The sequence below is a fragment of the Ranitomeya variabilis genome, chromosome 1, assembly GCF_051348905.1.
Source record: "Ranitomeya variabilis isolate aRanVar5 chromosome 1, aRanVar5.hap1, whole genome shotgun sequence".
Taxonomy (NCBI): domain Eukaryota; kingdom Metazoa; phylum Chordata; class Amphibia; order Anura; family Dendrobatidae; genus Ranitomeya; species Ranitomeya variabilis.
This window is the reverse complement of record NC_135232.1, coordinates 647,561,566-647,633,654: the sequence shown is the minus strand read 5'-3', so window position 1 is coordinate 647,633,654 and position 72,089 is coordinate 647,561,566. Positions and strand designations below refer to the sequence as shown.

At 45.7% G+C, this 72,089-nt stretch overlaps 1 protein-coding gene across 1 annotated transcript; it reads right to left on the bottom strand.

Annotated features, from left to right (window-relative positions):
- Positions 1-29,230: 29,230 nt before the first annotated feature.
- SYNJ2BP (synaptojanin 2 binding protein) lies at positions 29,231-62,330 on the bottom strand. The gene is made up of 4 exons (XM_077262280.1): positions 62,035-62,330; positions 51,067-51,203; positions 36,551-36,646; positions 29,231-33,931 (listed from the first exon to the last, which is right to left on the bottom strand). Exons 1-4 carry the CDS (start codon positions 62,090-62,092, stop codon positions 33,788-33,790), a joined length of 435 nt encoding a protein of 144 aa, XP_077118395.1. The 5' UTR covers positions 62,093-62,330; the 3' UTR covers positions 29,231-33,787.
- Positions 62,331-72,089: the final 9,759 nt, after the last annotated feature.

The window sequence follows — 72,089 nt, the reverse complement described above, 5'->3', positions numbered from 1 at the left end:
AAAATGACCTTTCCACCAGAAAAAAACACACCCCCATTTACACCGAACTACCATTGAACCAACAGAACGTACCGCTCAACCCAACTGCATGGGTTCCTCAGTAGACTCAGATTCAAGTTTCCTTGACTCCGGGTCACCTGCAAACTGGAGTATCTCCTTATGTCACTGATGAAGACAGCGATCCACACAAATGGCCAGAGACATGGCCAAGCAGGGGTGCCACTATCATGAGGCAAGTTGAGCCCTTTGCTTCAGGCGGCAGTCCTCACTGAAAGACAGGGGGCGGCAGAGTGGCAGTCAGAACATGTGGTGCCGACTCTTCATAATCCCTGACATTTTCTGAGTGTCACTAGTGCGGTGCGCGCGCCCCTGCTCACAACCCACTACCTATTGGCTGCTCTGTGCGCACAGGACCTGTGATTGAAGTCACAGGAGGGGAGGAGGCTGGGGTCACATGATCGGGACCTCCATGGATTGCAGGACTCTGCTTTGCTGGTTGCCATGGTAAGCTACCTTATGTGTGGGGTCAGGAGGGGTTTACAGTGTGGATGTAGCAGAGCCATGTGTGTATGAGGTGTACTGAGCAGAGCCGTGTGTGTATGAGGTGTACGGAGCAGAGCCGGGTGTGTATGAGGTGTACGGAGCGGGGCTGGGTGTTTATTAGGTGTACGGAGCGGAGATGCATGTGGATGAGGTGTACGGAGTGGAGCCCTGGGTGTATGAGGTGTACGGAGCGGGGCTGGGTGTTTATTAGGTGTACGGAGCGGAGATGCATGTGGATGAGGTGTACGGAGTGGAGCCCTGGGTGTATGAGGTGTACGGAGCGGAGCCGCGTGTCTATGAGGTGACCGGAGCCGTGTGTGTATGAGGTGTACGGAGCGGAGCCGCTTGTGTATGAGGTGTATGGAGCGGAGCTGGGTGTGTATTAGGTGTACAGAGCGGAGCTGCATGTATATGAGGTGTACAGAGCAGAGCTGGGTGTGTATGAGGTGTACGGAGCGGAGCCATGTGTGTACCGGGCGGAGCCGTGTGTGCAAGGTGTACGGAGCGCAGCCGCGTGTGTAGGAGTAACTATGTGTGGCCATTATACGGTACGCAGTATCATGTGCGGCCATTATACAGTATTGAGCACTGTGTGTGGCCATTATACAGTATGGAGCATCATGTGTGGCCATTATACAGTATGGAGCATCATGTAGGGCCATTATACAGTATGGGGCATCATGTGTGGCCATTATACAGTATGGAGAACTATGTGTGGCCAATATACAGTATGGAGCATCATGTGTGGCCATTATACAGTATGGAGCATCATGTACGGGCAATATACAGTATGGAGCACTATGTGTGGCCAATATACAGTATGGAGCATCATGTGTAGCCATTATACAGTATGGCACATCATGTGAGGCCATTATACAGTATGGAGCATCATGTGTGGCCTTTATACAGTATGGAGCATCATGTGGGGCCATTATACAGTATGGATCATGTGGGGCCATTTTACAGTATGGAGCATCATGTGGGGCCATTATTCAGTATGGAGCATCATGTGGGGCCATTATACATTATGGAGCATCATGTGGGGCCATTATACAGTATGGAGCATCATGTGCGGCCATTATACAGCATGGAGCATCATGTGCGGCCAATATGCAGTATGGAGCATCATGTGTGGACAATATACAGTATGGAGCATTATGTCTGGCCATTATGCAGTATGCAGCATCATGTGTGGCCATTATATTATATGGAGCAATATATGGGGCTCATTATTCTGTATGGAGCACTGTGGTGCCCAGAATACTGTATAGAGGACTATACTGTCTGATTTATGACCTATTGTAGAATGTACAATAGTTATCACTCATGTAATGTATGGGGGGACTGTATATGAAATGGGAGCCCTATAGGGGGGCTGTACTGTATATGTGTTTGGGGGGGCACCGTTTTGAAGTTCGCCTCAGGCAGCAGTGTGGCTAGGTTCACCCCTGTGGCCAAGTCAAGGGAGACCGGAGTCTCATGCAGGGCAAAGGCATCCTTTACCTTTACTGATAACCTTTGATAGAACTGTCCACCGAGTGCAGGGTAATTCCACTTAGTATCTGTGGACCACCTCCAAAACTCAGAGCAATACTCCCTGCCGAAGCTGACATAGTGTAGACTCGGCCAGGGAAATGTGGTCGGGGTCATCATATGCAGTTGTGTGAAAAAAAGTTTGCCCCTTCTTGATTTCCTATTCTTTTGTTTGTCAAACTTAAATATTAGTCAAAGATAACACAAGAAAAAATAAAATGCAGTTTTTAAATTAAGGTCTTTATTAAAGGGAAAAAGAAATCCAAACCTATAGAGCCCTGTGTGAAAAAGTGATTGCCCTCCAACCCCTTAAAACATAAATTAACTGTGGTTTATCACATCTTGGGAAGCAGAGGGTGGGTGGCTGTGCGTGGCTGTGCTGAGTGCAGGCGGCTGTGCTGAGTGCGGGCGGCTGTGCGTGGCTGTGCTGAGTGCGGGCGGCTGTGCGCGGCTGTGCTGAGTGCGGGCGGCTGTGCTGAGTGCAGGCGGCTGTTCGTGGCGGTGCTGAGTGCGGGCGGCTGTGTGTGGCTGTGCTGAGTGCGGGCGGCTGTTCGTGGCTGTGCTGAGTGCGGGTGGCTGTGTGTGGCTGTGCTGAGTGCGGGCGGCTGTGCTGAGTGTGGGCGGCTGTGCTGAGTGCGGGCGGCTGTGCGCAGCTGTGCTGAGTGAGGGCGGCTGTGCTGAGTGCGGGCGGCTGTGCTGAGTGAGGGCGGCTGTGCGCGGCTGTGCTGAGTGCGGGCGGCTGTGCGCGGCTTTGCTGAGTGCGGGCGGCTGTGCGCGGCGGTGCTGAGTGCGGGCGGCTGTGCGCGGCGGTGCTGAGTGCGGGCGGCTGTGCGTGGCTGTGCTGAGTGCGGGTGGCTGTGCTGAGTGCGGGCGGCTGTGCGTGGCTGTGCTGAGTGCGGGCGGCTGTGCGCGGCTGTGCTGAGTGCGGGCGGCTGTGCGCGGCTGTGCTGAGTGCGGGCGGCTGTGCGTGGCTGTACTGAATGCGGGCGGCTGTGCGTGGCTGTGTTGAGTGCGGGTGGCTGTGCTGAGTGCGGGCGGCTGTGCTGAGTGCGGTCGGCTGTGCGTGGCTGTGCTGAGTGCGGGCGGCTGTGCTGAGTGCGGGCGGCTGTGCTGAGTGCGGGCGGCTGTGCGTTGCTGTGCTGAGTGTGGTCGGCTGTGCTGAGTGCGGGCGGCTGTGCTGAGTGTGGTCGGCTGTGCTGAGTGCGGTTGGCTGTGCGTGGCTGTGCTGAGTGTGGTCGGCTGTGCTGAGTGCGGGCGGCTGTGCTGAGTGCGGTTGGCTGTGCGTGGCTGTGCTGAGTGCGGGCGGCTGTGCGTGGCTGTGCTGAGTGCGGGCGGCTGTGCGTGGCTGTACTGAATGCGGGCGGCTGTGCGTGGCTGTGTTGAGTGCGGGTGGCTGTGCTGAGTGCGGGCGGCTGTGCTGAGTGCGGTCGGCTGTGCGTGGCTGTGCTGAGTGCGGGCGGCTGTGCTGAGTGCGGGCGGCTGTGCTGAGTGCGGGCGGCTGTGCGTTGCTGTGCTGAGTGTGGTCGGCTGTGCTGAGTGCGGGCGGCTGTGCGTTGCTGTGCTGAGTGTGGTCGGCTGTGCTGAGTGCGGGCGGCTGTGCTGAGTGTGGTCGGCTGTGCTGAGTGCGGTTGGCTGTGCGTGGCTGTGCTGAGTGTGGTCGGCTGTGCTGAGTGCGGGCGGCTGTGCTGAGTGCGGTTGGCTGTGCGTGGCTGTGATGAGTGCGGGCGGCTGTGCGTGGCTGTGCTGAGTGCGGTCGGCTGTACTTACTGCCTGAGTGCGGCGCTGGCTATAATGGATACAGCACCCCTGCAGCCAGCACAGCGAGGGCTGACTCCGCCCACTCGCGTCAATGGTCACATGCTGGTGGTGACATCATCGAAGGTCCTGGAGCTCTGCTGGGCTCTACAGCTACCCTGACTGGAGCTGCAGAGCACGGAGCCCCCATGGCCGGTATATTAAGGGGGATACGCGGGTGTGTGGAGCCCCCATGGCCGGTATATTGGGGGGGGATAAGTAAGTTCGGCTGCGTCACTCTAGTCCAGACTACGCAGGCGTGGTGCGTCGCGCTTGCGCAGTCTATAAAGGCTTCGGACAGAGTGACGCTCCCACCGTTATATTATAGATATATATAAGACAGGGGAGTGGCCAATACTGAACAGTTGAGATCATCAAAAGAGGAAGGCCTCAGAGACTCTAAGCTGAACAGTTTAATCCAGCACTGCTAACAGAAACCTGGACTGTTTAATAATAATAAGTGCTTCTAATCAAGGTAGGAGTAAGTGAAATCAGACGCTGTGGTCTTCTGGCCCCTCTCTGTCACAATGTTATTGTACACGTCTTATCACTCTGTTATATCTGTATTCTATTATGTGTATGCATAACCATTAAGCATAACTAGACGACAACTTTCCCTCACCCTGACATTCCCCGGAAGAAGCTGGACAAAGCACGCATCGGGGTGTAGGGAGACAGAACTATACAAATCTTGGATGGAAGTGACTTTAGCTAGCAAGGTACTGATACCCATATTTATAAGTCTATATACTGACCGCACTGTGTTTTATTGACTATGTGCCAAGCAAATTAATATAATGTTGGAATTGGTGTATTTCATATTCCACTTGGCCTTTCCTCTTCTTCTGTAATACTATGCTTATTCGCCTAGTTTCTATCAGTTCTAGGCATTTGCTGTGTCACTTTGTGAGGCTTTCTTCTATGAATGTTAATGTTTTTTGTATTTAATAAATGTATACTTATCTAATACTAGTTAATGGCTGTCTTCCTTTGTCCTGGAATTCAATTGCTTTTTTCCAGACCATGGAAATTCTACATTATATTGAACAACTGTGTATTACTCTATATTTACTCACTGAGGACTTTGCTTCTGAATTATTTTGAGATGTCTATGACGTCAAACTTTTTCTGAAAGCAGCGCCTCTACAGAAAATACAAAGTATTGCACAGTTCATATTGAACTTAATAAGCTGTCAGTATAATCTACTTTGCTCGTTGCTCAAAATAGGCTACAGAAATCTTGTCATCCCCAAAATCGAAGGTGAGCTAAGCCCACCGGCATCAGGGGCTTATCTACAGCACTCTGTAATGCTGTAGATAAGCCCCCGATGTATCCTGAAAGATGAGAAAGAGAGGTTAGATTATACTCACCCAGGGGCGGTCCCCGTACGATGGGCGTCGCGGTCCTCCCATCTTCATCAGATGACGTCCTCTTCTTGTCTTCACGCTGCGGCTCCGGCACAGACGTACTTTGTCTGCCCTGTTGAGGGCCTCTCTGACCTTTCCCGGCGCCTGCGCACTGCAGTACTTTGCTCTGACCTCAACAGGGCAGATAAAGTAAGCCTGCGCCGGAGCCGCAGCGTGAAGACAAGAAGAGGATGTCATCGTAAGAAGATGGGAGGCCCCAGACCGGACCGCGACGCCCATCGGACCAGACCGCAGTGGGACCGCCCCTGGGTGAGTATAATCTAACCTCTTTCTGATCTTTCAGGATACATCAGGGGCTTATCTACAGCATTACAGAATGCTGTAGATAAGCCCCTGATGCTGGTGGGCTTAGCTCACCTTCGATTTTTGGGGTGACAGGTTCCCTTTAAAGGTCTTTAATCCACCTTAGAAAAGAAACCAAATATAATTGCATTTCAAAGACAATGGTGCAGATAACAGTAGCATACTTTTCATTCTGAATGGAATATGTACCACTGATGTAGACCTAAAGGAATATGTATCACTAATGTAACCCTAGAGGATTATGCATCACCGATGTAGCCCTAGAGGAATATGCATCATTATTGTAGCCCTAGAGGAATATGTATTACTGATGTAGCCCTAGAGCAGTGTTTACAAACTCCAATCATGGTTCCCTCAATAGAACATGTTCTCAGGATTTCCTTAGTGATGAAATTATCAAGGTATCAGATATTGCCACAGGTTCTCTCACCTGTGCAATACTAAGAAAATCCTGAAAACATGATATGTTTGGGGGTCGTGAGGACCAGAGTTTGGGAAACACTAGCCTAGAGGAACCTGCATCACCGATGTAGCCCTAGAAGAACATGCATCACAGATGTAGCCCTAGAGGAAGATGTATCCCTAAAGAAGTTCTGAAGGAACATGCATCACAGATGTGGCCCTGCGGGAACATACATCACAGATATAGCCCTGCGGGAACATACATCACAGATGTAGCCCTAGAGGAATATATATCCCAGATGTAGCCCTGGAGAGACATGCATCACTGATGTGGCCCATGGGGAACTAACATCACTGATATAGCCCTAGAGGAACATGCAGATCTGGAAGATATGGATCACTGATGTAGCGCTAGAAGAATATCTGTCACTGATCTAGCGCTAGAAGAATATCTATCACCAATGTACAGGTAAAATATGTATTACCAATGTAATGCTGGAAGAATATTATTATGTTGCCTTTAAGGAATATGTATCACTGCCAGAAAATGTATCCCACAAGCATAAAAAGCTATTTTTAAAGAAAAGACAATTAAAGATGAGGCTGTTTTGTGTGTCTGTCTATTCCCGCAGCATGTGATTATAAATAAAGTGAGCAAATTATAATGCATCATTTAACTCATCTCGTGGATTTCCTCCAAGACGTAGGCTTGAGCAGATGGTTGTAAAGATTTAGATATCACAGTATAGAATGAATATTCCCATGTCTTGCACATTTCTTGGCTTGTAGGTGGAAGAGTTAAAATGGGGACAACACATCGCTTAGTCTGTAGAAATTATTGTGCAGAGTAACACATAATGTCTTCCACTTTAATGTTTTTTTCTGCACACTTCAAATAGCTTCTAAAATTGGCCGACATGACAGGCATATGGTTTTGTGATTAGGCCTGTCTGCCAGAAAACATTTTATTATTTTCAAGTCGAAAAATAAAAGAAATGTGATATCTTAAGGCATTTCAAGGAGCGTTCCTCAGGGAGAAGAATTCCTGGAGCCCTCATTTATAATCTGTTTTATCTAACGTGAAGCAATCAGATGGTTTTGCAAAGCCATCAAATACCAGAGTCATTTATGAAGCTGTGACACCTGCTCCCCAACTCAGCTCTATTAGCAGGAGAGGATTAGATCTTCTGTTTACCTCTCAAATAGAAAGGGATGATAAAGGAATGATGGAGATGAAACAGGCGACAAAATGTCAGAGATGACTAAGCATGGAGCTCCATTTATGTGCAATACCCAATAGTAGATTTTGTCTTTTGAAATCTACTTCATCAAAAAGACATTTGTTCATTTATGTGGAATTCTGCTTTAAAAGGTTGATAATATACTGTATACTATACTATTATAACTCTACGGGAAGCTCATGCATTAAAGTGCTGCCCATGTTGTAAGACAGATCTTTTCTATTTTCCACCCTTTTGACCGGGCTACATACAGTCAATTCAATGATATCATGGTTACCATAAATGGACCATTTATACATGCAAGTCTCTATGTTCAGTCAATGTCGCTTCCGTCATCAGGAGTCCCAAGTAGATCCCTTCAAGGTCACAACCCAAGGTCAGCCCCTGGTATGTCCCCCTTCTGAAACATGCATTGGTCTTTTGCAACCTTTGTGGCTACAGTTTTCTGTTCTATAGTTGTTCATCTATAAACACCCAGTCTAACACTGAGCAAAACTATTTGCTGGCCCCTGTTCCGGCACCAACGTCGGTAATCTGTGGTTGAGGAACCATAACACTCCAAAACTCCTACTACCGTACCTGCAGCATCCCCAATGCCTCCTCTGATTAGTAAGCCTCCAACAATATGCATGTGTTGCACCACAACATAACTACATAGTGTCGGTCATACTAATCAGAAGATGCATCGGAGATATTGCAATTAATAGAATGTTCACAGTGCTTTGGCCCAGTGGCCTTGCTCTGGTGGCCATAGGCTACCGACGTAGCCGCTGGACAAGCATCCTGGAAATCTTTTTGCTCAACTTTACCAGTTTCACCATGATCAAGTAAACTTTGCATGTTCATATATATTACCAGTCAAGCGTTCAGACACACCTATTTATGCAATAGTTTTCCTTGTACTTATTGAAATGTGCACATTGTAGATTCAGACTCAAGACAGAAAACCACAAAGCAACACAGCTGGAGACAAGATGTAAAGAAACATGCATGAAACAAACCAGAATATATGTTATACCTTAGATTCCTGAAAGTACCACCCTTTTACCTTGATGACAGTTTTACATCCCCTTGGTATTCTCTCAAGAAGCTTCATCAGGTAGATTACCTGGAATGGTTTCTAACAAACAGGCATGCCTCATCTAGAGTTAATTTGTGGAATCTCCGGGCTTCTGAAAGTGCTTGTGACCATCAGGTGAGTTTTTCAAGATTTAGTACACAGGGTCATTTCATTCGGTGCTAATCCACATTCCACAACTGTTCTAAATCAGAATATGGCAAGAACCAATCAATTAAGAGAAATTACAGTTCATCATTACTTTAAGATTTGAAGGTCAGTCAATCCAAAAAATTGCTAGAACCCTGAAAGTATCCTCAAAGTGCAGGGATGAAAATCATCAATCACTAGGATTAAACTAGTCCTCATGAGGAAAGGAAGACAAAGTATTACTTCTGCTGCAGAGGATAAGTTCATGAGGGTCATTAGTCTTAGAAACCTCAAATTTACTGCATCTCTGATAACAGCCTTCATAAATGATGGAGAGATATCAAGTAACCAACACTTTTCAACATTACCTTTCCAATGGATACTGCAAGAAGCAGCCCTTTATGAATTAATTGCTGCAAACAAGCCACTAGAAGGATTCACAAACAAAAAGTTACTTGTTTGAACCAAGCAATGCAAAGACAGGACATTAGATCAGTGGAAATATGTACTGTAATCAGAGTAAAAATTTTAGATGTTTGGTACCAACTGCTTACAAAGATGAGACACAAAAAAGTGAGTGGATGGATTTTTACTCCTGGTGCCCAATGTGAAGAATGGAGAAGTGTGATGGTGTGAGTGTATTTTGCTGGTGACACTGTTGGTGATTAATTCCAAATTTATACTTGCATGCATCCTCTATATATATTTATGTTGGATAGAGAAAAAATACGATTGTTTTTTGACTGGGTGACACTTCAGCATTTGTTTCGAGGCGACTATTATGCAACCAAGCAACAAAGATGGATGGACACCTTCTGAGGCATCATTAATGTTTAAATAACAATTTTACTAAAAAGCATTTTTGCACGTTTTTTTTTTAACAATTTGGACTATTTTGCTTCTGCAGCCTCTGTGTGTTACAGTACTTAGCAGTCTGCAGAATGTATAAACAGTCAAATCCGTCAGCTCATCTGATGACGGAGTTTGCAACCCTTATCTTTCTTCTGAATGATGTTCTAAGCAGATTTATGACCAGACAAAACTTTCATTAATTTCTAAATCAATGTAGAAGATGGTCCAGTAAAAACAAAATAAAAGTTACAAAACTGTTCCATCAGACGAGCTTACTAATGAATTTGGCTGGCATTTCATTATGCCGTCTGCTATGTACTGTGTTACGTAGAGACCGTAGAAGCCAAATATCCCACCATTTTTAATGTAGTCTTATTATTATTTGGTGATCGGTTCACAAGTGAATACGTAAAAATGTGCAGTGTTTTGGGTTATTTTTAATGAGTCATCCTCTACTGGTAAAGCTGAAATAGTATAAATGGTATGAACTATATTAAGAGCATCACGATGATTAGCACTATTGCCATCCAGCACTGGCATCCTGGGTACAAATCAGCCCAAGGGAGAGTATCCGTATGGAGATTAATGTTCTTCTTGTGTTACCTTTGCTTTTCTTTCAAACATATTGATCAAGTCTGATTAAATTGTCCCTAGTAGGTGTAGTTCTCAGGTGAGTAAATTACTGTAAGCCATTATGGACACAGGGACTGATGTGAATGGTGTCCATATTTCTGTTATTGTAGCTTAGCTTCATTAGAGTGAATTGGCTTTCTGGTGGAGAAAAAAGTGGCAAATACACAAAGAAAGTCTGAATTGATAATGGGGAGTCCATTATTCTAAATTTTTATCAATTAGCTAGTGAGAACAGTCAGAGAATCACTCTCTCTCCATGTCCAAGGACCCTCCATTAACTTCAGTGAGCACTGTGTAATGCTTTATTTGTGCCCTGGAGATCCTGTAAGGGAACTGAACATTTATTACCAGGTTCCCTCACAGATTACAGTTTATTGCTTGTGTTCTGTCTCCGCCATCTAATTTGTTGCCTCCAATTATTTGTTTGCATAATCGCAGTTTCTCAGTATACAGTATTGATATATTCATGCCTGTATTCATCTGTAGTGCTTTGGCTCCCTCTAGCGGTCAGAGATATGTTGACTGTTCTATTTTTCTGCTATTTATTTTTTATGTCTGATCCTCCTTTGCAATGCATTATGGTAGCTCAGCCCACATTTCCCTCCAGTTTTCATTCACTTCCTCTAGTTTGCCTTCCAGGGAAGACGCTTACACTTCATTCCCCTTGCGATTGCATTGCCGGTATGTCTTTATGTTTTTTCTCTAGATATTTCTGCTCTATATTAGCCTAGCTTAACCAGTTGCACTCCTAGTTCAGTTACTAGCCTTCTAAATGTAATGCATAATGTTTATCATGTGTAGTATGTATCGTTCTATACCATGTACTGATTCCATGTATATCATTGTTCACAGTTTCACCGCATCAATATACCAATACGTTTAATAAAGCACAGACTCAACCACAGTCTCCTTATTGGACCCGGTATAGCGGTTTAGCTGACTGGATAGCTACATGAGCCTGCCTCATTTAGTGAGGACAGAACAGTGAAACGGCAGCCATCCAACTAGTGGGATTCAAGTCACCGGCTACTCAGAGACTAAATACAGCTACAGCAATCTCTGCACAGCCAAGCACTTTCCCAAGACACCATGTCTCACAAATCGCATAGAACAAGATCTGTTACTTCCGTTTCCTCAAAGACAACATCCATCACCAGCGCGGTTGCCATTGCCCGCGCAAATGCTGAAGCCGCCAAAATACGAGCGAGCTTTGCTGACCAAGAGATGCAACTTAAATTAGAAAAAGCACGCCTAGATGATGAAGAGAGAAGGTCACGCTTAGAGAGAGCCGACCAAGAGAGAAGGATGCAGTTAGAAAAGGCACGTGTGGATGCCGCCTTAGAAAGCCTAGCAGCAAAAAGGGAAGCTGCCGCAGCCCTCGCTGAAGCGGAATCGCTAGAAGCCGCGCAAAGCCCCAAGCTGCATAGCCAAAGCAGTACGTCAAGTCTGGAGTTTCCACTACAAGACACACCACAACGCACATCTCAGTATGTTAATGAACTTCCTGATCCAAACTATAACCCTGAACCAGCACCAGAACGAGAATACGACGTCTCCAGCGAAGTGAGCGAGAGTCACCACGAGGCTCAGCTCCAGGACAGAAACAAACTCGAAAACGTGAGACAAAACGACTCTGCTAATGACTACCTTGCCCCTCACCAGGTAACCAACGTGGATCACCCTGCTGACACACCGTACGTCAAACCGAAGCAATACGACACCGGCTGGCGCCACCCTGAGGACACTAACAGGTATGAACGCACCTCACATCACTATCAGGGCGATCCATCACCAGTGTACTCCACCGACAACCGGTTCACAACAGAATTTGCCAAGTTCTTCACACGACGTGAACTGGTTGCCAAGGGACTCATGAAATTCACTGACCAAGCTGAAGGTTACAGAGCTTGGAAAGCTTCCTTCCAAAATGTCATTAGAGACTTGGGGCTACAACACAGGGAAGAGATAGACCTGTTAGTCAAATACCTGGGAGGAGAGTCAGTCAAACACGCAGTAAGGATCAGAGACATTAATATAAACCGCCCTGAGACCGGCCTCAAAGAGATCTGGAAGAGGCTGGATGAGTGTTACGGCTCAGCAGAAGTAATAGAAAGAGCCTTGTTCAAAAGAATCGATGACTTTCCTAAAATTTCTAACAAAGGTCTCCAGAAACTTAGAGAGCTAAGCGACCTACTAAAGGAAGTCCAAGTTGCCAAATACGAGGACGACCTACAGGGACTTGCATTTCTCGACACAGCCAGAGGTGTTAACCCTATAGTCCAGAAGTTGCCCTACAATCTACAGGAGAGGTGGCTCACACATGGTTCCACGTACAAATACAAACACAGTGTTCCATTTCCCCCCTTCTCCGTTTTTGTAGACTTTATACACCAACAAGCGAGAATTAGAAACGATCCCAGCTTTGACTTTGCAATGCCATATGCCACACCGTCACCACCTGCAAATCCACGCAGAACATCTGTGGCAGTACACAAGACTTATGTTTCTTCTCCAGGTTCTAATTACAGGTCTGCTGGCTGCTCCCAATCAGAGACAAAGGTGCAGGACCCTGACAAGCAGTGCCCACTTCATCAGAAGCCTCATCCTCTCCTGAAATGCAGAGCCTTCAGAGGAAAATCTATGCCAGACCGCAGAAGCTTCCTGAAAGAGAACGGTATCTGCTACAAGTGCTGCTCGTCCACAACTCATCTCGCCAAGGACTGCAAGGTCAGTGTAAAATGCACAGAATGTGGCACCACAGACCATAACACTGCTCTACACCCAGGCCCAGCTCCATGGAGTGCACAAAACACGCCAGCTGACAGTGAGCATGGCGGGGAGGAAAGGAACACTGATACAGCTACGCCAGAGATCACTTCACAATGTACCGAGGTCTGCAAAGGGACAATAGACAGTAGGTCCTGTTCAAAAATATGCCTTGTCAGAGTATACCCAAAAGGCCATAGAGACCAGGCTGTAAGACTGTATGCTATCTTGGATGATCAAAGTAATCGATCCTTGGCTAGATCAACTTTCTTTGACCTATTCAACATCAAAGGGCCAAGCACTCCCTACTCATTAAAGACATGTGCAGGTACTGTGACAACAGCGGGCAGGAAAGCTACAGACTACCAAATCGAGTCATTAGACGGACAATTCTGCCTACCACTACCTACGATCATCGAATGTAACCAGATCCCAGACAACAGATCTGAAATCCCTACGCCAGATGTAGCAATCCATCACGCTCACTTAAAGCAAATAGCACACCTTATACCAGAACTCGACCATCAGGCCCAGATAATTCTGCTGTTGGGGAGAGATATCCTGCAGGTTCATAAAGTGAGACGTCATATCAATGGACTCCACAATGCTCCCTATGCCCAAAAGCTAGACCTAGGATGGGTCATAATTGGCAACGTATGCTTGGGACACATGCACGCCCCATCTTCTGTGACAAGCATGCTGACAAATACATTGGAGAAAGGACGACCATCTCTGTTTCAACCTTGTAACAATGAGTTCCATGTCAGGGAACTGCCACACAGCATCCAACTGCCCAATCATTTAATAGACTTTACTCACGACAGCAGTATAGTGTCGGGAAGCTATGAGGATCAGTTAGGGTGCACAGTCTTCCAGAGAACTAAACAGGACAACCAAGTGGCAATGTCGGTAGAGGACAAGTTGTTCTTAGAGGTAATGGACAAGGGACTCGTTAAAGATGAGACCAACAGCTGGGTCGCACCTCTTCCCTTCAAAACCCACAGACCACGTCTACCGAACAACAAAAATCAGGCATTACAACGTTTCTCCTCTCTCAAACGTAATCTGCAAAAGAAACCAGAGATGAAAGATCACTTCTTCTCCTTCATGTCAAAGATTTTTGAAAACTGTCACGCAGAACTAGCTCCCACTCTCAAAGACTCTGAAGAATGCTGGTTCCTACCCATGTTCGGAGTATACCACCCTAAGAAACCAGGCCAGATTAGAGTCGTGTTCGATTCCAGTGCCAAATTTAATGATGTCTCCCTAAATGACGTTCTACTAACAGGACCAGACCTCAATAACAAACTGCTGGGAGTACTTATGCGCTTCCGTAAGGATTCCATTGCCTTCATCGCTGACATCCAGCAAATGTTCCATTGTTTCCTTGTGAGAGAGAGAGACAGGGACTTCCTAAGATTCTTCTGGTACAGAGACAATGATCCTACTAAAGAAGTCACAGAGTACCGCATAAGAGTGCACATCTTCGGCAACAGTCCTTCCCCTGCCGTCGCCGTTTACGGACTCAAAAGGTCAGCTCAGGAAGGAGAAGCAGAATACGGAGAAGATGTCAGAAGATTCATAGAAAAGGACTTTTATGTCGACGACTGTCTCAAAGCAATGCCTTCAATTGAGACTGCCATCAGTCTTCTCAGGAGAGCCCAGGACATGCTTGCCTGCTCGAACCTTAGGCTTCATAAAATAGCCTCAAACAGCCAAGAACTCATGGAAGCATTCCCTTCTCAGGACCTATGTAATGGTCTCAGAGACCTGGACCTGGGGTCAGACCCCGCACCAATGCAACGCAGCCTTGGGCTTCTCTGGAATCTACAGTCAGACACTTTCACCTTTCAGGTCAACCAGGAAGAAAGGCCTTTCACACGTAGAGGCGTCCTGTCTACCATCAACAGTCTGTACGATCCCTTGGGTTTCGCAGCTCCTGTTACTATACAAGGCAAGGCCCTACTAAGAGACTTAACTAGGGAAACATCTGACTGGGATGCACCTCTGCCACCTGATAAGAGGATCCAGTGGGAAGAGTGGAAGAACTCGTTAGCGGCACTCTCCAACCTGAATGTGCCAAGACCATACGCCCCTGTGCCATCTACTGAAATACAAAGCCAAAGACTGTACGTATTTGCAGATGCTTCTGTCAAAGCGATTGCCGCTGTTGCCTACCTGAGAACTGTAGATTCCAAATGTCAGTGCCACATTGGTTTCATTATGGGAAAGGCCAAACTCGCACCACAACCAGAGCACACTATACCCAGGTTAGAGCTTTGTGCCACAGTCCTAGCCATTGAGTTAGCAGAGTTCATCACATCCGAAATGGATATCGACCTGACACAGGCCAAGTTCTACTCGGACAGCAAAGTAGTCCTGGGATATATCCACAACGAAACCAGGCGATTCTACGTTTATGTCAATAACAGAGTGCTACGAATCAGGAGATCAGTTCATCCAAAGCAGTCGCATTACATACCCACAGACCAGAATCCTGCAGATCATGCAACTAGAGCAGTTGACGCAAGTCGACTAGGAAGCACAACGTGGCTGTCAGGACCAAAACTATTGTACATTGAGGAATGTTTTCCAGACACCTTTGAACTAGTAGGAGAGGACTCAGATGTTGAAATCCGCCCTCAGGTGTCTACACTTCATACAATGACCTCTGTCATCCAGCTTGGATCTTGCAGGTTCGACAGATTCTCAAGTTGGAAGTCACTTACTCGAGCTATTACCTGCCTGACTCATATAGCTCGCTCATTCAAGACCACCAGAACTTGTGGCACAGAAAAATGTAAAGGTTGGCATCTTTGTAAAAATACCTATGTTACCTCCGACTTAGAGTTCTCTAGAAATCACATCATCCTCACTGTTCAAAGAGAATCCTACTTTGCAGAAATCCAATGTCTTATCAACAAAGCTCCAATACCAGTGAGCAGCGTATTGAGAAAACTCGACCCATTCATCGACAACAGTGGCCTACTGAGAGTAGGAGGCCGACTCAAAGAAGCTGAGATGGGGTTTGTGGAGAAATTCCCTCTTATACTTCCCGGAAAATGTCATGTTGCCTACCTAATCGTACAACATTACCACAATCTGGTCAAGCACCAAGGAAGACTATTTACTGAAGGAGCCATCAGGTCTGCCGGTGTGTGGATCGTTGGTGCAAAGAGACTCATCAGTAGTGTCATCTACAAATGTATTACCTGCCGTAAGATTCGTGGTTCGACTCAAACTCAAAAGATGGCTGACCTACCAGCAGATAGACTCAGCCCAGACCCTCCCTTTACCAGCGTTGCTCTCGATGTGTTCGGGCCTTGGTCAGTTGTTACACGTCGTACTAGAGGCGGCCAAGCCAATAGTAAACGTTGGGCAGTCATGTTCACTTGCATGTCAATCAGAGCCGTCCACATAGAGGTCATTGAGTCCCTCGACACGTCAAGCTTCATCAATGCCTTAAGACGCTTTATTGCCATCCGTGGTCCTATCAAGCACATACGCTCAGACAGAGGTACCAACTTCGTCGGTGCAGCAAAGGAATTGGGAATACCTTCAAATCTAGACTATAAGACTCTTGAGAGGTTCATCAGTGACCAAAGTTGCACATGGTCATTCAACCCACCTCATTCTTCACATATGGGAGGATCTTGGGAGCGAATGATTGGTCTAGTACGGAGAATTCTTGACTCCACTCTTCTTCAAGAAGGGGCAGCGAGGCTCACCCATGAAAGCCTCATCACCTTCATGGCAGAAGCTGCAGCTATAATTAACGCAAGACCCCTGGTTCCAGTTCCTAACGACCCTGAGGAGCCCTTGTTATTGACTCCAGCTACTCTACTTACCCAGAAAACGGGACTGTCCAGTGCCCCTCCAGGAGGATTCGACGCTAAGGACCTCTACAAGCGCCAATGGAGACAGGTACAAAGTCTTGCAAATACTTTCTGGGACAGGTGGCGCAAACAATATTTGTCTACCCTGCAGCCACGTACGAAGTGGCAATCTACTAAACCTAATCTGAACGTAGGTGACCTTGTTCTTGTGAAGGACTGTCAAATTCACCGGAACCAGTGGCCACTTGGTCTAGTTACCGCAACGTTCCCCAGCAAGGATGGCAATGTCCGCAAAGTTGAACTAAGGATGACCAAAGGGAATGAACCTAAGACATTTTCCAGACCGGTATCTGAACTGGTCCTATTGTTGCCTTCGGAAGAAAGGAGTAGTGACATCCGTTGATGTCAGACGGGGAGTGTTCTGTCTCCGCCATCTAATTTGTTGCCTCCAATTATTTGTTTGCATAATCGCAGTTTCTCAGTATACAGTATTGATATATTCATGCCTGTATTCATCTGTAGTGCTTTGGCTCCCTCTAGCGGTCAGAGATATGTTGACTGTTCTATTTTTCTGCTATTTATTTTTTATGTCTGATCCTCCTTTGCAATGCATTATGGTAGCTCAGCCCACATTTCCCTCCAGTTTTCATTCACTTCCTCTAGTTTGCCTTCCAGGGAAGACGCTTACACTTCATTCCCCTTGCGATTGCATTGCCGGTATGTCTTTATGTTTTTTCTCTAGATATTTCTGCTCTATATTAGCCTAGCTTAACCAGTTGCACTCCTAGTTCAGTTACTAGCCTTCTAAATGTAATGCATAATGTTTATCATGTGTAGTATGTATCGTTCTATACCATGTACTGATTCCATGTATATCATTGTTCACAGTTTCACCGCATCAATATACCAATACGTTTAATAAAGCACAGACTCAACCACAGTCTCCTTATTGGACCCGGTATAGCGGTTTAGCTGACTGGATAGCTACATGAGCCTGCCTCATTTAGTGAGGACAGAACAGCTTGTGGTGCAAAAAGTGTGTTTCTGTATCATCAACCCTCCTAGGTCATCTATATGGGCATGTAGGTCATAAAAGGTTGAATAACATTATATCTTAATATCTGTGATCCGATGTCTTATTCCAGAGATATCCATTTTTTTTAATATATGTTAAGATCTAGACGCCAGATGTAAAGGGGGCATTACCAGCGTGAGATATGTAGATCAGGAGAGCACACTGTAAATGTAGGAAGATGTCCCCTGCCTTAAAGGTTATTAACAGCTTCACAAACTTTATTGTTAACTAGCTGTACTACCCGGCTTCGCCCGGGTTAATGACTGCTGTTAGCAAAATAGAATGTGATAACAAAAATTTATTCTGCACACAAAAACCACAAAACAAATAGATAGAAATGTAATTATTAAAAGGCAAAAACTAAGCTAATAGAAGAATTTCACAACATATATTAGCTTTGTTATACTGAGAATGTCTTTGTTGCCTATATTAACCAATCAGAGCTCAGGTTAATTAACTGTAGCAAAATAGAAGCTGAGCTGTGATTGGTTGCTATTGGCAGCCTGATAAATCCCCAGCCAACAGGAAGCCCTCCCCCTGGCAGTATATAGTAGCTCACACATACACATAATAGACAGGTCATGTGACTGACAGCTGCCGTATTTCCTATATGGTACATTTGTTGCTCTTGTAGTTTGTCTGCTTATTAATCAGATTTTTATTTTTGAAGGATAATACCAGACTTGTGTGTGTTTTAGGGCGAGTTTCATGTGTCACGTTGTGTGTTGAGTTGCATGTGGCGACATGCGTGTAGCGACTTTTGTGAGATGAGTTTTGTGTGGCGACATGCGTGTAGCAACATTTTGTGTCGAGTTGCATGTGACAGGTTAGTGTAGCAAGTTGTGTGCAGCAAGATTTGTGCATGGCGAGTTTTGCGCGTGGCGAGTTTTATGTGTGGTGCGTTTTGAGTATGCAAGTTTTGTGTGAGGCAACTTTTGCATGTGGTGCAACTTTTGTACATGTGGCAATTTTTCTGTGTGTGCAAGTTTTGCATGAGGTGAGTTTTCCATGAGGTGAGTTTTGCACGTGTGGCGAGTTTTGCGTGAGCCTAGTTTTGCATATGGCGAGTTTTGCATGTAGCGAGTTTTGCGCGTGGCGAGTTTTGAGTGGTGACTTTTGTGTTTCGACTTTTATGTGGCGAGGTTGGTGTGTGTGTGGTGAAATGTGTGCTGAGGGTCGTATATGTGTTCAAGCACGTGGTAGTGTGTGGCGCATTTTGTGTTTGTGTTCATATCCCCGTGTGTGGTGAGTATCCCATGTCGGGGCCCCACCTTAGCAACTGTACGGTATATACTCTTTGGCGCCATCGCTCTCATTCTTTAAGTCCCCATTGTTCACATCTGGCAGCTGTCAATTTTCCTCCAACACTTTTCCCTTCACTTTTTCCCCATTATGTAGATAGGGGCAAAATTGTTTGGTGAATTGGAACGCGCGGGGTTAAAATTTCACCTCACAACATAGCCTATGACGCTCTCGGGGTCCAGACGTGTGACTGTGCAAAATTTTGTGGCTGTAGCTGCGACGGTGCAGATGCCAATCCCGGACATACACACATACATACAAACATTCAGCTTTATATATTAGATATACCTGTGTGTCATCTCACCTATATATAGTATATATCTGTGTCATCTCCTCCTGTATATAGTATACACCTGTATGTCATCTCCTCCTATACATAGCATATACCTGTATGTCATCTCCTCCTGTATATACTATATACCTGTAGGTAATCTGCTCCTGTATATAGTATATACCTGTATGTCATCTCCTCCTCTATATAGTATATACCTGTGTGTCATCTCTCCTGTATATAGTATATATCTGTGTCATCTCCTCCTGTATATAGTATATACCTGTGTGTCATCTCCCCTGTAAATAGTATATACCTGTGTGTCATCTCCTCCTGTATATAGTATATATCTGTATGTCATCTCCTCCTGTATTAGACCTCGTTCACACGTTATTTGGTCAGTATTTTTACCTCAGTATTTGTAAGCTAAATTGGCAGCCTGATAAATCCCCAGCCAACAGTAAGCCCACCCCCTGGCAGTATATATTAGCTCACACATACACATAATAGACTGGTCATGTGACTGACAGCTGCCGGATTCCTATATGGTACATTTGTTGCTCTTGTAGTTGGTCTGCTTATTAATCAGATTTTTATTTTTGAAGGATAATACCAGACTTGTGTGTGTTTTAGGGCGAGTTTCGCGTGTCAAGTTGTGTGTGTTGAGTTGCGTGTGGCGACATGCATGTAGCGACTTTTGTGAGATGAGTTTTGTGTGGCGACATGCGTGTAGCAACTTTTTGTGTGTCGAGTTGCATGTGACAGGTTAGTGTAGCAAGTTGTGTGCAGCAAGTTTTGCGCATGGCGAGTTTTGCGCGTGGCGAGTTTTATGTGTGGTGCCTTTTGAGTATGTGCAAGTTTTGTGTGAGGCAACTTTAGCATGTGTTGCAACTTTTGTGCATGTGGCAATTTTTCCGCGTATGCAAGTTTTGCATGTGGCGAGTTTTCCATGAGGTGAGTTTTGCATGTGGAGAGTTTTGTGCGTGGCGAGTTTTGAGCGGCGACTTTTGTGTTTCGACTTTTATGTGGCGAGGTTGGTGTATGTGTGGTGAAATGTGCGCTGAGGGTGGTATATGTGTTCGAGCACGTGGTAGTGTGTGGCGCATTTTGTGTGTGTGTGTTCATATCCCCGTGGTGGTGTGGTGATTATCCCATGTCGGGGCCCCACCTTAGCAACTGTACAGTATATACTCTTTGGCGCCATCGCTCTCATTCTTTAAGTCCCCCTTGTTCACATCTGGCAGCTGTTAATTTGCCTCCAACACTTTTCCTTTCATTTTTTCCCCATTATGTAGATAGGGGCAAAATTGTTTGGTGAATTGGAAAGCGCGGGGTTAAAATTTCACCTCACAACATAGCTTTGACGCTCTCGGGGTCCAGACGTGTGACTGTGCAAAATTTTGTGCCTGTAGCTGCGACGCCTCCAACACTTTTCCTTTCACTTTTTCCCCATTATGTAGATAGGGGCAAAATTGTTTGAATTGGAAAGCGCGGGGTTAAAATTTCGCCTCACAACATAGCCTATGACGCTCTCGGGGTCCAGACGTGTGACTGTGCAAAATTTTGTGGCTGTAGCTGCGACGGTTCAGATGCCAATCCCGGACATACACACATACATACAGGTCCTTCTCAAAAAATTAGCATATAGTGTTAAATTTCATTATTTACCATAATGTAATGATTACAATTAAACTTTCATATATTATAGATTCATTATCCACCAACTGAAATTTGTCAGGTCTTTTATTGTTTTAATACTGATGATTTTGGCCTACAACTCCTGATAACCCAAAAAACCTGTCTCAATAAATTAGCATATCAAGAAAAGGTTCTCTAAACGACCTATTACCCTAATCTTCTGAATCAACTAATTAACTCTAAACACATGCAAAAGATACCTGAGGCTTTTAAAAACTCCCTGCCTGGTTCATTACTCAAAACCCCCATCATGGGTAAGACTAGCGACCTGACAGATGTCAAGAAGGCCATCATTGACACCCTCAAGCAAGAGGGTAAGACCCAGAAAGAAATTTCTCAACAAATAGGCTGTTCCCAGAGTGCTGTATCAAGGCACCTCAATGGTAAGTCTGTTGGAAGGAAACAATGTGGCAGAAAACGCTGTACAACGAGAAGAGGTGACCGGACCCTGAGGAAGATTGTGGAGAAGGACCGATTCCAGACCTTGGGGAACCTGAGGAAGCAGTGGACTGAGTCTGGTGTGGAAACATCCAGAGCCACCGTGCACAGGCGTGTGCAGGAAATGGGCTACAGGTGCCGCATTCCCCAGGTAAAGCCACTTTTGAACCATAAACAGCGGCAGAAGCGCCTGACCTGGGCTACAGAGAAGCAGCACTGGACTGTTGCTAAGTGGTCCCAAGTACTTTTTTCTGATGAAAGCAAATTTTGCATGTCATTCGGAAATCAAGGTGCCAGAGTCTGGAGGAAGACTGGGGAGAAGGAAATGCCAAAATGCCTGAAGTCCAGTGTCAAGTACCCACAGTCAGTGATGGTGTGGGGTGCCATGTCAGCTGCTGGTGTTGGTCCACTGTGTTTCATCAAGGGCAGGGTCAATGCAGCTAGCTATCAGGAGATTTTGGAGCACTTCATGCTTCCATCGGCTGAAATGCTTTATGGAGATGAAGATTTCATTTTTCAGCACGACCTGGCACCTGCTCACAGTGCCAAAACCACTGGTAAATGGTTTACTGACCATGGTATTACTGTGCTCAATTGGCCTGCCAACTCTCCTGACCTGAACCCCATAGAGAATCTGTGGGATATTGTGAAGAGAAAGTTGAGAGACGCAAGACAAACACTCTGGATGAGCTTAAGGCCGCTATTGAAGCATCCTGGGCCTCCATAACATCTCAGCAGTGTCACAGGCTGATTGCCTCCATGCCACGCCGCATTGAAGCAGTCATTTCTGCCAAAGGATTCCCGACCAAGTATTGAGTGCATAACTGAACATTATTATTTGATGGTTTTTTTGTTTGTTATTAAAAAACACTTTTATTTGATTCGACGGGTGAAATATGCTAATTTATTGAGACAGGTTTTTGGGGTTATCAGGAGTTGTAGGCCAAAATCATCAGTATTAAAACAATAAAAGACCTGACAAATTTCAGTTGGTGGATAATGAATCTATAATATATGAAAGTTTAATTGTAATCATTACATTATGGTAAATAATGAAATTTAACACTATATGCTAATTTTTTGAGAAGGACCTGTACATACATACATACACACATTCAGCTTTATATATTAGATTTGCTTCCTACAGCGGGGAAAATAAGTTTGATACACTGCTGATTTTGCAAGTTTTCCCACCCATTCCCATCTTGAATGCTCTTACTGAGGGAAGGAGGTTGTTGGCCAAAATATTGTGATACATGTTCCCATCCATTCTCCCTTCAATAGCTTGCAGTCATCCAGTCCCATTTGAAGAAAAGTACTCCCAAAGTATGAGGTTTCCCCCACCATGCTTCACAGTTGGAACAGTGTTCTTGGGGTTGTACTCATCCTTATTCCCCCAAAGAGAGTGGAGTTGATACCAAAAAGTTAGATTTTGGTCTCATCTGACCACGAACTTCTCCAATGCCTCCTCTGGATCATCCAGATGGTCATTGGTGAACTTCAAAAGGTTCTGGACATGTGCTGGCGTGAGCAGGGGGGCCTTGTGTGCTCTGCATGAATTTAATCCATGACAGCATAGTGTGTTACTAACGGCAATGTTTTGAGACTGTGGTCCCAGCTCTGTTCAGGTCATTGACAAGATCCTCTCATGTAGTTCCAAGTTCATTCTTGACCTTTCTCAGCATCATCCTTACCACACGAGGCGAGATCTCGCACGGAGCCCCAGACAAAGGAAGATTGACAGTCATCTTGTGTTTCTTTCATTTTCTAATAATAGTGCCAACAGTTGTTCCCTTCTCACCAAACTTTCCCCTTGTTCTGTAGCCCATCCCAGCCTTGTGTAGGTCTATAATTTTGTCCTTAGACAGCTCTTTAGTCTTGGCCATGGTGGAGAGGTCGGAGTGTGATTGTGTGGACAGGTGTCTTTTACACAGGAATGGAGTTCAAACAGGAGCAATTAATACAGGTAAAGAGTGCAGAGAAAGAAAAACTAACACCTGTGAGAGCCAGAATTCTTGCTGGTTGGTAGGTGATCAAATACTTAAATTGCATTTTATTGCATGAAACATGTAAAAATCATACAATGTTAGGTTTTTTTTAGGTTCTGTCTCGCACAGTTGAAGTGTACCTACAATAGAAGTTACTGAGCCTCTCCATTCTTTGTAAATGGGAAAATTAGCAAAATCGACAGTGTACCAAATACTTATTTTCACCCGCTGTATACAGATTAAGCAACTTTCTGAATAGTTTTCATTAAATAATTGCTACCATTTTACTGGCGTAAACTTTTTGCAAGTCCTTAATTTAGTTAAATGATTTGTAAAAATGCTACAATTCCAGTAGAGCTTCTGCTTAGTTCTGATGGTGTTCCCTGCTCCTCGCTCCTTTTTCTCAGCATTAGGTTTAGTGCAGACAACCGTGTATTCTCTCACCCAAGAGATTTGCACCGATTATGCAAATCACTCTCTGATCAGAATGTGATCTGATTCTCTTGGATTTGGGAAAAAAATTCTCCATCTTCTCCATTCTGTCAGTATGTGGAAATCGGACTGCACTCAGTTGACATCCAACTGCAGTCTGATGGTATCCAGAGACTCATTGACTTGCATGGCCGAGTGATCCGAGTATTATAATGTGCACAGCCCCATAGAATAACATTGGTCTGACTAATATCTGATATTTTGTCAGATCGCACTCGGGACAGAAAATACAACCATACGCATGAGCCCTTAGAATTAGAAATTGTGCTGCAAGATCAGCTAATGTAGGCAGCAGTACTATGGATACACACAAACCTCACATCCAGCATGTATTACTGATAGAGACACTCCCACAAAAAAAAAAAAATCTGACACTTGGATCAGGTTGAAAACTGCATATCTAGGGCCCTAAAGTTAATCAAGTGATGAAGATAAGAAACTTAAGGTACCGTCACACTAAACGACTTTATAACGATATCGCTAGCGATCCGTGACGTTGCAGCGTCCTCGCTAGCGATATCGTTTAGTTTGACACGCAGCAGCGATCAGGATCCTGCTGTGATGTCGCTGGTCGCTGAATAAAGTCCAGAACTTTATTTGGTCGTTTGATCGCTGTGTATCGTTGTGTTTGACACCAAATGCAACGATACCAGCGATATTTTACACTGGTAACCAGGGTAAACATCGGGTAACTAAGCGCGGGGCCGCGCTTAGTAACCCGATGTTTACCCTGGTTACCAGCGTAAAATGTAAAAAAAACAAACAGCACATACTCACATTGCGTCCCCTGCAGTCTGCTTCCTCCTCTGACTCAGCGCCGCAAAGTGAAAGTGAAAGCAGCACAGCGGTGACGTCACCGCTCTGCTCTCACTGTACGGCGCTCAGTCAGTCAGGAAGTGGACGCAGGGGGACGTGAATGTAAGTATGTGCTGTTTGTTTTTTTTACATTTTACGCTGGTAACCAGGGTAAACATCGGGTTACTAAGCGCGGCCCTGCGCTTAGTTACCCGATGTTTACCCTGGTTACCAGGGGACCTCGGCATCGTTGATCGCTGGAGAGCGGTCTGTGTGACAGCTCTCCAGCGATCAAACAGCGACGCTGCAGCGATCGGCATCGTTGTCGTTATCGCTGCAGCGTCGCTTAATGTGACGGTACCTTAAGTTTCAGTGTATAAACTAAAAGGTGAGTGTAACAGTTACCATACATACAAATCATATACTCTACTTCTAAAGTGTTCATTACCTTTAAAATATTCCTAAAGGTTTCTTGTCCTTTATGGAGCCAGTCTCCCATGGTACGGTGAAAACAGTAAAGGAAAAATCTGATAAATTATGTCTGGAAAATCACGGCCAGTATAGATTGAAGACTCAGACAGAGATATCGACTTGCCTCTAAAGTTCTTGTCAAATTAGGAAAATGTAATTTCAAATGAAGGATGTCAGAAATACACGAGTTACTTCAATGTACAATTTTATTATTTTTGCACACCAGCAGTGTGTTGACGCAAGCAAAGTATAGATTTCCTACAATTTTACAATTAAAAGAACCCATGTTAGTAGTGACGTTTCTTGATCACAAGTCTTTTACAGTCATAAATTGTGAGAAGATATCCATTTGATTTCTTGGCTAACTATAGCCATCAAATTTAAGTTTTAGCATCTGTGCAATTTAACTGAAAAATAAGTATGCATATTTAGATAAAGGGGTTGGCCACTTTTTTTTTTTTATTGATGGCCTATCAATAATATATGATCAGCGGTGGGTACTACACCCGGTACCCCCCCGTCAATCAGCTGTTACTGGTGATGGTTGGAAGTTCTCAGATGCTGATGAACACAGCAGCTCCGTAAATTCTATAGTAGCGGGTACTATTAATTTGAATAGTTAGTGGATCAGCAGTACCTGGCAGCGGCCACTATAGAAGTGGCAGAGCTGCTGGCGGTGATAGAGGATGGGCGGTGGTGCCAGGTGTCGCACCACCACCGATCAGAACCTTAAAGACGTATAAATAGGACCAAGATCGTAACGCAATGGACGAACTGGCCGGCGGCTCTCCCGACCTGAGCAGGACAGCTGCATAGAAATACATGAAGCTGTCAGGCTTGGGTCGCGAGACAGCCGGCGAGGCCATGCTGTGTTCCTCAGTCCGATTTATACGGCCAGCTAACTGCACTCTTAGGATAGGCAATGAATCAAAAAGTAGTGGCCAACCCATTTAAGTAAAATTTTTACAAAAAGAGAACAGTGACAACATTCTTTAGTAAGGGTTTCCAGTGTCCATCTTTTATTTTGTTTATACTGTATGTTATTTACGAGCTGAAAAAAGTGGAAATTGCCAATTCAACGTTACTCGAGATAAAAATTCAGTTTTAAACCAACATTGGGACACTCAATAGAGGAGCCATACCCCTCTGCCCTTTAGTTTCAGAGCCTTACATAATACTCAAGACAGCGAAGAAAACTAGGGCCGACAAACGAAATTTTACAAAAATGGCCATTTACAGTCAGGCAGCTTTCGCTCAATCGTTGGAAGGGGGGGGTCTAGATTTACTGGATTGGCACATTCAGCTTTTAGTATGTATATTCACATTTGCCTATTTATCTCTAATATCTAACACTATGGAAAATCACTGTGGATGGGAGCAGGAAGCATTGATTTGCGTGTTTGTTTTCTTGCTTTATGAGCCATTGTTACATAATATGAATACAGACATCACGACATTAAGCCAGAATACGGCACCTTTGTACAAGTCTCGGTGGCACTCGTCCAATTACAAACTCTGTATCTCAGCTTCAACAGTAGTATGGAAACGATCTGAAAAACGTCAGTACGGTTCAAATATGTCTAATATACAAAAATCCCAGAAATTGTGGAATCCAAATATTATCCCCTGAACAAGTCCATAGGACAGGTAAGATGTGAACCTTTTCCCCCCTACTTTTCAAAGCAAGTCCTCCTCTCTGATATTCCTGACTCACTTAGGCTGAGACTATAATATCAAGAAATGTTGCATGTCAATGGTCACTGTTGCATCAATAAAATGGTCTTCAATTGACAGTCAAATTGAAAATCATTTCGTTTGCAGAAAATGTTTTACCCCTGTAAAAATGCCCTAAAGTCTGGTACACTAGGTGTCTCCCTCCTCCGTAACTTGCAGCTCCCAGTCTCAAATTGGTCTCTAGTAGCAGAGACAGCTATAGAGGGCAAGAGGTGAGGGTGATGCCTTGCTTCCACTAACTGTACGAGGAGCAGGTAGATATGGGGGATCGGCCTTTTAAGGCCCCGTCTCACATAGCGATTTACCAACGATCACGACCAGCGATACGACCTGGCTGTGATCGTTGGTAAGTCGTTGTGTGGTCGCTGGGGAGCTGTCACACAGACAGCTCTCTCCAGCGACCAACAATCAGGGGAACGACTTCGGCATCGTTGAAACTGTCTTCAACGATGCCGAAGTCCCCCTGCAGCACCCGGGTAACCAGGGTAAACATCGGGTTACTAAATGCAGGGCCGCGCTTAGTAACCCGATATTTACCCTGGTTACCAAAAAAAACAAACAGTACATACTCACCATCTGATGTCCGTCAGGTCCCTTGCCGTCTGCTTCCTGCTCTGACTGAGTGCCGCCGTACAGTGAGAGCAGAGCGCAGCGGTGACGTCACTGCTGTGCTGTGCTCTCACTGTACGGCGGCACTCAGTGAGAGCAGGAAGCAGACGGCAAGGGACCTGACGGACATCAGATGGTGAGTATGTACTGTTTGTTTTTTTTTACATTTACGCTGGTAACCAGGGTAAACATCGGGTTACTAAGCGCGGCCCTGCGCTTAGTAACCCGATGTTTACCCCGGTTACCAGTGAAGACATCGCTGGATCGGTGTCACACACACCGTGTCAGCGGGACCTCAACGATCAAAAAAAGGTCCAGGCCATTCCGACTCGACCAGCGATCTCGCAGTAGGGGCCGGGTCGCTGGTACGTGTCAAACATAGCGAGATCGCTACTGAGGTCGCTGTTGCGTCACAAAACTTGTGACTCAGTAGTGATCTCGCTATGCGAGACGGGGCCTTTATGCACCATTAATTTACAGTCCTTCTCCCTGTTCTCTGCGCAGTTAACAATCTTCACACCCCACATAGTAATTTGTTAAATTCCTGCCCTTCTCCTCTGCAAGTCAGCTGTTGTACTATCACCACCAACTCTTACATTCTGCGTATTTCCTAGTACAGCTGTAAACTTCTTTTAGCATTAGCTATCGGAAAATTTTACTGACTCTTCTAATAACATACAGTCATACATGCTGCTGTTTCTCAAATAATCTTTCCTCTCTTACTATGCTGTTACCTCCATCTTTCATCTCTGGTTCTCATTGTGCTGCTGTTCCCTCAATCTTCTCGCTCACTGTGCTCCTGGCTGTTCTCTCCATCTCTCCTCTCTCACTGTGCGGCTGGCTGTTTCTCCATCTCTCCTCTCTCACTGTGCTCCTGGCTGTTAGCTCCATCTCTCCTCTCTCACTGTGCTCCTGGCTGTTAGCTCCATCTCTCCTCTCTCACTGTGCTCCTGGCTGTTAGCTCCATCTCTCCTCTCTCACTGTGCTCCTGGCTGTTAGCTCCATCTCTCCTCTCTCACTGTGCTCCTGGCTGTTAGCTCCATCTCTCCTCTCTCACTGTGCTCCTGGCTGTTAGCTCCATCTCTCCTCTCTCACTGTGCTCCTGGCTGTTAGCTCCATCTCTCCTCTTTCACTGTGCTCCTGGCTGTTAGCTCCATCTCTCCTCTCTCACTGTGCTCCTGGCTGTTAGCTCCATCTCTCCTCTCTCACTGTGCTCCTGGCTGTTAGCTCCATCTCTCCTCTCTCACTGTGCTCCTGGCTGTTCTCTCCATCGCTCCTCGCTCACTGTGCTCCTGGCTGTTTCTCCATCTCTCCTCTCTCACTGTGCTCCTGGCTGTTGCGCCATCTCTCCTCTCTCACTGTGCTGCAGCTGTTAGCTCCATCTCTCCTCTCTCACTGTGCTGCAGCTGTTAGCTCCATCTCTCCTCTCTCACTGTGCTGCTGGCTGTTAGCTCCATCTCTCCTCTCTCACTGTGCTGCAGCTGTTAGCTCCATCTCTCCTCTCTCACTGTGCTGCTGGCTGTTAGCTCCATCTCTCCTCTCTCACTGTGCGGCTGGCCGTTCTCTCCATCTCTCCTGTCTAAACCAAATACGAGAATACAGAGCAGAAGGGTTTCTTTTCCGGGCTGGCATATAATTGGTCACTGTTGTAAGGGGCAGAAGTTACAACTTGTACAGTCCTGGCAGATTTTCAGTGGGAGTTTACCGATCCCGAGCAGAGTGGATGACTTGTAAATATGCAGCAGCTTAGGGGCTCTATGAAAATAACCCAGGTGTCTGCTCCAAAAACAGTCAGGATATAATAAAGAAGCACCAGAGCTAGAAGCCTAAATATTTATTTAATATTCTGATGAAATGACAAGTACACCTTTAAGGGTTAGACAACATGATATTGCCATGGGGTATGCAGTTTCCTGCAGCGTCCCATGCACTGGTGTGCCACCCAATGGACACTGAGTATCAGTGCAGAAACGAAACTCCTATTACTCCTTCATGCATATGTGTAAGCACTCATGAAGACGTCCACGCAAATCGTCCGATCAGTGATTTCAATACACAGAGTTGGGAGACCCACAGCCAGTGATCAGATCGATTTGCACAGACGTCTGCATGACCCCTAAGAGCGAGCGCTCATTCAGACGTCCGTGTATCACGGTCCAAGTATGGACCACAATGCAAGGACTGTCCACCGGTTTCCTGACTGGAACTTGACAGCTTCATAGGCATAAACGAGGCTGTCAGAATCCAGTGAGACCAGCGGCCCGTCCGCGGATTACGGTTCATCCTACACGGACGTCTGAATTTGGCCTTAAACTTCCTTGTTCCTAGGTCCGCTACAAGGCATTGGATCTGTTCCAGGGAGGGCCCCGCCATCCCAGGAACAGATGCCCGGCTAATCATTGAAAAATAAAAGTCCAGGAAATTTATAAAATACATTTGCTTTTAAACGTCAACATTGTAACGATCTCTGCTTGCTGACAGTGAATAGTGAAAGTATAAGTATATAACTTTTCATTCTTCAATGGCTGAAAGGTGGGATTACAAGATGGGATTAACCTTGAACGCACCAACCAAAAAACTAGAAGGAACATTATTACAGTGACTAATTGCTGAGAACATATAGTAAAGCTTCAGATATTCATACACCTGTTACAAGGCACCAATATCAGGAAACAAAAAGGCACAAAGTATTATTTGGGAGACAAACCATCTATTAGGGAGTGGGGAGAACATTCACAAGCTAAATAGGGGCATCTGCTGCATTCTAGCCGTGCCCGGCGGCATGAAGATGGCTGGGCAGCAATGATATCAAGTCTATGGATGGTGAAGACCAAGCTGGGTAATGCTACAGAGAAATAAAGACAGAGGAATGTCGCCAGTCAGTTATTTTCCATGGGCTTAATAACTTAAAGGGGTATTCCAGTAATAGCAAGTGAAGGCATATCGCTAGGACTTATGTATTACTGCTGTGATATTGCAAATCAGTGTGAACTACTGCTGTGATATTACAAGTCAGCCCATATCACTTGTTAAGGTCAGAATACTCCTTTAATGAACATCAATATTTTATGCAAAAACTCCCAAAAACTAGTGGAAACCATCAAAATAAGTATAAGTTATATTTTTATTTTACAAAAGGGGGGGGGGGGGGGGGAAAGAGGGTTACTTTAATTTGACCTCACTGGCAGGTTTCAGTCAATCTTTTGCATTAGAATTGGGGAGACAAAACCATGAGGCGATCCCAATCTGTCCATTATACGGTCATGTTCCACTTTAGCTTTAAAATACTGACTAGTATACAGTGCCTACAAGTAGTATTCAACCCCCTGCAGATTTACACATTTGGAATTAACTTGGCATTGTGACATTTGGACTGTAGATCAGCCTGGAAGTGTGAAATGCACTGCAGCAAAAAAGAATGTTATTTCTTTGTTTATTTTTTTTTTTTTTAAATTGGGAAAAGTCTTTTCAGAGGGTCATTTATTATTCAACCCCTCAACCCCCCAGAATTCTGTTTGGTTCCCCTAAAGTACTAAGAAGTAGTTCAGGCACAAAGAACAATGAGCTTCACATGTTTGGATTAATTATCTCTTTTTCCAGCCTTTTCTAACTATTTAAGACCCTCCCCAAACTTGTAAACAGCACTCAAACATGGTCAACATGGTTAAGACAAAGGAGCATTCCAAGGCCATCAGAGACAAGATCGTGGAGGGTCACAAGGCTGGCAAGGGGTACAAAACCCTTTCCAAGGAGTTGGGCCTACCTGTCTCCACTGTTGGGAGCATCATCCGGAAGTGGAAGGCTTATGGAACTACTGTTAGCCTTCCACGGCCTGGACAGCCTTTGAAAGTTTCCTCCCGTGCCGAGGCCAGGCTTGTCCGAAGAGTCAAGGCTAACCCAAGGACAACAAGGAAGGAGCTCCGGGAAGATCTCATGGCAGTGGGGACATTGGTTTCAGTCAATACCATAAGTAACGTACTCCACCGCAATGGTCTCCGTTCCAGACGAGCCCGTAAGGTACCTTTACTTTCAAAGCGTCATGTCAAGGCTCGTCTACAGTTTGCTCATGATCACTTGGAGGACTCTGAGACTGACTGGTTCAAGGTTCTCTGGTCTGATGAGACCAAGATCGAGATCTTTGGTGCCAACCACACACGTGACGTTTGGAGACTGGATGGCACTGCATACGACCCCAAGAATACCATCCCTACAGTCAAGTATGGTGGTGGCAGTATCATGCTGTGGGGCTGTTTCTCAGTCAAGGGGCCTGGCCATCTGGTCCGCATCCATGGGAAGATGGATAGCACGGCCTACCTGGAGATTTTGGCCAAGAACCTCTGCTCCTCCATCAAGGATCTTAAGATGGGTCATCATTTCATCTTCCAACAAGACAACGACCCAAAGCACACAGCCAAGAAAACCAAGGCCTGGTTCAAGAGGCAAAAAATCAAGGTGTTGCAGTGGCCTAGTCAGTCTCCTGACCTTAACCCAATTGAAAACTTGTGGAAGGAGCTCAAGATTAAAGTCCACATGAGACACCCAAAGAACCTAGATAACTTGGAGAAGATCTGCATGGAGGAGTGGGCCAAGATAACTCCAGAGACCTGTGCCGGCCTGATCAGGTCTTATAAAAGACGATTATTAGCTGTAATTGCAAACAAAGGTTATTCCACAAAATATTAAACCTAGGGGTTGAATAATAATTGACCCACACTTATGTTTAAAATTTATAAAAATTTAACTGAGCAACAAAACTTTTTGGTTTGTAAGATTTATGCATCTGTTAATAAATCCTGCTCTTGTTTGAAGTTTGAAGGCTCTAACTTATTTGCATCTTATTAAACCTGCTAAATCTGCAGGGGGTTGAATACTACTTGTAGGCACTGTATGCTAGTGTGAATGAGGCCCTATACAGATAATCAGATAATAGCTCCTCACGATCCAAGAAATTAATACTATGAGCTGAAAGCGAGATAAGGGCGTCAAATAAGATTAAGGTTAAAATATCAAAGATTAGGTGTCGTTTATTGGGTTCACTGTAAGAAATAAATAAGACTTTAATAGTGTATTAAAGAGGAAATTTCAACACTCCTGGTTCCTCTGTTTCAGTAAATGCTTGTATTCCTCGCAACTTCTTATAACTCTGATGTGACGCTCCTTGGTTATTCCTCCACGAAAAGTAAGAATACATGGACAAATGGGTGATACATGTTAGGGGGTGTGTCCTTGCGCACTCTGAAATGGACCAATCAGTGCAGGCATAGCTGCATTCTACAGGGACACGCCCTTTTCACGCAGTAAATGTTCACGTCCATTTATCAGGAGGAACAACAGAGGGACGCGGCGCAACACAGATCCAAGAAATAATGATCCACAATTGTTTTTTATGGAGAATACTAGTATTTAGGAATGGTGACAGATCAGGTTTAAAAGAACTTGTTGTTAGATTCATAACGGCCAAGCTACAGGCAGCACGAACCAGAGCCTGGCTGCACCACTGCATTCTGGTATACCCAAATGTAAGGGCAGGTTGCTCTGAAGCTTAAAGTGCATCAGGTGCTCTCCTCACCGGTGGCCATTGAATAACCACATCATTAGGCTGCTGACCGTCCAGGATTAACAAATTCCTTCCTAGCACATAAGGAAACCTACATATTCTAGGGAAAGTACAATCTGAGAATGCTGCCTGCAGCCTCCAGAGAGGGGATTAGTCTTTATACTGGAAATTTGGTATGGCACAGTAGTGTAGTAAGGGGGAACCCATCACCAGGACAGGCCTCCGTACATAATCTAGATGCTCTTAAAAACGACTCCTACTAAACTTCCTCAAGGACACGAACATAACCGGCCACATATGAAAACCAAGAAAGTCTCACTTTCCTGTAATCATGACTTTTCAGAGCAGAAGTCATGGGGGCGGAGCTTACCGCTTCCGACTCGTTGCTCGTGGAACGATTAAGTAATGCTCAACTTCCTATAGGAAGACTGTTTCCTACAAAATAGATCTTCTATCCTTTCCTTTGGAGTCCAAGACATAAAAGCACGTACTGTACCTCATATAGTAAAGGGCCCCACCACCACCACACTCCTAAGGCAGGAAAAAATAAAAATGTATACATGGACGTGATTTATATATTATATATAAAAAAATAACTTTTTTCCAATTAATTATTAGGACAGGAGCATATGACATCTACTATAATGCCAGAATGATTGTACTCAAATATTCCTGTGGCTTGTGCCCACTTCAAGCGATTAAATAGGCAGCGTACACTGTGGAGGCATCTTGGGAGATCGCGCATGTAGGTAGAGTTGTATTAGTTTGTCTTCTTAGTACATTCACACTTTGGCTTTTTGTGTTTTTTTTTTTTTTTTTTTAGAATCGCGCTGCACGCTGTCGAAGTTTGACAAATGCATAGATGGCCACAGCTGCTAGAAGTACGGGCACCACGATTACTGCCAGCGAGGTCCCTTCAGAGTCTCTATCACTTCTACTTCCCAGAGGGCCATTTAGATGATTCTGGGGAAACATAAAAAATAAATAAATAACGGATATTTTAAATGGTGCAAATACATTACATATGTAAAACATAAAAAAAAATAAGAGTAACACGGATTTCACCAAACAATGATCAAAAAGTAAAAACACCCTGGATCCTAAACATAAGCCATAAGAGCGACCACGATGTGGCAAGTGATGTCTTGTGTGTGGCTCTTGACTTCCTAACCCCATGACAAGTATCCAGGATTTAGCTGGGGTTCCTGGTCCTGCACCAGAACAACCCTAAGATAGATCAATAGGAGATGGCTTCTGCCTTACAGGGGTTTCCACTTACACTGTCATCTCCTTCACCGTAGGTGGGAGCAGATCCCAGATCATGGGGGATCCAGCTGATACTGCATGATGCAACTCAATCTATGCAGAACGTCACGTTGTTGGGTCCACATTGCAATTCTCAGCACAGGAACCAGGAATAGAAAGATTAAAGGAGGTTCTTTGTAAGGAACAATGTGGGGCCCGGAGGACAGTCCCCCCCCCAGCAGTCAGTAAGCGATGGTCTATTATGGCAATAGGTCATCACGTATAAAATCAGTCCGAGATCGGACTGCCAGTGGATCTCCCGACCCGAGTGGGACATCCTCAAAGAAATACATGACGCTGTCACGCTCGGGTCAGGAGACCCATGCTCAGTCCATGCATTGCGGATTGGTCTCAGTCCTATTTATACGGTTGTCTGAAGGCGCCTTTACGGTGATGAGAAAACCCCTTTTAATAGCCACTAATGACAGACTTTATATTCCTCCCTAGGAAGAAGCGCAACAAGAAGAAATACGGTCAAGATGGCCATAAATAAATCTGACTGTCGGAAACCATTTTAGGTTCACATCTAAGGACAAGAGAATATATTGATTTATTCATCCCAAAATCTGCACTAGGATGCTGTAGTTATGAGCTTCCAGTATGGAGGAGAGGAGACTTCTTTCTCCCTGGCACCAAGTTGTAGGTAAGAAATATTTTTTTATGCTGTAGAGCAGAGCTCGCAATCCCATGAGAGAAGCATGGCGCTGACACCACTAACTGAAGGGCAAACCGGCAGCTTCTCCAAATGGAGTTCATCTGCTATAACGACTCATTTCCATCCTCACTGGTATGATAATCCGTGCAGTGGCTTGTGTACATCTATCTGTGCAGCAGATCCTGAAGCCGAGCCTCAGCCAGGGGTTACAAGGAGCAAGAACGCAGAGGCTGCAGACTGGAACAGGCGTCCTGCTCGGCTGCTAGAGGAATTCACCAGGCAAGACGAGGGGAGAGAACGAAACCTGACAGCTAGCATTTGTCTACAGAGAACAATGGCCTACACCAGGAGGTAGAACACATCTGCTGCCATCCATCATTAATGGATAAACCCAGATCAATTCTGTTTCTATGGCTACAAACAAGTCACAATATATCCATCATAAAGCATTTACATGTATAATTAGTTATTCTGGTTTCTCCCCATCCACCCTCCAAATTAAGTAAAAGACAATGCAGCCCCCACAGAGGTGGTCACCAAGCCCTTCCTCCTGACTCCTAAACGGCAGATACGCAATATTGGGACAAATGGCTGCCTCTGTATGGTGACATTTATGCCAGTGGGCACCCTTTGTTTTTTTTAATCATTACTATGAAAGGAGCAAAGAACCAGCCACATATGATTTCTCCTTGTATTAAAGGGGGTCCTCAGACTCCGCTGGCCCCTACATCGGCATGCAGTAAAAGCCACAACGTGGCAGACGTACAAGGGGTTTTCAGAAAACAAGTTCAACAGTTTTACTCAAGACCAAGGAATGAAGATCAATATTTTACCTAGCACCTTGGTGCTCTATTTGTCCTTTTTTGGACCCCCCCACTCCTAGACCAGGGGTACTAAACTCGTGGACTACAGGTTAAATCCAGACCGGTGATTCCTGCAGTCTCGGCCAAATGGGCTGAAAGAAGAATAAACTGGGCTTATGAAAAGAACGGTTGTGAGCCGAAGAGTTGAAAGGTGACAATGGCACTTAACATAGAGGAAGTGCAAGCCAGCAATGGGACCTGTGGTCAACTAGTCCCTCAGACCGAGTGTCAACTTTACGTAACTTGTCTGCTGGAAAAACTAAAGCTTACATATATGGTAAAGTTTTGGCGTAGTACTAAGGGCAGCTTCTTTTTTTTTTTTTTATATAAAGTTTATACATAGTTGGGAAAGGTCAAACTAAACCAGAACTACAGAAAGTGCAATCTCATGCGAAGGGGAGACACTGGCACACTGCTTGCCCATGCATCCTCTTCAGAGCCCTCAATGGTGAGTGGGGCCATCTTTTTGGCAATCAGGCCCAATGCTTTTTGTGAACATATAGGGAGTGAACAGAAGCAAAAGCTTAGGCAAAAAAGGGTGACCCGAGATCCTAACCAGTGACTATGCTGCTCAGATGTGACAGTGGGGACCCCAAGCTCTTGACTTTGCTGGCACATGAAGTGCCTTTTCTCCAGCCAAAAACACAATGGACAATTTATGTCCAAAGTTGCACAACACAGAAATAGTTCAGGAAGGAATAATCTACATATAACACATGCGTAGCTGAAGACTGACGTAAAGCAATTAATGGCAGAGACCTGATGTTGGACTTTTAGCACCACGGGGTCAGTAGAGTTCCTGAAGAGGTCCACAGCCATCTTGTGCAAGAGGTTTTCTAGTTTAGTACCGTTTATCTGAGCAGAAAGGAAAATTAATTATACAAATATATTGTTTAATACAAATTGTCCATGCCAAAGACATTTGACAGCCCCTATGCAAAAATTATCTTTAGGAGAGTACCAAGGGGCACATGCCACTCTAGAATTAAAGGGAACCTGTCAGCAGGATTGTGCACAGTAACCTACACACAGTGTCAGGTTGGTGCCGTTATACAGATTACAATGATACCTTGGTTGATTAAATCTGTCGTTTTTTGTTTTTTTTAATTCGTTTATTAACAACAAGATATTTGCATCCAAGAATGTCGAACATAAAATGGAATACATATAAACTGCATATTTTAGGCTCGAAACAATACAGTTGTCATCTATAACCAACATCATATTATGATTATTAAAGTTGCTGGATCAATAGTAACACATGAAATTATGTAAATAGAAAAACATACAAAAACCAAAACACTTGAAGTAGAACTGTATCTACGCTAACTACTAGTTCGCCGCCGTACCTCACGTCTGACCTCCACGCGACACCCCCACTCCACAACCAGTCTATAGAGTAAGATGGGAAGAATTCCACCTATCCCAAATTATTTGAAATTTGCCTGGACACCCCCTATTCTGATACAACGTGCGTTCATACGGAATGATCGAATTGACCAGTTCAATCCAAGTTCCCTTAGTTGGGCTTGTACTCCCCATCCACCGCAAAGCCAGTACCTTCCGTGCCATAAAGAGCGTCTCACGTAAGAAAATATCAATGTAGTGATCCCAAGTCTCCTCCTCCCATACTCCAAATATACAAACTAACGGGTCAAGGGGAACTGGAATTGATAACAGTGATGCAAGTAATGTCACCTCCCTCCAGTACTGAAGAATAACGGGACAACTCCATATCATGTGAATGAAGTCTGCATCTAAGGAGTGACAGCACCTACACTCTGATGTTTGAAATCGACCCATTTTAAAAAGTCGTGTCGGAGTTAAATACGATTGGTGTATGATGTATAATTGAGTCATCCTGTTGTTAACTGATGGGGATACTTTAATTGGGGATTCAAGAATGTCTTCCCATTCCTCCCCCTGTATATTAGAAAGAAGTCCCTCCCACTTCCCTTTAACAGAGTTAAAGGGAACCTGTCACCTCGTTTTTTCGGTATGAGATAAAAATACTGTTAAATAGGGCCTGAGCTGTGCATTACAATAGTGTATTTTGTGGACCCCCGTTCCCCACCTATGCTGCCAAAATACGTTACCAAAGTAGTCGCTTTCGCCTGTCAATCAGGCTGGTCAGGTCGGATGGGCGTGGTGTCTTCCCCCAGATCTTGCGTAGTTTTCCGTTGGTGGCGTAGTGGTGTGCGCATGTCCAAGGTCCCGAATCCTGCACAGGGGTGTGAAAATAGCAGCGATGTCCGTTATTCCATTGGTGGTCGGTGGGCGCGGCCATCTTGCTTTGGCCGCGCGTGCGCAGAAGCGGCGCTCTGCTGGCCGCGGCTTCAGGAAAATGGCCGCCGCGATAGCCATCTGCGCACGCGCAGATGCCCGCGGCCATTTTCCTGAAGCCGCGGCCAGCAGAGCGCCGCTTCTGCGCACGCGCGGCCAAAGCAAGATGGCCGCGCCCACCGACCACCAATGGATTAACGGACATCGCTGCTATTTTCACTCCCCTGTGCAGGATTCGGGACCTTGGACATGCGCACACCACTACGCCACCAACGGAAAACTACGCAAGATCTGGGGGAAGACACCACGCCCATCCGACCTGACCAGCCTGATTGACAGGCGAAAGCGACTACTTTGGTAACGTATTTTGGCAGCATAGGTGGGGAACGGGGGTCCACAAAATACACTATTGTAATGCACAGCTCAGGCCCTATTTAACAGTATTTTTATCTCATACCGAAAAAACGGGGTGACAGGTTCCCTTTAACAGTAGATGCATCTCCCGAGGATAGCATATACGTATATAGGGAGGAGATAAGACCTTGGGGACCCTGCGATTTAAGAATTCCTATCAAGGGTAGAGAGGATATAGTGCGACCCGCACCTGCCTGTCTCATACATGATTGTACGGCTGACCTTAACTGTAAATATCGAAAAAACTGGGATCTCTGTATATCATGCTTGATTTGCAGTTGCTCAAAAGACATGAAGACCCCCCCATCATACAGATCGCCTATTGAGGAGACGCCATGGCCGATCCAGAAGTCAGTGGATGGGTGATTAAATAAAGTTGAGAAGGGGGGCGTGGCATGACAGCGGTGGAGTGAGGAAGCAGGCAGAGGAGCTCCCTCCATAAAACCGACTAAATACCATATCAGAGCACGATTCCGGATCCCAACAGCACTACCATGGGTCCCAAAAAGAAGAAGCGATACTCGGGGGCCCCCTCGGTGGCAGAGGAGCCCGCAGCTCAACAGATAACAAAATTCCTGGTCGGTCCAGACAGAGGAGAAGGCCTAAGAAACATGGCGACAGTGGATGAGAAGGAGACAGCAGACGCTGTAACAGATGCTGACACAGCAGAAGCAGGGGCGGGAAGCAGCTCCGACGGGTCAGTGACACAGGAGGTGAGACACAGTGGAGATGCTGCTTCTGGCACTGGGAAATGTGAGGGAGGACATAAATCATTACCAGCAGTGCTTCAAGATGGAGCTGGGGAGGGGAGGGGGCCACAGGAGGGAGGCGAGGGAGGAGAGCAGGGGTCAGCGCTGGCAATGACAGGAGAGACACAGGACGATGGGGAAGTGCATAGGACAGAAGAAGAAGATTGTGAAATGGATTACAATGAAGGTCCATCTCAGAGCCCTGCGTCCCCCTACCCCAGAAGCAGCTCTGAATCCTCCAGGCACATTATAGCCCCTGATGTTGTGGTTGTAGGGGGAGGCCAACCAGTTCAGGAGGGTTGCCTCACACAAACTCAGGCCCCACAGATAATGCCCTCTCTCTGCTATCCTGCATATAACTCACAGGGCTTTGGATATAACACACAATTGATCCCAGGACTCGATATGGGTTTGTTGAATGCTAGACTACGTGATATGCCCACCAGACAGGACATGGAACAATATGTGATCCGCCTAGAGACATCGTATAAGGCAGAATTATCAACCCTGAGGGATGAGATACAGCAGTGCAATGAAAGGGTTAATGTACATGACCAAGCTATCGCGGCTCTGACGGCCAGATTAGATGCTCAGGATGAGACGCTTGCAGAACAATCCTATCATACTCAAATGCTGGCAGATATGCTTGATGATGCCGAAAATAGGGGAAGGCGGAACAATATTAGGGTTCGAGGATTACCAGAAACAGTGGCACCCAAAGACATAAGAGGCGCACTGCAGCAAGTATTTAACTCTGTTCTGCAGCGTCCACAGGAGTCACCCCTTGAACTAGACCGGGCTCATAGGGCGTTGGGTCCAAGACCTCAAAACCAGGCTCCTCCACGTGATGTGATATGCCGGGTGCATAGATACCAAATAAAGGATGAAGTGATGTCCAAGGCAAGAATAGAGAACACCATAAAATACAAAGATACCAGAATCCAGCTATTGCCTGATCTATCTCGGTGGACTCTGCAGAGGAGGAAAGCTCTCCGCCCGTTACTAGACGTTTTACGCCAGCATGATATATCATACACTTGGGGGTTTCCGTTCCGCCTACGTGTCCAAAAAGAAGGCAGGGTTCACCTGCTGAGTCATCCGAACGGCATCCCTGCTTTTTCGGCGGCGCTTAACATCCCAAGGGTGGAAATCACAGAATGGCCTTCTCTGCCATTACAGTACAGAGGAGCAGACCCTCCCAGGCAATTTTTCCCTCAAAGGCAGAGGAGAGCAGGCAGAAGAATGGATAGAGAAGGGCGTGATCCCAGAGGTAACGAAGAAGGGAGAGAACCATGAAGTTAGGATCATGACAGAATGGGTTCCATGACTGCCTGTTTGGGAGGGGGAAAGGGTTTGCGGGATATATATGGTTTCATTTTCATGAGGATCAGGAGCACAGATGGATGTCCACACTCCAGTTCACTAACATTTGATTGGTGCCATGGAGTGGAATATCTTGCATAGCAACGACCGTTATTGATTCCGCAAGGACTTCAAGATAGACAGCGCATGGAAAAAGAAGGCAGACGCTTTCCACAGGAATTTAATGGGAATCAAGAGAACGATGCCCCCTTCCCTTTTTCCCCTTCCCTCCCTTTTCCCCTTCCTCCTCTTTCCCCCTTTTCCCTTCTCCCCCCCTCTCTTGGGTTTTTTTTTTTTTTTTCCCTCCCCCACTAGGGGTGCTACATATTGTGCCATTGTTCTGCCCCACTGTGGTAGTCCAAGCGGATGATAAGTTCACGACTGTCGTGGAAGATGGTTGGTTTTTGGTTTATATTATAGTATGTAGATAGTATTTTATAACAACTCATTGAATCGTCGTTGATATCCTGCACCCCTGCATTATTTTTAAGTCTGGCGTAGCTTTCATTTGGGGCATGAGGGAGAATTGGGAGATGTGAATGGCATTAGAACAAAGACTGTAAACCATACTCTGGCCCTACCTCGCTATATGACAGGTTCCGGTTAAGTCAATTTAAAGTTAACATTTATTCCCCTCAGTTGAGGAGAGGTTACTGATGGTTGTGTCGGAGGAGGGAGTCTCACTCCATATCGCACATAGCTTACGACCCTACGGAGAAGCCATAACCCGTTGAACGGCATTGGCGGTTAACACATTTCTCCACCACATATTTTAGGGTATAAGAAGGCATCTTACGTAGAGCACACCACTTCAGGCTTCAAAGACGTACTACGTTTCGATAGATATTGACCCTGATTTCGCAATAAACTGAATACGTGTCTAATTATCTACCTTTTCTATTCACTATCTCTATTTCTTTGATAAATTAGATCTACTTTAGCCTCCGCGGCCCTCTCAGTAGGGAGAGAGAAGGCACGACTCAGACAACAATGCACCCAAAGATCACTATGGGATCCCTGAATACCAGGGGATTTAACACGCCCCAGAAAAGGTCACAAATCCTATATGGAATGCATAAGCTTAAGGTACAAATACTTATACTTCAGGAGACTCATTTTAAAAAAAACAATATCCCTACTATCAAGGACCGATACTTCACGACTTGGTTCCATAGCGCTTGTCCCGAAAGTCGTTCGAGGGGGGTGTCTATTGCGATCCACAAGTCCCTCCAGCACACAGTTGAGGACACATATGCGGATCCAGAAGGCAGGTACCTACTATTAAAAGTTAGGATTCATACAACCCTCTACACTATTGCGGGGTGGTATGCCCCAAACAAAAATCAGGCCAGGGCTGGCCGGGGTTTCCTAAGGAGAGTAGCGGAATTTGCTGAGGGGGTTATGGTGATAGGGGGGGGACTTCAACCTCACCCTTGACCCACGAATGGATACCTCAACACGAAATGTGAGAGGAATCACTAGGCAATTGTCCCTTTTGAAACAATCTATCCATGGGATGCAGCTGGTGGACATTTGGAGAGCACATAATCCTGGAGGTAGAGATTATACGTACTATTCCAGTTCTCATGATTCCTATAGCCGAATTGACTTTTTTCTTGTCAGCCATCATGCCCTATCCTGGCGCCCCCGACCGTCCATTGGTAGCTTCTTATGGTCGGATCATGCCCCGGTGTTCTTAGACATTTCCCCACCAGATGTAGTGGACCGTCCCTGGACTTGGAGATTGAATGACAATTTGTTGAAAGACTTGAATTGCACGACAGACATAAAAAAAGACAATAGAACAGTTTTGGTCAGATCACGCAAACGATGACACCTCGACCCCGGTGAAATGGGAGACCCTAAAATGCGTGCTTCGTGGAATCCTGGTAAAACACGGATCCCGTCTTAAAAAACAGAGATTGGAAAAAACAAAAGAATTAATGGATACTATATATGTATCGGAGCAAAAACATAAAAATACTATGTCACCGGTAATACTAGGGGAATTAATTAAACATAGGGAGACCCTTATAAATTTATTAAATGAGCAATCGCTGAAATTCAGAAATAATTTTAAAAGTCTCCTTTATCATAAGGCCAATAAATGCGACCGCCCCCTAGCTCGATTATTACATCCTAGGACTCAGACGACTTACATTCCAAAAATTCAGAAACGTACGGGAACGGAGACTCACGACCCAGGGGAGATTCTAGAAACAATACGAGAATACTATCAGAAGCTATATAACTTGGAGGGTATGCACTCGGCTAATCACGCCGGGGACATACAGGCTAAAATAGATAAATATGTAGCAGACACGCCACTTCCTAGACTTTCCACAGAGATAACAGATGAGCTAGAGGCAGACATATCGACACAAGAGGTGGATGAGGCCATAAAAAATACTCCAAACGGGAAGAGCCCTGGCCCTGATGGGTTTTCCCCCCACTTTTATAAACTCTTCAGAGAACAGTTAACACCACACATGACAAGGACTTATAACTCCATTTCTGAGTCCTCAGGGTTTACGCATCAATCTCTGGCGGCCTATATCACAGTATTGCCAAAATCGGGAAAAGATCCAACAGTGGTCTCTAACTATAGACCAATTTCTCTGATCAATATAGACATGAAATTATTCGCGAAGATCCTGGCCAACAGACTTGCACCCCTATTACCATATATCATACATTCAGACCAAGTGGGTTTCGTTCAGGGAAGAGAGGCACGTGATGGAGTGTTGAAGACTATATCTTTGATCGCTCATGCCAGGACCTACCGGAAGCACCTGGGACTGATATCGGTCGACGCCGAAAAGGCGTTTGACCGAGTGAGGTGGAGCTTCCTTCAATCAGCTCTCCGACAGATAGGGCTGGGGGACAGATTCTTATACAAAATTGCGGCCCTATACACGAACCAGTCAGCTACAATTAAAATTAATGGATGGCTCTCGGACCCCTTTAGGATTCATAATGGAACAAGACAGGGGTGTCCTCTTTCGCCCTTGTTGTACACGGTGGCAATGGAACATTTAGCGGTAGCAGTAAGAAATAACCCTAGTGTATGGGGTATCAAGATAGGCCAGAAGCATTATAAAACTTCATTGTATGCAGATGACCTTCTTCTATACATCTCCCAACCTCATATCACTATACCTGCATTAATGTCTGAATTCAAAAAGTACAGAGAGGTCAGTAATTTTAAGATAAACTACACCAAAACTGAGGCACTTAATATTACTTTGCCATCGGAAGATGTGGATAGGGCAAAGGAGAATTTCCCATTCAAATGGCAGGCTGGCGCCATTAAATACTTGGGCATACAGGTCCCCTCAGATCTAAATAAACTATACACACTAAACTACGAAACCCTACTGAATAAAACTATAAGGGATCTAAAAAAGTATAATCAAAAAATGATTTTGTGGTTTGGCCGCATAAACACATTCAAGATGGATGTGCTTCCCCGGTTCCTTTATGTGTTCCAGACGGTACCGATCACACCACCTCGAAGTTTTTTTAAGACTATTAAATCAGCTCTAATACATTTTATATGGCGTCAGAACAGATCTAGGCTGAGTTACAGAACATTGACGAGACCTAAATCACAAGGGGGGGGGCGGGACTTCCAGACTTAAAGACATACCACCAGGCCTCACAATTGATCCATCTTTTTGATTGGCATTATAGACGGGAGACCAAACAATGGGTTGGACTGGAACAGGAGGGGTACCTAGTTCCATTGCGGAATATACCGTGGATAGTGACCAGAAATAAAGAGAAAATAGGGGAGGGTTGTCGGGATATGATGGCTGGCGAGATCCTTAAGAGTTGGGACATGCTAAAATATAAGAAAAAATTAATGAGCACAACTGTCCCATTGTCTCCTATATTCGCTAATCCTGATTTTCCACCAGGCCTTCACTGCGAGAGGTTTTTGGGATGGAGGGTGGAATCCAATCAAAGAATATATCAAATAATATCGCAGAAGGGTCTTTCCTCTCTCAACGAGCTACAAGACGAATGTCCTACTCGTACACTATCTTGGTTAGAGTATGAACAATTAAAATCATTTGTCAGACGAATTTCTGGTGGAGAAGTACCACCACCTTCTCTGACACAGTTTGAGAGGATATTCGCCCAGCAGACACCCCCATCGCATCAGATTTCTCTTGTGTACAAATTACTAAACGAGGAGACTTCAACAGTTATCCCGGGATATATTAGAGCATGGGAGGCGGAAACGGGATGCACATTCACTGAGAGGGAAATCACATCGGCATACCGCTGCGCTCATGGGATGTCTCCGGCCAGCCATGCCCAAGAGAAGAATTTCAAAATTCTTACTAGATGGTACCAATATCCTGTGAGGTTGCACGCCATATTCCCCTCGGTGGCGGATGGGTGCTGGCGCTGTGGGAACGCAAGGGGAACTTTGTTCCATATTTGGTGGCAGTGTCCAGGGATAAAGAGTTTCTGGGGAGAAGTATTCTCTACTTACAATAAAATATCAGGAGAGGATATAAATCTTACTCCGCACATGGCCATCTTGTCCATGCTACCGGGACCAATAGCCAAACAAAAAAGTAGTCTCCTGAGGTTTTGCTTGACGGCAGCCCGCATGGTTATACCTAGACATTGGCGTACAACGAAAATTCCGTCCATGATTGAATGGTTAACAGAATTCTCACATATCCACCATATGGAGGAATTGTTTGCACAGGCTTTGGGTGATAACTCTAGGTACTTGCGGACATGGCAACCCTGGATTTTATTTAGGGACTCTGGGAGTTTCGGGGCTCTCATGGAGAAATGGGAGGTACTTTCCCGGCAGTGAGGTTTCTCCTCGGCTTTCCTGGGCTGGTTTCAGAGGGCTGCGGAGGCATGATCCTTCCTTTCCCCTTCTCATTTTTCCTTTCTTATTCCTCTTTTCTTCTTATCTTTCCTTTAAGTCTGACGTTATACCATAAGCAAGCTGCAGTCAGGGATAAATGATATATTGGGCGGATTCTATGGATAAATATAGCAATTGGAAATAGACTTCCGCTTAGCGAAATAATTATCGAAATGGGGCAACAGGTGGTGGACAATACGAGATGCTAAGAAAGAATAGAAGAGTTGAGCAAGGAACATATACAGCAATAACTAAAAAATATGATTCTGTGCTGATACCATATTTGCGTGAAGTAAAAAACACGTACTATTTTGGAGAAGTTTTGTAACTACTTTAGTCTATATGTATGTTTGTATTTGTGATATGTTGTACTATTTTAATACTTTAATAAAAGAGATTAAACATAAAATAAAGTTGAGAAATAGCCATTTTTCCATAGGGGCATCTCTGCCACAACATCCGTGAACCCCACAATTTTTTTAATTTGCCTCCAAACCGATCTCGCCAGGCGAAGCAAAGGAAGCATACGAGGGATATTAATTTTCTCCAATTCTAGAAAATTCAGTGGACAGTCCATTTGAGTCGCATGGAGAAGATGGCTTTCAGAGTTAGGAAGGCAATTATTGGGCATCCATTTATTAAGAGCTTTAACCTGACCAGCCAAATAATATAGATAAAAATCCAGTAGCGCCGCCCCGCCCCTTGACTTTGATCTCTGCAACGTAAATAGCCTAAGTTTGGGCCTAGATTTCCCCGATATGAAAGATGTAATTTGAGAGTTCAAACTTGTAAAGAAGGATTTAGGAATCAACACAGCACTATGTTGCAGACAGTAACTGAGCTTGGGGAGCAATATCATCTTGATTAGGTTAATACGGCCGGCTACAGACAGCAGGAGTTTGCTCCAAGCTGTGAATTTAAGTTTAACTAATTCTGACAACGGGAGTATGTTAAGTTGTAGATCAGATCTACTGCCCTGAGAAATATATATGCCCAAGTATTTAAAACTGGGTACAATAGGGAGGGAGGAAAGAATCCCAAGGCCGGGCGATGGAATATGGGAGAGAGGCACCAACGCTGATTTGTCCCAGTTTATATATAGGCCCGAGTGTCTACTAAATTTATCTATAGTGTCTATTACCCGCGGTAATGTTACCTCTGCCTCATCCATAAATATCACCATGTCGTCAGCGTATAGACCAATAGTATCCACCCGATCAGCTATACTTATACCTTTAATATCAACAGAGGACCTTATGCGTATCGCCAGGGCCTCTATCGCAAGAGCGAAGAGGGCCGGGGATAGAGGGCACCCCTGGCGGGTCCCTCTATAATAGTAAGAAAGATTTAGAAATGGAGCCATTAACAATTATACGGGCCTTGGGTTTCATATATAACAGACCCACCCACTTCAAAAATTTATCCCCGAAGCCATATTTTTTTAAATCTGTCTTGTGGTTGTTGTTTCATCTTTATTTTCAGTTTTGAGTTAATGACATGCTCGTGCTTTGGGGCGGCCTGTGAGGGGGTGGGCTTCTGCTGGAGGTGATTATTTTTCAAACCATATTATATTCAGTATGTAAACTAGGGGCAGTAAGCTATCAGAAGCCATACTGCTGAATACCTAATCAGAGCACCCCCCACAGGCTGCCCCGAGCATATCATTAACTGCAAACTGAAAATAAAGATTAAACAACCACAAGACAGATTTCATCAACCAAGGTATCACCACTAGCACTGGCATCTCTGACCTTTCCCCGCGCACTGCCCTCAACAGGGCAGATAAGTACGCCTGCTCAGGAGCGCCGATGCTGGGGAGCCATGAAGCAAGCAGGAGAGCCATGAAGCAAGCAGGAGGGCGGCATCACAATAAGATTGGATGCGCCGGACCTGAGGCATCCATCCGACCGGACCGCCCTGCAGGTGAGCATAATGAAAGTTATTTTTATTCTCTTCCAGGTCAGACCGGGGGCTTATCTACAGCATTAGGCCGGCGTCACACTAGAGAGTTTTATGGACGTATGAGAGGCGCAAAAACAACGCATTGCACACGGACCAATGATTCTCTATGGAGCAGCTCCTATCTGCCGTATATTTCCCAGCCGTATTTTACGGGCTGAGAAAATCGCAGCATGCTGCAATTGTCAGCGTATTGCGCAAAAAAAATAAATAAAAAAAATCGGCCAATGAAAGTCTATGGGGCGAGAAAAATACGAAGTACACACGGACCATCAGTGTGACTTGCGAGAAATACGCAGCGGTGTTCTATAGAAAAGCCGACAATTCAGTGCGGTGTACAGTAGAATCACACTGACAGGTTAGAATAGAGTAGGTAGAATAAATGTCTACACATAGTATAGAAATATAGATATGTATATTTTACAGCGCTAGATAGCAGAAAAGCCGGTAATTCAATTGCCGGGTTTTTCTCTCTCCTTCCCAAACCCGACAGGATACGAGACATGGTTTACATACAGTAAACCATTTCATATCCTTTTTATGCATATTCCTCACTACTAATGTTAGTAGTGTGTGTGCAAAATTTGGGGGCTCCAGCTGTTAAAGGGTTAATTCACGGAAAAAAACTGGCGTGGGCTCCCGCGCAATTTTTTCCGCCAGAGTGGGAAAGTCAGTGACTGAGGGCAGATATTAATAGCCTAGAGAGGGACCATGGGTATTGCCCCCCCCCTGGCTTAAAAACACCTGCCCCCAGCCCCACCCCAGAAAATGCACATCTGTATGATGCGCCTATTCTGGCACTTAGCCTCTCTCTTCCCACTCCCCTGTAGCAGTGGGATATGGGGTAATAAAGGGTTAATGCCACCGTGCTATTGTAAGGCGACATTAAGCCTGGTTAATAATGGAGAGGAGTCAATAAGACACCTATCCATTATTAATCCAATAGTAGTAAATGGTTAATAATACACACACACACACACACACACACACACACATATAATAGGAAAAAAGTTGTTTTTTTTTTATTAAAGACACAAGGTGTTGTAATAGTTTATTATACTCTTAATCCAAAATGACGACCCTGGATCTGTAAAAGAAAAAAAAACACAAAAAACACCCCAAAAAACGCAACAATATCCCATACCTTTCCGGCGCTCAGTCACATCCCACACTGTAAATCCATCTGAAGGGGTTAAAAAATTTTACAGCCAGGAGCCTGCTAATGCAGCTGTGCTCTTGACTGTAAAATCTGGGGAATTCATAGAATTCAGGGGAACATAGCATGGTAGCCTTGCGGTGCTGCACTATGAGCTCATATGTGGGAATTTTTCTGAATATTTTCTCACGCTAGAGTTCATATGAGGAGTTTATACCAGCAGGGGGCGCAGCACCGCAAGTCTAGATAGCTACGCTCCCCTGCTTTCCATTCATTCCCCAGATTTTACAGGCAGAAGCACAGCTGCATTAGCAGGCTCCTGGCTGTAAAAATTTATAACCCCTTCAGATGGATTTACAGCGTGGGACGTGACTGAGCGCTGGAAAGGTATGGGATATTGTTGCTTTTTTCTTTTTTTTTCTTTTACAGAACAAGGGTCGTCATTTGGATTAAGAGTATAATAAACTATTACAACACCCTGTGCCTTTATTTCAATAAAATTATTTTTTCCTAGTGTGTTATTTATTTATTTTTTTTTTAAACCCTTTTAGAACATAGGATTGATAATGGATAGGAGTCTTATTGACACCTCTCCATTATTAACCAGGCTTAATGTCCCCTTACAATAGCAAAGTGACATTAACCCTTTATTACCCCATATCGCACCGCTACAGGGGAGTGGGAAGAGAGAGGCTAAGTGCCAGAATAGGCGCATCTTACAGATGTGCCTTTTCTGGGGTGGGGCTGGGGGCAGATGTTTTTAGCCGGGGGGGGATGCAATAACCATGGTCCCTCTCTAGGCTATTAATATCTGCCCTCAGTCACTGGCTTTCCCACTCTGGCGGAAAAAATTGCGCGGGAGCCCACGCCAGTTTTATCTGCGATTTAACCCTTTCATTTTAACAGGTAGAGCCCCCAAATTTTGCACATACACTCTACTAACACTAGTAGTGAGCAATATGCAAAAAAAAAAAAAAAAAGGGGATATGAAATGGTTTACTGTATGTAACCATGTCTCATATGTCGGGTTTGGGAAGGAGATGGCAAAACCCGGCAATTGAATTACAGTCTTTTCTGCTATCTGACCCTGTATGAAAAAAATAAATAAATAAATATATATATATATATCACGAATATGTTTTCATGAATATTTGAGCCCATGGATCCATTCTATGACCATTTTGCAAGCTGGCGAGAAAATCTCACCATACTGATGCCATACGGAGGTTTACATACGCAAAATATGCAGCCACACCCTGCCTACGGATGACATACGGATCACTGTTTTGGGATCATTTCTGCGTATTACGCCTGTAAAATACGGACCGTATTTCCCTTTGATGAGTGTGACCCCGGCCTTATAGAATGATGTAGATAAGCCCTGAAAGGTGATGGCTGAAACTGGTATCGGCCAAAACAGCTGACAGGTTCCCTTTAAAGGGACTCTGTCACCTGAATTTGGAGGGAACAATTTTCAGTCATATGGGCGGGGTTTTCGGCTGTTTGATTCACCCTTTCCTTACCTGCTGGCTGCATGCTGGCTGCAATATTGGATTGAAGTTCATTCTCTGTCCTCCGTAGTACATGCCTGCACAAGGCAATCTTGCCTTACGCAGGCGTGTACTATGGAGGACAGAGAATGAACTTCAATCCAATATTGCAGCCAGCAGGTAAGGAAAGGGTGAATCAAACACCCGAAAACCCCACCCATATGACTGAAAATTGTTCCCTCCAAATTCAGGTGACAGAGTCCCTTTAACTAATAATCATGAAAATCAAACTGACAAGAACTGAATATCTACTGTGCAGGCAAGAAGTCCAGGAACATTTTGGCTCCCGAATCATTAGTGCATTAGCTTTTTTTCCCCCTATTTTTCATTTGCATCTTTTTTAAGTCTTGTCTTCTCTTGGGGTTTTTCTTATGTTTGCCATTGTGTGCGCAGTTTGGAGCTTTCAGATGTTTTTGGCCGCTATGCCAATTGCAACTTTTAAAAGTTGCAAAATTATCATGCAAGTAATCCCCTTCCCTCCCAGTGATTTAATGTGTGCCTGCAAATTGTTTTGCAACATTTTAGTGGAACGTGAGACTTTTGCACAAAATCAAAAATGCTTTTTTTTTTTTTATTATTATTTTTGCCTTTAATTTTTTTTTGCAACTTTTTAGTGCAAGAAGTCATGAAACAAAAAAGGGCAAATTATTAGCTGTAGGTACTCGTTTAATAAGTGAATGAGCCACACACATCGATTACAAGACCCATATACATTCTTGTCTGCAGTTCACATCTGGGCATTGTGCATGGCGATACCAGCAGTACCCGGAGGGCTGGCGCACAGGAACGTATCCTGGCCAAGCCCCTATTTATGTCAATTTTCTCACTTAAGTAAACAGTTAAAATAATTATGAGAACAGAGGTGAAGCAGAGAACAGCAGCAGGCGGATCGCTCCGGCCCTCACCTCCAATATCCGGTCTCCTTCCTGCAGCCGGCCATCAACCGCTGCAGCTCCTCCCTCCTTGATGCTGCTGACATAGATGCCACTATCATGTGACACATATTGTTGGTCTGTGCCACCCACAATATTAAACCCCAGACCTACGGAAAGAAAGGAAACAAGGATGAGCTGCCTGCGTCTAAGAGCTGCCTCATCCAAGATTTTACATGTATAACACACATAGTAAGGGTAAGTTCACACAGGGTGTGTTTGCTGCTTTTTTTTTCTGCAGCAAAACCTGATCATCTTGGCAGGAAATAAGCTGCATCAAAAACACAGGTTTAGGTGTGTTTTTTTTATGCTTTTTTTTTTTTTTAGATCAGATCAGCCTATACATCAATGAGCTTTGGGCACACATCCTAGTTGCAAGATCACTGGTTGTCCCTCCTTGGGATACTTGAAGATGCTCCATTTTAGCAATTCTCAGACCCAATCATGACAATATGGCCATCAGATCTCTATTCTTGCCTTTTTCCTGCTGCCAACACATTAAACTCAACATCTAACTTATCACTAGCTGAATATATAAATTCCCATGGACAGGTACCATTGGTATTCATTTCACCTGTCAGGTTTTAATGTTATGGCAGATTGTTGTAAAGGGATAGTTGTCATTATCTGTGTATACTAATACTCCTCAACAATGAAATTGCGGCACCTAGAGAGGAAAAACTGGGATTAAGGAAATCACAGGATGGATAGACATGTTAAAGATATTCCAAAGATGAAAAATGGAAATAAAATTTTCAAACCACCTCAATTAATTCATTATCGAGCCCCACGTGCAGAAATCCCAGAACTTACAGCCTCAGGTGCTACTAATGAGGTTATTAATGGTTGTCTGAGGAAAGTTCTGGTGCTGAATACACTTGGGAAAATCCTGAAGATCCGCTGCTGGCAGCTCCCTTTGGTGATCAATGACGTTCCAGGTGTGCTCAATGGGGGATGCTGCAGGCCCTAGAAGTACGTCTAGGCCACACAGGCTGCTCACAGTAGAACCAGCAACATGTGTTAATGTTGGAAAACGGCTCCTGGGACACTTTGGATAAATGACTGTAACACTGGTTTCACCCAGGATTGTCAGCCGTCCAGAAATTCATCAACACTAAAAAATATGGAACCATTTTGCTCGGTCCGTGAAAAAAAAAAAAGACGTCTGTAATTTGTTTTGAGTCTGAAATAACTTATTCAGATTATTTTGACTAATTATTTTATTGGCAAGTTCTCCTTCAATGGAAGTCTTGAAACACAGGCTGGACAGACAACTGTCTTGGATGGTTTAGTGAATCCTGCTTTGAGCAGGGGGTTGGACATGATGACCCTGGAGGTCCCTTCCAACTCTAACATTCCATGGTTCTACTATTTTACAGTGAATGCAGCTGATATCTTCTTATTAGAATTATGGGTTGTAGACATGGATCACTTATTATGGTTTTAAAATGTGTTTGTAAAAACATTGTCTGTCCTTGATTTTTTGGTAAGGCTTCTTTCACACTAGCGTCGGGCCGACGTTCCCGACGCTAGCGTTGTCTCCGCCGCACAACGGGGGCAGCGGATGCATTTTTTCAGCGCATCCGCTGCCCCATTGTGAGGTGCGGGGAAGCGCGGGGAGGTGGGGGCGGAGTTCCGGCCGCGCATGCGCGGTCAGAAAAAGCGGACCGTCGTGAGCAAAAAACGTTACATGTAGCGTTTTTTTCTCCCGACGGTCCGCCACTGCACGATGCATCCGTCGCACGACGGGTGCGACGTGTGGCAATCCGTCACAATGCGTCGCTTAATGTTAATCAATGGCGAAAAAACGCATCCTGCAAACACTTTTGCAGGATGCGTTTTTTCGGCAAAACGACGCATTGTGACGGAATGCAGTTAACGCTAGTGTGAAAGTATCCTAAGCTGTCCTGAGAAATTAAAGTCAAGTTGGCAACCCTGGTCTCACCAACACATCAATGTAACGCTGAGCTGTCAGAGTACCTGGAAAAAAGACTCAGAGGTGTCCTTCTGTCGTACATTATGCCACACCAAAATCCCAAGAGTAGAACCAGTTTAACAGTCTCTCGTGAAGGCCTCTTCATGATGTTGCCCACATGGTCTCCAGATGGAGAGTGGAGGCTTGAATGGAGCAATGGAGGCATATCCTCTTCAGTAATAAATCCCACTTTTGACTTGGACGCAATGATACCCAGAAATTGCTCTGGAGTCCACGTGGGCAACGCAATAAAGAAGCATCATGCTAGTCCTACTTCCAAGATTAGGTTGTGGGGTGACAACATACAGCATCCAGACCCTCTTGTCCTCATTCCAGGTACACTAACAGCTCAGTGTTATATTAGTTTCATGGAGGGACTAGAGTGAAGGCCTCTTTAACAAATTTTAACCCCAGGAGACGTTTTGCCACCTTCGCCATTAGCATCCATCCTGTGATCTCCATATATAAGTTCACTACTTTTCCTTTCTTAGTGTTGAAATGTCAATGTTGAGAAGTATACGGTATATAAGATTACTTTAGTCAGCAGAGTTCTCATTTCCTTCATCCAAACAGCAGACATTTGTACACAATCCCCAGAGACAAACAATTTTCTCCCACGGTTTCGGCATACGCTATATGAAGGTCAGGCCTCCAGAGGCTGCCTTTGGGAACATGACTATGCTACGGAAAAGCACTGGAGCAGAAATTGTCATAATCTGTGAAAATTATATTTAACCAGGAAAGTATTGAACGTTCTTCCCTAGGATACGTCATTGATATCAGATCGGTGGGGGTCCGACACCTGGCTGTGCAGTTCCTGCTCCATTTGCTGTCTACATCCGACAGCCTGTGGATCTTTAGGGGGATGGGTTTCTTATCTCCTAAAGATATGTCATCAATATCGTAAGACTTTATAAGTCCTTTAAATATCTATCTTGCTTGTTGACAGAGGCTTGGATTAGCAGTATTCGCATTTTTTACTCTGTGCGCTCCCGAACCATGTGATACTGATCATTAAATAGTCATCGTCTGACTTATCCGCATACAGAAGCCTGACCCTACTTCCTTAGTAGCGTTCTTCATCGCTACACAGACTTCTATGGGCTTCAATCAAGTCAATGGACCCATAAAGGTTTATAGCCATGTACACGTATGTGTAATAACAGGCAGTTACTGCACATGCTCGGTAGCATACATAGACTTATAGGCTCTATAGACTTCAATGGAAGCCCTAGAAGTCTATGAGCATCTCAGCATGCGCAAACAGGAAAACGCTGCACAGGACGGAAAAAAGGAGGACATATTTCACAGCCTGGAGCCGGAACAAATATTTCTGAGGGCTAAACTTATTTTACTCACAAACAGCACAATATTTTGTACTCTGTACTCTGGGTTCAGAGGGGGCTATGATGTCATGTAGACGGGGCATCAATCAGCACCCACCATGTCCGTGGATCAGTGTAGTAATCATGACTGAGCTGCCAACCATCACAACTCACACCAGTAATGATGCCCAGGGATCAGCTCGTTGCATTATCCGGTATGTAGACACATGCCATCTTGTAACACTGCAAGTTAACGTGAGGAACGAGTGAGCGCGGCGATGGTGGGCGCAGGATTTGTATATTAGGGAGATCATGGCCCGACAATACTGGTGATGGCCTGCGATCAGTGGGTATGATGCACAGAACAATGTAACTTGCCAATCTGCCAGATGCAGCCTTTATATCGAAGCACCCACTTCCATCAGCACCACTGTACTTGGCAGCGGCACCTACAGCTAATCTCCGATACGGCGTTACGCAAGCTCCACAATCACCTTGTATCCCATCTTACATCTAATAAGTCCTATGTAATCTGAGATAGAAAATATACTGGAAAAGGTGACACATTGGCATCACTTCTTGTCTGCAGTCCGATAACCAGATTAAGAGCATGTTCACAACAGTTTTCCGACCTGGATCAGATTCATAATCCATGTAAAAAAAAAAAAAACCTGAACATTGAGTCATGGCCAAAAGTTTGAGACTGATATTCTAATTCTCAAAATTTTGTTTATTCAGTGTTTTTCGATCTTTTAGTCTGATGTTTCTATGCTTAAAGAAGTACAATTATAAGAATTTCATTCATTTTTACACTTTTAGTGAGAAAGACATACTGTACATTTTATGCCAAGTCTTAATATTTACAGGGTTGACCCTTATTTTTCAAGACTTCCACCCTGGCAGCTGGATAACAGCTTCTAGGCCAAATCCTGACTGATGACCGCCTGTTCTTGCCTAATCACTGCTTGATGTTTATCACAATTTGTGTTTAATTTGTCCACCTGCTTTTTTGGGATTTACCACTGGTTCTCAGAGGGCTTGAGATGTGGGGAGTTTCTTGACCAGGAACCCAACATTTCAACGTTTCCTTCACCAGAAACTGCAGAAGTTTGGAAAAATAAGGGTCAGCTCTGTAAACATTGTCTTTCCATCAACTTGATGTAATTCTCAATAAAAGTCTAATAAAAGTTCATAAACTTATGCAATGTTTATAATTTCACTTCAGTAACCACAGAACCTTAAGGATCTGAAGCAAGAAACTGTGAAAACCAAAATTTGTGTTGGTCTCAAAATTTTTGGCCCCGACTGTCCTCTTAAGGGAACCTGGTTCTCTGTCGCCATTTATACTCTTTAGGTTCATACCTCACAACTGGAAAACCAGCAACAGCAAAAATGTTGCAGATTTGTCACACGTTTTCCTCGGGATATTGGCAGCGTAAAGTAACAAGTTGGGGATCTGAAATTTGCAGCATCTGTGAATTTACATTGCAAGTTTTCTCTGTGGGAGGATGAGCTTTGTTACATCTCAAGCACCACTACTAATCAGCAGATTTTCTGGGTGGGAAACTCACTGCTTATCTCTGAGACTTGTGTGCACATTCGCTTAGATGCCCTAATCATTTTAAAAGGGCTTGTTCACATGCTGCGTGTTTGCCAAGCGTTTTTCAAGGGTAAGAAACGCTGCACTTTACGAAAATGACATCTTGTGCTTATTTTTCCTTGCAAATCTGAACCAAAGTGTTTTTTTTTCCAGGACGTCCCCCTGACAGCACACTGGACGTCCTCCTCCTCCTTGCAGGGACAGGAAAAACACCAAGAGAGGTTAAAAGGTCCCACTCCGCCCCCTTTCCTTTAGTGTTTTTCCTGTCCCTGCATGGAGGGACACACGAGAGAGCAGCACAGCGCAGAAGCTTACCAGTCTGGAGGGCTCAGGGGAATCGTGTGGCTGGGCCAATATCCTTCCCCCGCGGTAGTAGCCTAGGGCAGAAACTTCCCGGTGGGAAGTCCCTCTGCCCAGAGACCAGTCGAGCGGACGAGCTCCTGGGTAGAGCCGCTTCCTCCCGGTGGGGGGCTCTCGGCTCAGGCGCCATGCCAGGACAAGAGGCGCCACATAGAGGTGGAGGAGTTTCCGGCAGCAGCAGGCTCAGCGTGTGTTCCACAAGGTGGAACGCGGAAGTAAGTGAGTCGGATATCTAAGAGTCACTTCCGGTGACGTCACGGGGATAGGTCTGTGTCATATCCGGTGTCGGTGGCGTCCCAGTGTGCATTCCACCTCGTGGAACGCGGAAGAAGGCTTCTTGCAGAGCAGAGCCTGGGATGCCGCAGACATTTCGCCCAGCGTTCCGCAGAGCGAGGGATGGGAAAGGCGCCAAAATTTGAATACCTTGGCGGTATTTCGACTGCAGGGTACGAAATTATCGTGGGGCAGTCTGTGCTAGCCAAGCACAAAGCTGATACGGATGCCGGAGACTTAAGGTACTGTCACATTTAGCGACGCTGCAGCGATCTAGACAACGATGCCGATCGCTGCAGCGTCGCTGGAGAGCTGTCACACAGACCGCTCTCCAGCGACCAACGATGCGGAAGTCCCCGGGTAACCTTGGGGTTACTAAGCGCAGGGCCGCGCTTAGTAACCCGATGTTTACCCTGGTTACCAGTGTAAATGTAAAAAAACAACAAATACTACATACTTACATTCCGGTGTCTGCCGCGTCCCCCGGCGTTCTGCTTCCCTGCACTGTAAGCGCCGGCCGTAAAGCAGAGCGGTGACGTCACCGCTGTGCCCTGCTTTACGGCCAGCCGGCGCTGACACAGTGCAGGGAAGCAGAACCCGGGGGACGCGACAGACATCGGAATGCAAGTATGTAGTGTTTGTTTTTTTTTACATTTACAATGGTAACCAGGGTAACTATCGGGTTACTAAGCGCGGCCCTGCTCTTAGTAACCCGATGTTTACCATGGTTACCAGTGAAGACATCGCTGAATCCGCGTCACACACGCCGACTCAGCGATGTCTGCGGGAGATCCAGCGACGAAATAAGGTGCTGGCCTTCTAGCTCCGACCAATGATGTCACAGCAGGATCCTGATCGCTGCTGAGTGTCACACAACGATATCGCTATCCAGGACGCTGCAACGTCACGGATCGCTATCGTTATCGTTGTTAAGTTGTTCAGTGTGAAGGTACCTTAAGGGTGAGTGCAGCAAAGGCTGCTATATCCTTTATTTGACTAAAGGGATTACACATTTATCCTGTGTGTTTCTCAACAGAAGATATGGAGGTCAGAAGTGAGGAGGCAGGGGTAAGTGCGCAGTGCGCAGAGTTACATACATACTTCCACGTAAACACTGAGCAGTTCCTATTCTTATGTTTAGAATAAGGAGGTCACTCAGGCACCCCTCCCTCTGACAAAAAAGCCTGCCAAGGCGTCATCGAAGTCTAGTCGGTGCTCCATATGTCACGTGAAGCTTCCAGAGTCATACAAAAAAGCTCTCTGCAGCTCTTGTATTTCCAAGATTGTCAGAGATGAGCAACCAACTTTGTTATCAGAAATGAGAAGTTTAATCCGGGAGGAGGTTCAAAGTTCTTTAGCCTCAATGTCTCAACGGGGCCCGTCCAGTCCGGGTCCGGTTCGTAAGAGACCAAGAAGGGACCCAGACCAAGAGGATCTGGATGGTTCCTCAAATGGAAAATCGGAGGTTAAAAGTTCAGACCAGGAAGAAGGAGAGTTGCCGCTGGAAGAGCAGGAACAAGGCTAGTAGAATGAGCTTTAATTCCTGTTAATACTAAAATTAGATCCATCATTTATCCCTAAAATAGCCTCAGTAAAAAATCAGAACCAAGAGAATTTTAAACCTCCTTTTGTGAAAACCCCTCTAATGCAAAGGAGCAAGCATTACATTCCCTTGATGTCAGTCAGGCAGTATTAAACTATCTAGAGGCCACTAGTTCCTGGAGGAAGGATTCTAATCTTTTTATTCTGTTTGGGGGTAAGAATAGGGGTAAAAAAAGCTTCCAAAGCGTCAATAACTAGATGGATCACGACTGTACTTTCAAAAGCCTACTCATCAGAAGGGGTAGATTGTCCAACAGGAATTAAAGCTCATTCTACTAGGGCTGTCTCAGCATCATGGGCTGAACGAGCAGGGGCGTCCCTAGATCAGATATGCAAGGCCGCAACTTAGGCCAGGGTAAACACATTTTGCAAGCATTATAAACTTGACGTATTAGCATTCCAGCAAACATCATTTGGGGGAAAAGTTCTCCAAGCAGCTGTCCCACCCTAAGGCTAAGTTCACACGTTGCAGAATTGCCGCGGAAATTTCTGCGGCAATTCTGCGCCTCCTGCCGCGGGTATATTGCATGCAGAATTAGCATGCATATACCCGCAGAAAACTAGCGTTTTGCAAGCATAATTAGCTTGCAGAATGCTAGCGTTTCCCAAGCGATCTGTAGCATCGCTTGGAAAACTGACTGACAGGTTGGTCACACTTGTCAAACAGTGTTTGACAAGTGTGACCAACTTTTTACTATAGATGCAGCCTATGCAGCATCTATAGTAAAAGATAGAATGTTAAAAATAATAAAAAAAATTAAAAAAAAAAAAGGTTATACTCACCTCAGCGGCATCCGTTCCTAATGCTGTGTGTTCAGGACCTTCCATTGACGTAGCGGTCACGTGACCGCGGGTCATGTGACCGCAACGTCATCGCAGGTCCTTCACACACCCCTCGGAAGCCGCCGAAGAAGGTCGGGCCGCCAGAGGGCGAGTATATCGCTATTTTTTATTTTAATTCTTTTTTTTTTACCAATTATATGGTGCCCAGTCCGTGGAGGAGAGTCTCCTCTCCTCCACCCTTGGTACCAACCGCACTTGATCTGCTTGCTTCCCGCATGGTGTGCACAGCCCCGTGCGGGAAGTCAGCAGATCAATGCACTCCTAGGTGTGCAGAATCGCCGCGATTCCGCAATTTTAATGAACATGCTGCGTTTTTTTCTGGATTGCGATTCCGCTCAGGAAAAAAATGCAGCATGTGCACAAAAAATGCGGAATGCATTCTGTTACATAGGATGCTTAATGTTAGCGTTTTTTTCGTGGTTTTATAGCGTTTTTATAGCGAAAAACCTCGAAAAAAACGCAAAAAATCTGCTACGTGTGCACACAGCCTAAAGGAGTTTTCTTTGGTATTCTCCAGTGTGCTGTCAGGGGGACGTCCTGGAAAATTGGTATTATACCTACCGATAATTCGGTTTCCAGGAGTCCATCCTGACAGCACCGTTACTTCCCCCCCTGGGCATTCTATTTTTATATGATGTAATATGATTTGGTGAATAACGATTTTAATTTGCATCTATCCATGGTGTGGTACTTGTCAAAACACTAAAGGAAAGGGGGCGGAGTGGGACCTTTTAACCTCTCGTGTGTTTTTCCTGTCCCTGCAAGGAGGAGGACGTCCAGTGTGCTGTCAGGATGGACTCCTGGAAACCAAATTACCGGTAGGTCTAATACCCATTTTTTTAACGTATGGCATGTCTTTTTTTCCCACTCATTCAAATAAATGGGAGGGAAAAAAAACAAGTAAAGGCAGTTAAAAAAAAAAAAAAAAAATCACTTCTTTTAAAGCAGTGTACACTGGGGTAGTTAGCTGAAAATCCCACTGGATTTGTAATGCCAGATTGGTGATCACTCAATTTTCTCTAGACATAAATGACGGGTTGTCCACTACTTTTTAACATTGGCCCACTGAACCGCTGCTGTGCTTGTAACGAGTTGCCTCCTGTCAGCTCTTAGGATGATCTCTCCGAAGGTTTCTCCTTCCTGCCTTTAGCCTTGGAGAGAATATCACTCATTAGAGGCCTTGTATGCCAACCCTGTTCAATCACCCGACAGACATCAATGTGATGTTCCCTCTGAAGCTGGAGGTCAAAAGGAGGAACCATCGGATGGAACCTTGTGGAACAATGACAGGAGGGATCACGTGAGCAACAGTTAAATCAATGGGTCGATGGCAAAAGTAATGGGCAACCCCTTTAAATAAATAGAGAGTATTGTAGTAAGGAAAGACACGGATGTGCATGTACTGGGTGATTTTAAGTGGAAAGGTCCTTTAAAAAAAAAAAAAAATTCTCTCAACTGATCTTGTTACATTGTCACAGTCTAATAAGTAGATGCAGGGCCTTTATGGCCTCATTCACATTGTGCAGTTTCTTTCCCGACGTGATAAATATGTTTCTTCCACTCAGACAGAAATGTGATGGCTGCAGAGGACAGAGCGGAGCAGCGTCGCCGATGCCGGAGGTAAGTATAGATTTTTCCTTATTTGTGCAGCACCCAGGGGCCATTAATAAGGGTCTGCCTAGAAGTGAACAAACCCTTTAAGTGCATCTATAAACTGCTCACTTCCAAAATATGAATAATATATGGGACGAAACCTAAAAGAAAGAAAATCAACCCCATTCTGGATGAAACAACCTGTAATGGAGACCGGTTTGGTTTTTTACTATACTGTGAGAAGGGTCGTAGTGGAACAAAGAACAATAGATCCAGTTCACACCGGAGGTCAAGCGGACCACCACGTACCCACAGGATCGTGATAAGTGTGATCGCTGGGGGAGCCTCCTGATCCAAAAGTTCTCTTTATACATGGGGGAAGGAAGATGGTACACATCGTATACTTCGACGGCCGCTCTATTAGACCCCCAGAAATCAATGACTGTGGTCAAGTGTGTACTCTACTGCTCCATTCACACAGTGAATTGTGGGGCCCTTGTTCTTAGTGGAGTGCGGTTATTTTTTTTTCAGACCCCCAGTGATCATTTATTACCTTTGCTATGGATAAATGGTGAAATACACAGATGCTGGCCAGACCCTACGGTCGTCTGATGGGCACATTGGGGGTCCTGATTCTCCCCCCAACAGAAGATGTGAAGGGATAGAAGAGCGGACCCTGTGGGCTGTCACCCAGCGCTAATGGGTACAGAGGAGTCCGACTCCCTCTCTCCCTATGGAGGACACATGCGTGTTGGGATTTTTGTGGCGGTTCCCAGCAGGGGGCAATGTGACCCCATTCACCTGCTGTACACTGATGTAGGGGGATGTACAGCCATCTTCAGCCTCATGTTGTGGCTACTGGTCGCCCCTCAGCCTAGACCTCATCCACAGGACTGCTAGATGGATGGGGGTCCTCACCTCCTGTCCCAATAACGCGCCATGTGCTCCCATGGGTACACCTGTGACTCACGAGACCCTAGTGTGGAAATTAGGACATTTTATAAAACAGAAATGAAAGTTTCAGATAGTCTGACCCGTGTGACCTTACCCCGAATGGCAGAGGGTCTTCACAGCGGAGATCAGTGGTGGCCTGTGCTCACAGATCTCATATATACCCATCATACAGCAGATCACTCCTATATGGAGAGCCTCTCTAAGCACCTGGTGGTCCACACCCTGCAGGGGTCTATACAGCAGCCTCCCCCATGCAATAGCTCTCAGGGAATGCTGGGAGCTGTGGTTCTGTGCCAGCTGGCGAGCCCAGCATGGCGAGCCCAGCAGCGTGGCCTGCACGGCCCATGACATGGCTGCCCACACCGTGCCTCGTCCTAGGAGGGCAGCCCACGCCTCCTGCCTCCCGGCGCCGGTACCTGAGGGGCCTCTGATCAGCTCGATCTCCTCCAGCACAGCCCGCGGTCCTGCGCTCATGTCGGCCGCTCCCCCGCAGGTCTGTGCTCAGACGAGGCTGAAGGTGAACACAACCCCAGCAATTTGTTCCTGCAGCCAGGCGGCCCCCACGTGGGGAGGATACAGCGCGGGGCATCTTGGGAGTTGTAGTCCTGGACTGGCAATGCTCTGCTGCGGGAATATAGTCATGGAGAGCAGTAGCGTAGCTACTGGGGGGGCAGAGGGGGCCATCGCCCCGGGCCCTGTCACATGAAAGGGCCCACTGGGAGCCAGGGCCACTTCTGTGAGGAGGCAGAACACCACATAGGAGCAGAGCAGTATAATGACGGAGACTCTGCAGGCTATTAGCACAGTGGCGGCTGCAGTCTCCCCCCTGCAGTGAATGGTTTCGCCCCCTCTGACCTGATCATGAAGCTTTTCCTGGCTGCAGTTTTCTTCCCTCTGTGCACGCTGGGATTGGCTCAGGCACGCTGGGTCCTAGTGCCCACCTTGCATTTCACCTAGACACTTCCTGGTCCTGCCTGCAGTGCAAACGTATCAGTAAGTGGGGATGGGACTTATTAGGTTTATTAAATTCAGGTATGTCACTGTGAGGCCGTTGGGGTATTGTGGGGGCTGAAAGTGAGTGAGGGGGGGACAGGGTACTGGGGGGTGAATGTGAGACCATTTGGGGGTTGTGAGGGCAGAAGGTGGGTGAGGTGGGACGGCACTGAGGGGGTGGATGTGAGATGATGGGGGCATTGGGGCTGAAGTGGGGGAGGGGGACATGTCACTGGGGGCTGAATATTATAATGTTTAGTTATGATATTATATGTGCTCCATCATGTAATATTTGCTGTCTGGGGAGGCTGGAGATGGGGGGCAGGGGGCTTTTGATACGTACCACCTGGGCCTTTTATGAGTATTAGTATAAGGAGCCGCATACAGTAACCAAGAGCTGCATCACATTTACAGCACCACTCCAGCATTATTTTTTATTTCATTGCTGGAGTGGTGCTGACAATCCCCGTCCCCTGCCCTCTTTCTGATACTTGCCTTCTGGCGTTTTCATCAGTTTTAGTCTCCGCTCGGCTCCATCTCCTGCAGTTTGTGACCTGTCCGGGGCTCCAGTGTTTCATGGAGCAGCGCAGAGGTCACTGATCAATGTGAGTCTGTGGGAGCCTCGTTCTGGCCTCTTTCTCACTCTCAGGCTATGTGCACACGGTGCGGATTGGCCGCTGCGGATTCACAGCAGTTTTCTATCTGGTGTACAGTGCCATGTAAACCTATGGAAAACCAAATCCGCAGTGCACATGGTGCGGAAAATACTGCGCGGAAACGCTGCGTTGTATTTTCCGTAGCATGTCAATTCTTTTTGGGGATTCCGCAGCGTTTTACACCTGCTCCCGTATAGGATTCTGCAGGTGGTAAAACGCAGGTGAAATCTGCACAAAAAACACAGGAAATCCGCTGTGAATCCGCAACAAGTGCACATAGCCTCATAGTCTTACATTGAGCGCTTGTGACATAGCTTCTAACTTCTGGCCAGTCAGAAGCTGCGCCCACAAGTTTGAGCCACGGTACTGCAGCAGTGCCACAAAATAGTGATTACTAGGGTTGAGCGAAACGGATCGTTCATTTTCAAAAGTCGCCGACTTTTGGCAAAGTCGGGTTTCGAGAGAGAGAGAGGAGAGAGAGAGAGGAGAGAGAGAGAGGAGAGAGAGAGAGAATAAAATAAAATACACATTGACTTGCATTGGGTTTCGTGTTCCGGTCCGGAACCTGACTTTACAGTAGAATCGACCGATTTCACGCGATCTGACTTTCGAGAAGGTCGGGTTTCACAAAACCCAACTCGACCCTAAAAAAGCAAAAGTCGCTCAACCCTAGTGATTACGCCGGAGGAGGAGTAAATGACCGGGACATCCAAATCATGACAGGGAGCTGTGAGTCCATCATACTGTGTATAAGGGAGCTGCGGGCCCATCATACTGTGTACAGGGGAACTGTGGGGGACATCATACTGTGTATAAGGGAGCTGCGGGCCCATCATACTGTGTATAAGGGAGCTGCGGGCCCATCATACTATGTATACAGGAGCTACGGGCCAATCATACTATGTATAAGGGAGCTGTGGGCCCATCATACTGTGTATAAGGGAGCTGCGGGCCCATCATACTGTGTATAAGGGAGCTGCGGGTCCATCATACTGTGTATACAGGAGCTGTAAGTCCATCATACTGTTTGTATGGGAGCTGCAGGCCCATCATACTGCGTATAAGGGAGCTGCGGGCCCATCATGCTGTGTATAAGGGAGCTGCGGGCCCATCATACTGTGTATAAGGGAGCTGCGGGCCCATCATACTGTGTATAAGGGAGCTGCGGGCCCATCATACTGTGTATAAGGAAGCTGCGGGTCCATCATACTGTGTATAAGTCTACGTTCACATTTGCGGTCTGCGCCGCAGCGTGTGGGGCGCCGCAGCGTCGCCGCATGCGTCATGCGCCCCTATATTTAACATGGGGGCGCATGGACATGCGTTGCACTTGCGTTTTGCGACGCATGCGTCACTGCGGCGCACGCGTCCGGGCGCAGAGGACGCAGCAAGTTGCATTTTTGCTGCGTCCAAAATCAACCAAAAAAAGGACGCATGCGTCGCAAAACGCACCGTTGTGCATGCGTTTTGCTGCGTTTTTGTTTGCGTTGTGCGTTGCGGCGCCGACACTGCGGCACACAACGCAAATGTGAACGTAGCCTAAGGGAGCTTCGGGCCCATCATACTGTGTATAGGGAACTGTGAAGGCATATTGTGCATATGGGAGCTGTTGGCCCATTACACTGTATATAGGGGAGCTCTGGGAGGCATACTTTCTATAGTGGAGTTCTGTCAGCATTATACTGTGTATAGGGGAGCATTGGGCTCATACTGTGTAGAGGGGAGCAGTGGGAACATCATACTGTGTAGAGGGGAGCAGTGAGAACATCATACAGTGTATAGGGGAGCTGTGGGGGCCTTAGACTGTGTATAGGGAAGCTTTAAGCTCACCATACTGTGTATAATGGAGCAGTACATGGGGGAACTTAGGGGACATTATTAAATGTTAAGTGGGCACTTAAGCATCGTTGTTATAGGGTCACTCAGAGTATTGTGACCATCAAAGTTGCATATGGTCCAATATGGCGGTAAAGTCAACGTTCGTTTTTGTATATAGATTTATTTTCAATAACAGTAGGGTCATATTCTGAGGTTCCCCTATATTCTCAATTAGAGTGCGCAACCGTAGCTGTAATCAGGGTTAGCTGGTTAGGGGCCCACTCAGATGTTTCGCCCCCCTAAGTTGAAACCCTAGCTACGCCTCTGATGGAGAGGGAAGGTAGTGCTACAGCGCGACCGCATTCATTGGGGGCGCTAGTGAGTCTATAATACTATGATACACATGGTCAGTGAGCAGAAGCCGCGTCTTCGTGTTGGCAGCTTCCTTGTGTTACTTCTGTGGGTACAATGTTGCCTAGGAGATGCCATGGCCGCCGTCTTCTATAGGGGACCACTGCAGCGTCTGTGCTGTGATGACTGCGTTAGGGCTCGTTCACACGAGCACAGTAATCGTCCGTGTGCGGTCCATACACAAAACTGCTAGCACACCGACAATGTGCCCCACAGTGCTCGTTTTTTTGCATAGCCCAATGTATAAAAAGATGGCGGCGTGCGCCCAGGTGACCCGTATTCTGGCTCATACTCGCCCATTATAAGCCAATGGGTCTGTAAAGCGCGGAGCATAGATGGCGCACTGTCCGCACGGCCGCTGCTTCACACACATACAATTAACATGCAACATGGACACACATGAAAAATGGCACTTTTCTGGACGCGAAACGTACAATTTTGCCTACACTTGTCTGATCTCGGCCTTAGGCCTCAGACACATGACCAGTTCTATCAGACAAGCACTGAGCTCACGCTCTGTTGAGGGAGGATCTGGAGTGACCCTTCACGGTTGACTCAGTGATTTTCAAATTGATCCACAGAGCGTTGCCGGCAACTGAAAATGACCAGACGGAGACGTGTGTCTCTGGGGGGATCGAGCAGATCTCTGACCCCAGTTTATGTGTCGCACTTTTCATAATCTTAGAAGTTATACTTCAACCAATCAACATAAGAACACGCTCACAGTTCTTAACCTATAAGAATGCAGAACAGCCTGCACGTCAAGGTCCCGTAGAACAATACACCCTCAGTCTCATGTCTTGTTCAGGTTGAAACAATCAAGGTCTCATAACAACTATGAACTTTTACCTAGTAACAAATATTATCTCAAAGCAACAAGATGGAGTCAAAAAGCACAAAATGAAGCCTGCTTTATTTTTTCTTAGTTTAACTCTTCACATCTCCATGTTATCCTATGGGGTAATGCACAGGGACACGACGGATTATACTCCTCTGACTGTCCCACTCCTGTTTGTGGCTTAGGCCGGCGTCACACTAGCGAGTTTTACGGACGTATGAGAGGTGCAGAAAATACGGATTGCATACGGTACAATGATTCTCTATGGCCCAGCTCCTATCTGCCGTATTTTACTGATCCGTATTATACGGTCTTGTACGGCCATAGAAAATCGCAGCATGCTGCGTTTGTCACCGTATTGCGCAAAAAAATCTGCCAATGAAAGTCTATGGAGGCGAGAAAAATACGGATTACACACGGACCATGCGTGTGACTTGCGAGAAATACGCACTGGTGTTATAGAGAAAAGCCGGCAATTCAGTGCGGTGTACAGTAAAATCCCACTGACAGAATAGAATACAATAGGTAGAATAAATGTCTACACATAGGTAGGACAGGTAAATATAGCAAGTGCCGGGGGCCTGAGCTAGCGGCGACTCTGGCACCTGACCCCCACAGCGCGCCGGTGTCCCCGCCTGCTCAGGCCCCCAGCACAGCCGCCCGCACTCTCAGCACCACCATGCACAGCCGCCCGCACTCATCACAGCCGCCCGCACTCAGCACAGCCGCCCGCACTCACCACCGCCACGCACAGCCGCCCGCACTCACCACAGCCACGCACAGTCTCCCGCACTCACCACAGCCACGCACAGCCGCCCGCACTCAGCACAGCCGCCCGCACTCAGCACCGCCACGCACAGCCGCCCGCACTCACCACAGCCACGCACAGTCTCCCGCACTCACCAAAGCCACGCACAGCCGCCCGCACTCAGCACAGCCGCCCGCATTCAGCACAGCCGCCCTCGGGCAGTAGAGCCGGAGAGAGAAAGATGGGAGCAACATATGGCAGAATGGGTGCAGCACATTACAACAGAATGGGGGCACAGGATGGGAGCAGCACATGACAGAATGGGGGCACAGGATGCGAGCAGCACATGACAGAATGATTGCGCACGATGGGAGCAGCACATGACAGGATGGGGGTGCAGGATGGGAGCACATGACAGGATGGGGCGCAGGATGGGAGCAGCACATGACAGAATGGGGGCACAGGATGGGAGCATCACATGACAGAATGGGGGCACAGGATGGGAGCAGCACATGACAGAATGGGGGCACACACATGACAGGATGGGGGTGTAGGATGGAGCAGCATATGACAGGATGGAGGGGCAGGATGGGAGCACATGACAGGATGGGGATGCAGGATGGAGCAGCACATGACAGGATGGGGGCGCAGGATGGGAGCACATGACAGGATGGGGATGCAGGATGGAGCAGCACATGACAGGATGGGGATGCAGGATGGAGCAGCACATGACAGGATGGGAGAGCAAGATGAGAGCAGCACATACCAGGATGGAGGCCATATACCAATATAAATGCTCGCCACCCGGGCGTAGAACGGGTTCAATAGCTAATAAATATATATATATATATATATATATTTCATACAGCGCTAGATATCATAAAAGCCGGTAATTCAATTGCCGGCTTTTGCTATCTCCTTCCCAAACCCGACATGATATGAGACATACAGTAAACCATCTCATATCCCTTTTTTTTTTTTTTTGCATATTCCACACTACTAATGTTAGTAGTGTGTATGTGCAAAATTTGGGCGCTGTAGCTTGGAAAATAAAGGGTTAAATCACGGAAAAAATTGGCGTGGTGATGCGCCCTCTGCTGGATGAACTCATATGAACTCGAGCGTGGGAACTTTTCAGAATATTTTCCGACGCTCGAGTTCATATGAGTTCATCCAGCAGAGGGCGCATCACCGCGACTTGAGGTAACTACAGTACATTCCCCTGCATTCCATTCATTCACCAAGTTTTACATTCAGGAGCACAGCTGAAACAGCAGAGCTCCTGGGTGTAAAATGATTTAACCCCTTCAGATGGATTTACAGCGTGGACAAAACTGTAACGATGGAAGGTATGGAATATTGTTGTTTGTTTTTTTTTAACTTTATTTCAGGTGACAAGGGTCTTCAGGTGGATTAAGAGTATAATAAAATATTAAAACACCGTGTCTTTATTTCATCAAAATACTTTTTAATACTGTAATGTGTGTTTTATTAACCATTTCGTACTATTGGATTAATAATGGATAGGTGTCATAATTGACGCCTCTCCATTATTAACCTGGCTTAATGTCACCTTACAATAGCAAGGTGACATTAAGAGAGGCCAAGTGCCAGAATAGGCGCATCTTCCAGATGTGCCTTTTCTGGGGTGGCTGGGGGCATTTGTTTTTAGCCGGGTGGTGCCAATAACCATGGTCCCTCTCTAGGCTATTAATATCTGCCCTCAGTCACTGGCTTTCCCACTCTGGCGGAGAAAATTGCGCGGGAGCCCATGCCAATTTTTTCCGGAATTTAACCCTTTAATTTAACAGCTAGAGCCCCCAAATTTTACACAGACACTTCTTACATTAGTAAAGAGGAATATGTAATAAAAGAAGGGATATGAGATGGTTTACTGTATGTAAACCATGTCTCATATCATGTCGGGTTTGTGAAGGGGATAGGAAAAGCCGGCAATTGAATTACCGGCTTTTCTGCTATCTAGCGCTGTAATATATATATATATATATATACATAGACTGTATATATGTTTTTCAGAATATTTGAGCCGATGGATCCATGATATGTCCATTTTGCAAGCCTGCGATAAAAAATCACCGTACGGAAGCCATACGGATGACACAAGGATAAATTTGTGCGTAAAAATTGCATCCTCACATTGAATACGGAACAGTGTTTTGGGACAATTACTGCGTATTACGGCCATAAAAAACGGACCGTATTTTCATACGCCTAGTGTGACACCGGCCTTACACTGATCTAAAATACAGACTGTGTGACAGTGGCCTTACAGATACTGATGTTAAATCCTGACTGTGTGACCGTGGCCTTACAGATACTGATGTAAAATACTGTGTGACCGTGGCCTTACAGATACTGATGTAAAATACTGACTGTGTGACCGTGGCCTTACAGAAACTAATGTAAAATATTGACTGTGTGACCGTGGCCTTACAGATACTAAAGTAAAATACTGACTGTGTGACCGTGGCCTTACAGACACTAATGTAAAATATTGACTGTGTGACCGTGGCCTTACAGATACTAAAGTAAAATACTGACTGTGTGACCGTAGCCTTACAGACACTGATGTAAAATCCTGACTGTGTGACCGTGGCCTTACAGATACTGATGTAAAATACTGACTGTGTGACCGTGGCCTTACAGATACTAATGTAAAACACTGACTGTGTGACCGTGGCCTTACAGATACTAATGTAAAATACTGACTGTGTGACCGTGGCCTTACAGATACTGATGTAAAATACTGACTGTGTGACCGTGGCCTTACAGATACTAATGTAAAACACTGACTGTGTGACCGTGGCCTTACAGATACTAATGTAAAATACTGACTGTGTGACCGTGGCCTTACAGATACTGATGTAAAATACTGACTGTGTGACCGTGGCCTTACAGATACTGATGTAAAATCCTGACTGTGTGACCGTGGCCTTACAGATACTGATGTAAAATCCTGACTGTGTGAATGTGGCCTTACAAATACTAAAGGAAACTACTGACTCGGCACATCGATGCCAGCTGTGATACACTACATGCTGTCTTGTTTTTTTAACCAACTGGTACTTCACAGAAGCTTTGGGAAAATCCATCTTTAATTTTTTTTTCTCCAGAAAAAATGGATGATGCTGATGGTAAAAACAGACACTGAACAAAAATGGATGAAAATCTGATCCAGCATGCTGATGGGAAACAGCACTGAGGTGAGAATTCAGCCAAGTGCAGAGCGTTGTGGAGCAATCATGTCCACAGACTGCGGACGGGGGCAGGAGCTGCTGCCATTTCTATGCACTAGTCTGGTCCAGATTAGGCTACGTTCACATTTGCGTTGTGCGCCGCAGCGTCGGCGCCGCAACGCACAACGCAAACAAAAATGCAGCAAAACGCATGCACAACGCTGCGTTTTGCGCCGCATGCGTCCTTTTTTTCATTGATTTTGGACGCAGCAAAAATGCAACTTGCTGCGTCCTCTGCGCCCGGACGCGGGTGCCGCAGGGACGCATGCGGCGCAAAACGCAAGTGCGACGCATGTCCATGCGCCCCCATGTTAAATATAGGGGCGCATGACGCATGCGGCGACGACCGCAAATGTGAACGTAGACTTAGAACATGCTGCAGTTTTGTGCCCATGCACACTTGGGACCATATGGACTATAGCACATGGACCAGTGGTGGCCTATATCCATCAGGCCGGGTGCCCATGATCCGGAATTAGCACATGCCCGCTGCATCCAAAGCGCTGCCGTCTATTGAACGCAGGTAAATCCGCATATGGTCACTGAGCCGTGCGGATTCACTGCGTCCAATTCATTATTTATGGATGTCATTTCTCTTGCAGAGACTCGCATCTCCACAAGATAAATAGACATGCTGCAGTCTGGAGAGACCCGCCGCATGTCCGTCTCCACGCGTGTCTGTGGACATGGGATTTCTAGAAATCCCATCCACTATAATGTAACATCTGGCTGCTGGGGGTTTGGCGCTGCATAAATACAAAGCATCAAACCCGCAGCAACGCCGGATCGTGGGCACATACCCTTATATAGTAAATAGATCAATGGCTGCACTCAACTGTACTAAAGCAAGGAAATGTGCGATACATAAAATGTGAATAGCATAATGGCTTGTGAAATCTATGAAAAAACACATGAGATGCTTAGCACAAGATTTGGCCAAAAAATGTGAGCCCATCCACCAAACGTCAAGGTAATCTCAGATCGGATGGGTAACTAACCTGTCTGCCTAGTGTGAACACTTACCTCTGGCTAATAACATGGTAAAGCCTGCATTTATAGGAAGGTCGGAACCAACTGTGTTTGGATGTAATTAAAATCACAGCATGGTGAAGGGCGGGGCGTTCAAGTCAGAAAAAAATAGTACATTTCATGTATCGCACATTTCCTTGCTTTAGTACAGTTGAGTGCAGCCATTGATCTATTTGCTATGTAAGGCTACTTTCACACTAGCGTCGTACGACGCACGTCGCAATGCGACGTGCCGATGTATCCTGTGAATAAAAAACACAACGGGGGCAGCGGATGCAGTTTTTCAACGCATCCGCTGCCCCATTGTGATGTCCGGGGAGGAGGGGGCAGAGTTCCGGCCGCACACGCGCGGTCGGAAATGGCGGACACGACGCACCAAAAAGCGTTACATGTAACGTTTTTTTGTGCCGACGGTCCGCCACAACACGACGCATCCGTCGCTAATGCAAGTGTATGGAGAAAAAAAACGCATCCTGCAGGCAATTTTGCAGGATACGTTTTTTCTCCAAAACGACGCATTGCGCCGTACGACGCTAGTGTGAAAGCAGCCTTAGTCGTTTTTGGTTATGCACCTGTTCAGACTAGATTGCTGTTCAGTCAGTTTACCTACAGTGGGGCAAAAAAGTCTTTAGTCATTCAGCAATAGTGCAAGTTCCACCACTTAAAAAGATGAGAGGCGTCTGTAATTTACATCATAGGTAGACCTCAACTATGGGAGACA

Excerpts from the sequence above, each read along its gene's own strand:
- SYNJ2BP (XM_077262280.1), bottom strand. The coding sequence starts at position 62,092 with ATGAGCGCAGGACCGCGGGCTGTGCTGGAGGAGATCGAGCTGATCAGA. Across the intron at positions 51,204-62,034 it reads GCTGATCAGAGGCCCCTCAG|GTCTGGGGTTTAATATTGTG; the intron begins GTACCGGCGCCG and ends TTCTTTCCGTAG. Across the intron at positions 33,932-36,550 it reads TGCTAAAAGTCCAACATCAG|AATCATCTAAATGGCCCTCT; the intron begins GTCTCTGCCATT and ends ATGTTTCCCCAG.